The 72,089-nt window shown below is 43.1% G+C and overlaps 2 protein-coding genes across 2 annotated transcripts; one reads left to right on the top strand and one right to left on the bottom strand.

Annotated features, from left to right (window-relative positions):
* Nucleotides 1–31,658: 31,658 nt before the first annotated feature.
* Nucleotides 31,659–40,121, top strand: smpdl3a (sphingomyelin phosphodiesterase acid like 3A). Its single transcript, XM_083790011.1, has 8 exons — nt 31,659–31,898; nt 32,823–33,039; nt 33,534–33,678; nt 35,194–35,290; nt 35,507–35,670; nt 36,408–36,588; nt 37,764–37,888; nt 39,269–40,121. Exons 1-8 carry the CDS (start codon nt 31,757–31,759, stop codon nt 39,581–39,583), a joined length of 1,386 nt encoding a protein of 461 aa, XP_083646137.1. The 5' UTR covers nt 31,659–31,756; the 3' UTR covers nt 39,584–40,121.
* A 5,022-nt stretch (nt 40,122–45,143) lies between these two features.
* Nucleotides 45,144–60,218, bottom strand: LOC310876862 (guanylate-binding protein 1-like; the record flags this gene model as incomplete). Its single annotated transcript, XM_083790514.1, has 11 exons — nt 45,144–45,160; nt 45,721–45,830; nt 46,200–46,375; nt 53,583–53,747; nt 54,943–55,155; nt 55,830–56,107; nt 57,176–57,412; nt 57,533–57,720; nt 58,275–58,384; nt 59,204–59,331; nt 60,044–60,218. 11 exons carry the CDS (start codon nt 60,216–60,218, stop codon nt 45,144–45,146), a joined length of 1,797 nt encoding a protein of 598 aa, XP_083646640.1.
* Nucleotides 60,219–72,089: the final 11,871 nt, after the last annotated feature.

Genomic DNA, 72,089 nt, shown 5'->3' with positions numbered 1-72,089 from the left:
TACTTTAGACACAATACTGGCAAGAGCTATGGGTCTGTAGTTATCTATATACTTCCTACTTTCCCAGCTTTGTCTTTTATTATAGGAACCAGAACGACAGACAGCATGGAGTCTGGTAAAGTGCCATGATTTAACATCCCTGAGAAATGGTAAATGGTGCATTTATATAGCGCCTTTATCCAAGGCGCTTTACAGAGATTGTGCATTACATTCACCCATTCATACACCGATGGCAGCAGAAACCATGCAAGGCACCAACTAGCACATCGGGAGCAATTAGGGGTTCAGTGTCTTGCTCAAGGACACTTCGACAGTAACTCTGGGGGAGCCCGGGTTTGAACTGGCAACCTTACAGTTACCATCCAGGCACTCTACCCCTGAGCCACCACCGCCCCACAGAAGCAGATAGACAACAACACTGCCAATCTGGGACCAGCTAGCTTTAAGTGTTCTGCTGTAATGTCGAGACCACTGGATTTTCTGTCAGCAAGTTGCTGTATGGCATTAACAACCTCGTGGGTGTCCTCTTCTATTCAGTATTTTAGCTGTGACGTGAGCGCCCCCTCCTGAGATACTTCCGGGTCCTACTTTTGTGTCGCTTTTGTGTCCCCATGGAGTTATACTGTGACGCTCCATCGGACTAAATCTGAGACGAAAACAACCACGAAAGTCTAATTTTACCGCTTTCCTCGCAACAACAAAGCTGCGCTGCTCTCCAAAATCTGGCTGTGACAGGCCGTCTGCCCCACATGGAATAGGCCTACTATCGCCATTTGATTGTGTCAACTAAATCCTCATTAATGCAAACTAGATTCAACATACTCAAGCCTGCACACATTGTAAATATCCCCCGAAATATTTTACCGAGCAACTGGACTGTTGCCACCTTCAATAATAATGATAATAATAGTCTTTATTGTCTCCACATCATATATTTTTGTTGTCATGGACACTTGTACAAAACATTAATAATTCTACTCGAGTTGGAAGCATTAAGACCCATTTTAACCCTCTATGTCTATGGCTTCCTTTCTGAAAAATAATTTAAAAAGATTCACGCGTTTAGATATTCTATTTACAATGGGATGCGGACGGGAGCTGGTGCCACTTGGACCCGGACGTAACGTAGCACTACAAAATGACGTCGGACTTAAATACTGAATAGTACTCATCATTAACACAATTAAATAGTGTTGCATAATGCTGCCTCCAGAGGGCAGCGATGCCTACTGGAACTGTTACCCCCTCTACATTACATGGGAGAGCCCTGTTAAGGGACTCTTTTTATGTTCAAGGACAGGTCCCTGTCTGGGCCTGCCAGCTATTAACCAGGCCTTATGGGCCTCATTGGCCTCTGCATGGTGGCTAGCTACAAATTTATTCCAACCTGGCTTGATGTTCTTGGCCTTTCCTAGGGCGGGTGAATAAAAACCTGCTAGCATCATGAAGAGCTCTCACTATTTCATCATACATAAGGCATAGACTTTCACCATGAGAGGAGTCCTCACAGTTTACATTTGTGCAATTGAGAGCAATAAGCTCTCTTTTTGAAGGACACCCATATTAAAGACAATAAATTAAAATGAAATACAATACCAATCATTTCAACCACATTACAATGTCACAGCTGCACATAAATATAGCATTACAGTGGCACCCTAAATGTCTCTATGGGGACCAATGCAACCACTTTCAGAGAGTTTTGAAGTTTGTTCCATTTGTATGGCGCATAACAAATGAAAGCAGTCTTTTCTTGTTCACTGTTCTTGCGTGGACTGGCATACCTAATGAATGTCCATTATACAACACATACAGGTAGTCTCGAGGAAACAATCAGATTCTTTGGTTGAAATAGACATCTATTGCTTCAAACGAGCATTCTGGCACGCCTAATCAAAACATAAAAATCAGCTGTGCTGGCCTGGTCAGTCCATGGCTGAGTGGCTATACTAGGTAGTTTCCATTTTCTGTCATTAAAAAATACATGTTTATTTATTTATTGAATATCTTATAATTGAGTTTTATTTTTTTCCTTTTTGTTATCGGGTAACCGCAATGTTACACTCAAGGGTGTGTGTAATTACTGTCATTAATGGCACTTCTGCGCTGCCTATGGGACTTGCTCATCGGCTCGTTCCTGCACCTGCAGCAACGCAGGCGTGCCATGACGGTAAAGCACACCCTTTCGTGTAACCTTTGGATCTAAGCAAGGATAGGTACAATGGAACGTATGCACACACGGCCTTAAATAAATAAAATACAATGTTGCGATAGATGGCCAACCCACTTGATCATAAAATACTATCTGCCATGGGTTGTATTGTATGTGGATTGTATTGGAATTGAGCACAATCATGTTGAAAGGTGTTCTATACTCCATGAAAACATGTAATGTTTACCAATTGTCAATTGATCATTGACTGCAGACTGCAGGGTAATTTCAAGGAATATGAAAATATCGGAAGATACAGTTTAACAAACCTTTCATTCTTTATTACGTCTTTATCTGCTGTACTCACCGGTCTTTAAAGTTGACTGTATTTCTGTGAATGTGCTGTTGGAGGTTTTGTAGCGAGCATGTGACAATACTTTCAGTTTAGACCTACTGAGAAACTCCTCCTTGCACACTGCACAGCAGGTGTTAACCCTTGCTTCACATCTCTTCTCTGCGCTTTCTGGCCAGGTTAGTGACCACAGTCGTGTGTGTGTGTGTGTGTGTGTGCGCGCGCGTGTGTGTAGTGTGTGTGTGTGTGTGTGTGTGTGTGTGTGTGTGTGTGTGTGTGCGCGTGTGTGTGCGTGCGTGCAAGTCAGACCTCCCGTTAGTCTAACACTGTGCTGTGGGTTATAAATCATCCGTGCTGTGGGTTACAAATCACCCATGCTGTGGGTTACAAATCACCCGTGCTGTGAGTTACAAATCACCCGTGCTGTGGGTTACAAATCACCTGTGCTGTGGGTTACAAATCACCCGTGCTGCATTACAAACAGTGTTGGGCAGTAATGAGTTACTAGTATTATATTACTGTAATATTATTATTTTACCCAGTAACGAGTAGTATACCAATTTACTGCTGTGTTACTCATAACTAGCCTCGATACCCAGGCTTTCATTTCGTCTGCGTGAAAGATGAAAGCCTGGAAAAAGCCGTGGGCTGAACCAGTCTAAAAGTGGGAGTCAACCCTTCCGGGTGGGCGTCGCTCTAAATGATGTGACGTAGCGCTGCACTAGGGGGGAGAGGAGGGGCCGGGGGTGACGGACAGATCGATGAGATCCAATCAGGGTGCGCGCTTTTCTGAGGCGCGACCCTCCCATCTAGGCCAGAAATGTCTCTGCTTAGGTCAGGCTACTCGTAACAAATGAGCGTCATTTGTTTTTGTTCGTTCATTCATTTATGGACTCATGGAGCAGCAAGTTGTTGCATGCGAAAATAGAACAGATCTACAAGCTATCAACAGCTAACAATAGAGATGCATTGCAGCTTGTAGATCTGTTCTTTTAGAATGCATGCGCACAGTTATGACGTACCATATGTGAGCGATGCGCTGAGCAGTTCGACATAAAGATCAGACATTTATCGCCATTATTTTGAATTCCTGTCTTGTCAAAATGCCAAGAATATAATGTCCGTTGTAAACTTTGCGTGGGCAAAAAAAAAAAAAAAACCTTTCCTCAGCGAAAAATAAAACTTCTAACTTGTTGAAGCATGTGTTTAGAGACGCAGGAGAATGTTAAGCTGACTGAAATACACGGATCAACCCCCACGCCCCCATTCGCCATCATACTGATCTTAATCCATCAAAGTACCGGTGAGGTCGAATGCCAGGCTGCCTCAAAAAGGTCAGAGATTGTTGCTTTATTTTATTGTTTGTTGTTTATGTATACAATGCATATTAGTGTCCATTTTGAGATGCTGCATTGCCAGTGTGTGCAGTTCAGATTATTTATGTTGAATTCCAAATGTGGAATAGCCTATGCAGCAGAAAAAGACTGATGAGAGACTGTTTTGACTATTTTTTGTTTTATATCCTGCAATTATTCAGTTTGGCTGATTGGAGACTTTTATTATTCCAATGAATTTGATTCAGTTCTAAAAGGAGCTGGCTAAACAGATTGTGTTCATTTGCGGGTGGTATTACTCTTGATTCCCATTAATAAGTAATATAATATTATTAAGAAACATAATAAGTGACATATTATTCTCCTAAGTAATTTTGCCCAACACTGGTTACAAATAACCTGTGCCTTCCTGTGAGATTATGTTTATGTTTGGGATAGTGTAATGGTTTAACTAACGGAAGGTCGAACCAATTCCAGGCAACCTTCCCCGTGTTTCTTCACTAGTCCGATCCAGAAGAACACAGTTTGCCGGCCACTGCTACAGAGCTGACAATGAGGTTATATCTTCCCTTCTTCTCTGGAGTCTCGCTAGGGACACATGCATCAATGGAAATGAAGGACCGGGAAGTCTGGCGTAACATTGTGAAATCCATGATTTCGACCGCGGTCGAAAAATGATGATGATGATTATTGATGATGAACTGCTTGTGTTCATATTTGGAAGCCTCGGTATTATCCGGTAATGTCCATAAGTCAGTCGTGAGGGGCCTGCAGAATGCAGGAATACCCAAGCCGAGACCTGATAAGTCATTGGCAAAATTCTGTTCAGTGTCTGTGATAATTGGCAGTCGCCATATATGGAGAAGACGATGCTTCCTGTACCCGTGATTTGTATCCTGAAGCACTTGTTGAGTTTTCCAGGTTTGTGCATCTACTATTGTTTGTGTTCATGAAGTTCCTGTGTGTGTGTGTGTGTGTGTGTGTGTGTGTGTGTGTGTGTGTGTGTGGGTGTGTGTGTGTGAGTGCGTGCGTGCGTGCGTGCGAAGCTGTGGAAAAGGCTATACTAAATACTAATCCTTGTCTTCTACTACTAAACATGTGTATTTCTACTATTTTAAAGTTGTATAGTAAGTTAACCTTATTTATGCACCCTAGGAACATTCAGAATGTATTTAAGGACAGAGATTGTAGGAATAACGTGTTCCTTCCACGTGCTACGTCCAACCAGGGAAACTCCCCCCTGTCAGGTGTAAAGGAGCAACTTGGACACTCACGCATGAAGGAAGCATGAGTTCAAGTCCGTTGCTCTCCCCTTGTCCCCCATATATGGGGACTAGGTTGGTGGAGGGTGTGTAGAGCCCAGGATCACATTAGATGATTGACACAGGGGTGAAAATGGGTTACAAAATCGTGGGATAAAAAATATAGAAAAAAAAAAAAGGACAGAGATTGTGTGTATAATTTAAAAGGAAATAATAGTTTTGAGAAACGTTTTCGGCGTACAAATTTGAAGACCATGAGCATTTCATTTGGTGGAGTGACTCTGTGGAACGGTCTGGATGATGAAATAAAAAATAGTGGAACTATTGCACTGTTTAAGAAGAGGTTTAAATATACTTTGCTTATGAGCTACAGAGAAGAAGCATGAGGGGGATAGGGGGTTGAGGATACATTGTGGTTCCACTTAGTGCTAAAATAAATAGACAAATATAAATATAAAGGGAACCTTGACATATATATATGATATTTGTTTCTACTTATTTTTAAATTGTATACAATTTACAATGTAGGCAGTTATGTTAATGTTAGCAGAAGCTCTTAATCCAGAACGATTTACATTAGGCAAGAACAAAAAAGCATATATAAAATGCATTTATCATGAAACATGCCTAAGCTAAGAACATAACTAGAACATATCTATATAATGACACTATAAACTATACATATATACTGCTATACATATGTACTATGAAGTGCTATGACTACATACAATGCAATTGTTGTGCTGTCTACATGACATGCTATAAGTCTGTAAGGGGGTAGGGCAGGGGTCGGCAACCGGCGAGCACTCCCCTAGTGGCTCCCTGTAGCATTACAAAAAAAATCAATGAAAATGTATAATGTTTATTGTTTCACATTTTTATTTTTCATTTATGGTTTCTGTAGGAGGCCAAACGTGACAGAAACATTCTTAAGTTTCCCAATTTTGTAAAAATGTGTAGAATAAATATTAAGTTTCAACACATAATGTCAACTAAAACTTGCGTCATAGCATGCGACACTCGCATGCTGCACCAGCCAGGTGTCTATTATAAACAAACCGGTGGGTGTGTGAGGCTGCTGCTACGCTATGGCTTCTACAGGGAGAAAACAGAGGATTTAACAATTTGTGGACAGACGCTTATGCCTTCACAGCCAATGCAGATGGATTGCCTGTATGCTTAATCTGCAGTGACAAACTATCAAACAATAAAAAAAAGTAACGTTGAAATTAGACATTTCCAGGGAAAGCATGCTAAGTTTGCAGCTGACCACCCGGCTGGGAATGAGAGAAAGAGAGCTGTTGCAGAACTGCTGAAGAAAGCAGAAGAGAGCAAACTAACTGGCACTTTTTATTTTGATAGATAGGCTAATATCCACTTCCAGCCCTGTTGTCTTCATTATATAAGCATTTTAAGGCTTAAATTTCTTTGCGGCTCCAGATAGATTTTGAATTAATTTTTTTGGTCGAAAATGGCTCATTCAACATCTTGGGTTGCCGACCCCTGGGGTAGGGTAAGTTCTATGGGAGTCTGAAAAGGTGGGTTTTCAGACTACGGCGGAAGATTGAGAGTAGGGATGTCGGGGGTTAACCGGCTAACCGGTTAGCCGACCGTTAAGAAACATCCGAATATTCTTATCAGCTTCACGGTTAATTTCTGCATTTTCCTGGCGGTATTATTTTGGTCATGGGGAGATGTCATTACGTTAAACCGACCTAGGGAGGCGCAAGAGTGTAGTCTATGTCCAAGAGAGCACACAGAGCACACTAGAATGAGATAAACTACTTCCGCACCGGCCCGGGAGGGGAGCTTTAGAAAAAAGGTTATTAAGTGAGCGACAGACAGGTGTGCTAGGAGAGAAAATGGCGAAACGAGTGAAACGTAGTGTGGTCTGGGAGCATTTAAAAAAGAAAGGTGACAAAGTTATTTGTAATTTTTGTGAGGCAGAGCTTGCATACACCAGTGGCACGAGTAGCATGCAAAACCATATCGCAGCCAAACACCCATTCGTAAATGTCGACGACAGTTCGGGGCTGGGCAACAAAACACACTTGCGTCCTTTGTACAAGTCCCAAGAAGATGTGAAGGTCGTCGGGCGGAGGAGATCACACAAAGGGTCTGCAAAATGATTGAGCTGGACATGCAGCCTATCAGTATGATTGAGGACAGATCGAGGCTTCCGTCAATTAATGCATTTTACCGAACCAGAATACCTCATACCAGCGAGATCAACAATCACCAAACGAATTGAACAGCGTTATAAAGATATGTCACTTCAGCTGAGAAAGAGCTTGTCCACAGCCGAGCATGTTGCTCTCACAACAGACTGCTGGACAGCTTTGACTAACGAAAGTTACATTACCATAACGTGCCACCACATTGACCAAGAATGGAAACTTCACGCTAATGTGTTGTTGACACAAAGCCTATCAGAACGATACTGCAAGGACACTACGCTGGAAAAGTGAAGCCATGTGTTGAGTGTCTGTACTGCAAACTTTCTGCGCTCCACAAAGCAAGCAACGAGACTGTCACTGAATACATAATTCGAGCGGAGACGATTTTCACATCGCTGAGAAGTGCAGAAGAAAATATTAGTGACGGGTTGCAGATTGCTAACGTGCTTAAAGGAGTCATACAAAGCGTTTGTCGTGCACATCACCCAAACGGATGAACAACTAACTTTCGTGAGTTCAAGACGAAGCTACAGGTGCAGGAAGAAAGGACATCTCGCTCGGACCTGTCATTACGAGCCCCAGCAGAGACGGGAGGAGCGCAGGTGGGACACGCCACGGCGAGGACGTGGGAGAGGACGAGGACACGACGGAGTGAAGACAGCGCGCGGGGACGCCGAGGAATGGAGCACACGGCCTGGCGGAGACCAACACCGCGGGACGAGTGGAGAGGAGCAGCAGGAGGACACATCGTTCTTCTTCAAGATGAACGATTGTGCAATAGAAACAAATAAGAAGGGACTTATGGTTGACTGCGGTGCCACAGCGCACATGATTAACGACTTTACCAAGTTCAAGTCTTGTGATAAAAACTTTAAACCTATGAGCCATGTGATCAAGCTGGCCGACGGAACAGCAGCACTGGGTTGCAGCAAAGCAAGTGTTACGATATTTGAAAGGAACTATCGATCACGAGTTATGCTATAAGAAGAGAGAGGATAACCTAAAACTTTACAGTGTATGCTGACTGGGCAGCAGACCTACAAGATAGGCGGAGCACAACAGGCTATTGCTTTAGCTTAACTAAGAGTGGTCCAGTTATATCTTGGAAAAGTAAGAAGCAGCCCACAGTGGCTCTATCTACGTGTGAAGCCGAATATATGGCTCTGGCTGCTACCACACAAGAGAGCATGTACCTTGTACAGTTATTAAAGGAAATGGATAGAGGTAGCCAGCATACACCAGTTAAGATATATGAGGACAACCAGGGAGCCATTGCTCTATCAAAAGACCCAGTTGGCCGTCAAAGGAGCAGGTATGTAGACATTAAATACCATTTTATTAGGTCTGCACAAGCCGATGGTAAGATAGCAATAGAATACTGTCCTACCACAGAGATGGTTGCTGATGTCTTAACCAAGCCGCTGACAAAGGCTACATTTGAAGGATTTATTTGGAGAGTGATTTGTTTAAAAATTGCCATGTCTTCAGAGCAGAATGTCTCTGTCTCAAACACCTACCCAATTACGTTCAGTCTCCTCCAGAAACACCTCATGCCAGAGGAGGGTGGCGAAGAAAGTGTGAAAGTGTTGGAGTTTAAAGAAAAGGTCTGCACATCACTGGCAAAACGCATGAAGGTATATATTAACATTACATTAGTATTTATTTTTTTACAAAAAAAACATTTGTTTTCATTATAATTATTTTAACTAATATTTGTTTAAATTGTTTATTCATTGTATGCAGATTAACACGGCCGAGTTAATCACCAAAGTGGCCATGATTGGATCTGCGTTGGACCCCAGGCCCAGACACAAGATCCTGCTGTTTCTTTCGCCATGCAGAAAAAGCTAAAGTTACAGAAAAGTTGCATGAAATGGTAGAGGATTTGACAGCTGAAACTACACGCCGTGGGGCCGAGCCCGCTGCTATAGGCCTACTGATGAAGAGGGCAATGATGTCGCTGTGCGCGAGGAAAATGAGCCAGGCGGCGGCCCTGATGAGAACGCAAACAGCAGCGCACTGCGACTGCTCCTTGGGCATTACGTTACGCCCTCGGACACAGGTTCAAATAGTGAAGTGGAGAGCTACTTGAAAGATAATTCTGCTCCCTTGGAAATGGATCCATTGGACTGGTGGAAAGCAAACCGCCACTGTTACCCCAGACTGGCTACTTTAGCCAGGCGATACCTCTGCGTACCAGGCACTGTCAATCTTCCTGAATAAAAATGTTTAAGTGGCCATGTTGGTACTTGGTAGGTAAGACATTTTATTTTGTTTTAAAAGACGTCGTATTATAATTTTTTGAGTGGACCCACGAATGAGCTGTCAGCTGTAAACGAGACAGACAGGAACTTGTTGCAGCGCTGATTAAGACGACACATGTTTATTTTTTTGTTTGTTTGAAGCCTAACAATTTATTTCTTATTGCTAAATGCTGCACTGCTGTTGTTTGAGCATGAATAAATGTGTACCATTCGCCTACCACGTTAATTCTGTGTCGTCACTGAAAAATATCAATAAAAAATCAACCAATATCCGTTAATGACCCGGTTAATCCTGTCGGCTAACCGGCTGGGAAATTATCCGTTACCGACATCCCTAATTGGGAGTGATGCTGCAGTTCTGATTGCAACGGGAAGTGCATTCCACAGTTTTGGGGCCAGAAGGGAGAAGAGTTTGGGACGTGTGGAGCGTTGTCCTGGCGTTTTTAGTGAGGGTACTTCCAGCATTCCTGCGTTGGCTGATCTGAGTGTGCGGGAGGGTTTGTAGGGTTCAATCATGCTTGCAAGATTAGATAGATACGGTCTAATTCGTCGTATGTTATAGAATGTGAACCTTAGCTGACTGTCCAGGACAACACCAAGGTTCCTGGCTGTTGGGACAGACGTTACCAGGGCGTTGTCTACGGAAATAGTTAGCTCCCGCATAGGGCAGGACTTACCTGGGAAGAAGAGAGGCTCAGTCTTGTCTGGGTTCAGCTTGAGGTGGTTGGACGACATCCACTGTGAGATGTCAGCCAGGCATGCAGTGATGCGCTCTTCCACCTGAGTGGCAGAGGGGGGGAAGGATAGAAACAGTTGTGTGTCATCGGCATAGCAGTGATAGGATATATTGTGAGCGGGAGATGATAGTGCCAAGTGATTTGGTGTACAGTGAGAAAAGGAGGGGACCAAGTACAGATCCTTGTGGGACCCCAGTTTGGAGGGTTCGGGGGGATGATAGCATACCTTTCCAGGAAACCTGGTAGGTCTAGTCGTGATATAGGAAGAGAACCACTTTAGTGCCATCCCACCGATGCCTAGATCCGCTAGGGTGTCTAGGAGCAGCTGGTGGTTCACTAAATAAATGTGGGTTTTAATGAATGAATTCATTCATTCATTCATTCATTCATCCTTATTATTTTAAGCATTTAAAAATATTGTAGACCTACAAAATAAAACAGGAATACAGAAAACCAAAACCTAGAGTGTTTAATGTAGGTTGTTCAATTTGACATCCTTTCCGGTCAACAGCTGTATGTTTTGTGTACCATTTCTCGTTTATTTTTTATCACAAGAGGGAGCACTTCACCTTTACAACCATAGAGTGCAACTGACATAACACTGCAACCATATTATCCACTGCATATCCTGACAGAGCCTTTTTCTGGTCACAGAGGGATGGAACTATAGCGCTGGAAACGGACGCCGAATTCCTATTGGTTCACCAACCAATCCCCTACTTTGACTGGAAATGGGGAAGATGGGGGCAAGTAATTATAGTTAGCAAGTAATAGTTTCGCCTGTCCGTATGCACCGTCCCAGCCAACCCGCCACTTTTGATGTGTATGCAAATAAAGCAGCAAATTGTGCCTGATTTGCTGGGACCAGATTACATACATGACCATATTTCTTACGTCATCATTGAGAGCTAGTCATACATATACTATATATATGTAATTTGTAAAATAAAATAGCAAATTGTGCCTGATTTGCTGGGACCAGAGTACATGGTGTGTATATGTAACTATCTCTCAATGATGACGTAAGAAATATGTGGATTAAAGGAGCCAATGCCAGAGTGTAATTGGTCTTCGATTGTGACGTAATGATGATATGTTTTAGTGTTGGAAGGATTAAAGGTAATGTTCCTGTGTATACATTAGGGTTGGGTGACGATACGAATACATCGTCAATCGCGAATATATGAATCCAATCGCCGAATATTTTTATTAGGCGATTTCTCGGGACGATTTAGCCCAATTAACCTGTAAAGTGTGAGCAACATGTGCATCAATTTGGCCCAGCAAAGTAGTAACAGAGGCCGGGTGGAAATCACCTCCTCCCGTTATAATGTATGCTCCCACAGTCCCCGCACTCAGCAGCATCGGGCACCGGGGCACGGCACTTACGGCAGCCACCAGCCAGAGTAAAGGCTGGGAGCGGGGAGCCTGGGAGCTGAGGGAGGCTGTAGCCTAGATGTTGTTTAAGCTCCGGAGTCCAGACCCATGCAGTTTAATAATATACAGTCACAACAGAATGCACACTGCTGTGGGGGGGGGGGGGAAATAAAAAAACTGTCTACTAGTGTTAGTGTATATAGCTTAGCGCTTAGCTTAGCGTGTAGCCCCTACTCGTGCTGCAACCCACTGATTGAACTTCATATCCGCCTGTTATTGACAACGTGAACGAACGCCGACACCAGCGCTGCAAAAATAGACAGATCTACAAGCTCTCAACGCGTAGCGAACGGCACTGCAAAAACAGGCAGGACGCGATGCCTTGAGAGCTTGTAGATCAGCAGCAGCCCGGTCGCAGCAGCTTGTGGGCTCCGCTGCTCCGCTCCGAGCCTCCGACGGACCGCCGTTGCGGGGAGGCAAGGGAGCAAGTTACCCTGGCTGCGCTGCACTCTGCAGAAACAGACTGATCTACAAGCTCTCAACGCCTAGCGAACGGAGCTGCGAAAACAGGCAGGACGCGGCACCTTGAGAGCTTGTAGATCTGGCTTTTTTGCGACCTGCAGTGAGCTGTTCTCACTTTACTTTTATGACACGAATACATCGTTAATCGGCGAATATTTGTCAGACGATGGGCGGTTGAAAAAAATTGGCATATCGCCCAACCTTAGTATACATGTATGTAACCTGGTCCCAGCAAATCAGGCACAATTTGCTGTTTTATTTGCATACTCATCAAAAGTGGCGGGTTGGCTGGGACGGTTTTTGGCGCAAAGTAACCACAGTATACCGCTAATCAACTTACAAATTACATATATGTAGTATATGTATGACTAGCTCTCAATGATGACGTAATGGAGTGAAATAACTCATGGAATGGACTAGTTAGCCCATAATAAGGTAAGAAAACAACACAAACCTCTCAAAAAGTGGTCTTACCCTTTAATTATTATTATTTTGAAATATTTTCCAAAAACATTCCCAGAAAAGAAACGTTGTTCATGAATTCAAATCATTTATTTTCTGTAATGTCATTAAAGAGAAATCTAGAAATTCCTACTACTTCATATAATTGGTCCTCACTAATGTTCATGATAAAATAGCACATTTGTTTTCTACTTGGTCTGTGTCTTCCATTTTCGCATTGCACATTTTCAGGAATAGAAAGCCTGTAGTTTCTTTCTATTAGCTTGGATCACTGATGGACGGGTTTCTGAACTGACCACAGCCCTCCTATGAGACTAGCTCTGGTCCATAGCTCTAATGCGTTTCATTTAGAGCTATATGTTACTCTCGACTTCCGGGGCTCGCATGCATATCAGACCAGCACAGGAGGCCTTTGCTATGTTTCACCAGTTTCAATTGAAACGGGCCTCCACCCTCAGGGGGGCCTCCAAGCTCCGACTAACCGTCAGGTGTCAGTCAACCCCTGCCCCCTCTCTCTCTATCACTCACTGCCTTACTCTCTCCCACAATGTTAAGTTACACTTATTTCCTGTTAATAGCCTGTGTAAAATGTGCGCCATTGAGGTAAAGGGGGAGACACTTTATTGTGAAGGGACGGCAGGATGAGGAGAGGTGTTGTTGCTGTGTAATTGTCGAGAGTAATGGCTGCGCACGATATTGAACAGTCAAAACTATATTTGTATCAATACACCTGTATCAACAGAATAATTATGTCATAGGTAGCCTATGGAGGCCTCATATTTGGTCTTGAAACGGGCCTCCAGATTGCTAAGGCCGCCCCTGCAGACCAGCCTCTCGTCTTTAGCGTAAATAAAAAGAACGTTTTTGCTACTCACCAAAACAAAGGCGGGTTGTGTCATTAGAAAGCCTACTTTCCTTAGTGGAAGCACTCTGAGCCCCCCACCACACGTATAAATGTTACTTTTTGGCCAGAAAGGGATTTTTTTCATCGGAGGAAAAATATCCTCTAGGCCATTCTCTGGGCAATATCAGTAGAAGGCGCAGTAGAGTAACTAAAAGTATTTTTTTTCCCGGTGGAAACAAAATCCCCAAAGGTAAAATTGGGTACCTAACTGAATGAAGGTTTGCCCATGAAAGTGAAAGAGTTTAACTGCCTTTGCAAATAACATACTGCAGTATTGGCATCCCGACCCGAGAATATATTTCCTTTATATATTTCCTTTTTTTTTACAGTGAAGAGCTGGAGAAAGTTCTATTTACACTGTAGCTTAAACTAGACTGTCTGTCTGTCTGTCTGTCTGTCTGTCTGTCTGTCTGTCTGTCTGTCCTCTCTCTCTCTCTCTCTCTCTCTCACTCTCTCTCTCTCTCTCTCTCTCTGTCTCTCTCTATGTCTCTCTCTCCTGCAGACACCCAATGCCTGCTGGGTAATGGAGCCAGTGCAGATCGGAGGTAGCTTGGCACGCTACAGCATCACTTCCATGCATGAGAGTGACTTTCCACTGATGACATCACACTGCCCTCAGCCAATCAGAGGCGGAGTGGGGCTGAGTCATGACCTTTGTAACCTTGCCCTGGTTTCCACTGCGAACCACGAGTGGAAAGACTAGAAATCTGTGTGTGTGTGTGTGTGTGTGTGTGTGTGTGTGTGTGTGTGTGTGTTTGCGAGTGATTTGACACAAAATAGAACATTAGAACATGATGAACGCAAGTGAATGTTAAATGATATGCAAAATGTTGCGTTTGCTCATTTAATGTCGAGTCCAAAACATGTCCAAGGACAATTACAGCAATGTTATGCAATGCGGCCATCTGGAGTGAGTGTGGAAATATAGTGGCCCTCTGGAGTGAGTGTGGAAATATAGTGGCCATCTGGAGTGAGTGTGGAAATATAGTGGCCCTCTGGAGTGAGTGTGGAAATATAGTGGCCCTCTGGAGTGAGTGTGGAAATATAGTGGCCCTCTGGAGTGAGTGTGGAAATATAGTGGCCCTCTGGAGTGAGTGTGGAAATATAGTGGCCCTCTCCATCATCAAAGTTGCCCACCGTCACCCCTATAGAGCGTTGCAGTCCCGCCCCCTACCAGGGCCCAGGAAATGATTCTCCGTTAAATTTCCTCATAGACTTTCCAAAAAGTATTTATTTAAAGACCTTCGAAGCCAACTCACAAAGGTGCTAGGACAGACAACCAGAGTTGTGTTTACTCAATGCGTCAACACCGCCCCTCCTCGTCTAAATACCTCCTAAATATAATAATTTTATATGACCTCCTAAAGTGGTTAAAGTTGCACCTCCTTACTTAGTCCGTTCCACAGTTGAACTCCACAAACTGAGATGCACATACTCTTCAATTTTAATTTAACATAGTGTACTAAGTTAAGTTCTCGTCTTAAATTATAACCCCCCTCTCAATCACTGAACATTTTTTGTACATTACCTGGTAAAATATTTTTCCTTGCTCTAAACATAATTAGTGCAGTCTTGTATTCAACAAGGTCCATTAACTTCATGATGTGTGATTGTAAAAATAGTATATTGGTGTGATCCAGATATCCTGCCTTGTTGACTATTCTGATTGCTTTTTCTTGCAGGATGCATAGTGGTTTTAGATTACTTTTATAGGTGTTTCCCCAAATGTCTACACAGTAATTGAGATATGGTAGGACAAGCGAGCAATATAATAAATGTAGTGATTTATGATCCAAAATGTGTTTAGTTTTCCCTAGAACTGCAATGCTCCGTGCAAGTTTTGTTCTTACATAGCTTATATGGGGTTTCCAGCAGATTTTGTGGTTCAATAATACACTCAGAATTATTTTTTCATATACTCTTTCAATGTTAACATTTTCTATAGTCAACTGTATTTGTACATCTATTGTACGGTTTCCAAATAACATAAGCTTAGTTTTGTTCAAGTTTAGTGATAATTTATTTATATCAAACCAATGTTTTAATTTCCTCATTTCTGCTGTGGTGACCTGCAAAAGCTGCTGCAGATTTTCCCCCGAACAAAAAGCATTTGCATCATCAGCAAATAAAACAAATTTCAACACTTTTGACACACTACATATATCATTGATATATGTACAACAAACAAAAAATGTTGGGCCGAACAAAGAATTAGAAAGAAGAAAAAAAACGGCAGGTTACAACATTTTTTTTGTTGTTTTTCTTCTTTGTAATTATTTGTTTGGTCCAAAATATTGTGTTTATTGTCAGAAGACCATTCTGCAAGGCACCGTACGAGGTGGCAGGAGAAGAGGGAGACAAAAGAAAAGATGGGAAGATGGAGAAGATCGGAGAATGGACACACTTGAAACTCAGTGAGGCAATGAGAGCTGCCGAGGACAGAGAGGGATGGAGAGAGCTGGTCAACAGATCGTCTGTGGTGCCCCAACGACCCTCCGGGGTTACGGGATAGGTGAGGTGTGAGTCATGATTTGTCACAACTCGAGTTGGCTTTGTCCGTGGCATAACCGTCTTTAAATAAATACTTTTTGAAATGTCTATGGGAGAAATGCATTGGGAATCATTTCCTGGGCCTGGCGTCGTCATGACAGGTGGACAGCGGGACTGCTACGCTCTATATAGACATCATCAAGTAATGCAATGCTAGTGTGGTACCGTGATATGGTATCACACATAGCATTGCATAACTTGCATCACTCGCATTTTGGCATAAAACAGCAATATCGTGGGTTGTACCAGGACCCGGGGACGGCGGGGAGGCGAGGCTCATCCAACGATCCATGCCCAGGTTTGTCTGTCTCGGCCTCCCGGGCTGAGTCCAGCTGACTGTCCGTCTGTCTGCTCTCGCAATGATTTCTGTATACCTATCAAATGAGAAAAAAGAAAACTGGGAAGTCTCGGTCTCGACTTGGTCTAGCCTCCTGTGATGTGTGACGTGAATGTTCACACTATCTGCACTTGAGAGCCTAAGAGGGCACTCATCACAACCTGTTGTGCAACAAGGCCACACACACTGTCTGTCTGTGTGTGTGTGTCTGCATGTGTAATAGTACTTAAACTGTACTTAGAACCTGCATGCCCATCACTGTAACTGGATCAATAGGTGCCAATTAATTATTGACGGTCTGCCGATCAATTATAGAAGGAACAGGGCATGGATGGTATGACCAACTTACACAGTTGCACACACATTCGTGGACGCACGCACGCACGCACGCACGCACGCACGCACGCACACACGCACACACACACACACACACACACACACACACACACACACACACACACACACACACACACACACACACACACACACACACACACACACACACACACACACACACACACACACACACACAGTGGCATCAGTGAAACTAAATGCAGTGATGGAAACAGATCGACACCTCCTTCTCCGGCCGGCCTTATCGACATGGCACTTAGCACACCTTGTGAGCTTATAGATCGGGCTAATTTCACCAAAGATATTATGTCTTTATTTCGTTTAATTTATGGCTTTACATGATTATCATGTTATTACTACTTTATTGTTTTTTACAGAAAAGCAGGAGAGCAGCAAGAAGATATGTGGTGTAGAGCAGACTCACGTAAGTCCAACACCCAACCCTAAACCTAAGGGTTAGATTTAACCTGCCACGCATGTCAGGAGCCATGGGTTAGTTTTAACCTGCCACACATGTTGGGAGCCACAGGTTAGTTTTAACATGCCACATATGTCAGGAGCCATGGGTTAGTTTTAACCTGCCACACATGTTGGGAGCCACAGGTTAGTTTTAACATGCCACATATGTCAGGAGCCATGGGTTAGTTTTAACCTGCCACACATGTTGGGAGCCACAGGTTAGTTTTAACATGCCACAGGTTAGTTTTAACCTGCCACACATGTCAGGAGCCATGGGTTAGTTTTAACCTGCCACGCATGTCGGGAGCCATGGGTTAGTTTTAACATGATACACATGTCGGGAGGCCACGGGCTAGTTTTAACCTGCCACACATGTCAGGAGCCATGGGTTCGTTTTAACCTGCCACGCATGTCGGGATCCACGGGTTAGTTTTAACCTGCCACGGGTTAGTTTTAACCTGCCACAGGTTATTTTTTAACCTGCCACACATGTCAGGAGCCACAGGTTAGTTTTAACCTGCCACACATCCACTCAATGTTCAAAGTTCAGGTTGGGTGGGTTACAATTGAGGTCATAAAACCCTAAAAGAAAAAAGAAAAATAAATAAAAATCTATGTCATGAAACCTTTAATAAAAGAACAATGTCCCCCGTGATGATCCAGGGGGTGCCGAGGGGGTGATAAAGTTATTTACAGGGCTGACGTACCTGACCTGAGCCTCACGGTTATTGTGGCCGGATGGGAACAGTGCGATCCCTGTGGGCTAGCTCCCTCAGAGTTGGCGTCCAAGTGTCCTCGAGCAAGACTCTGAACACCTAATTGCTCCTGATGTGCAGGTCGGTGCCTTGCATGGTTAATTCCTCCGCCATCGGTGTGTGTGCGTGTGTGTGTGTGTGAATGTAATACACAATCTATGTAAAGCGCTTTGGCTCTGGGTAGTGCGTGTGTGTGATACACATCACTGTTATTATTATTCAAATAATGGTGGCAATTTTCATAACCGCCAAAGTGTAGACTATAGTGTGTGTGTGGGTGTGTGTGTGTGTGTGGGTGTGTGTGTGCGAGCGTGCGTACAGTATGTCTCTCTCTTTCTGTCTCACTTTCTCTATGTATCTCTCTCTGTCCCTCTCTCTCCCTCTCTCTCACGTGTGTGTGTGTGTGTGTCTCTCTCTGTCTCACTTTCTCTATCTTTCTCTATGTATCTCTCTCTGTGTCACTCTCTCTCCCTCTCTCTCTCTCACGCACCCCCCCCCCCCTCTCTCTCTCTCTCCAGGTGTGTCTCTAGTTCTCCAGTACATCATTGTTCTTCCTGTTGGTTCAGAACAAAGCTCTCTGTCTCTGTCCCGTAACGGGAAAAGGATTATCACCGACCGCGCGTCTCAACAGGTATGAACACAGTTCATCACTGTAACATCAGCTGTAATGATTTCCACCTCCCATCTCTCGTTGAGCCAGTGTTAAATAGCTCTATATTGTGACAGTAATCATTGCTATAGAGTGTGTGTTCAGTAACTGTGTTAAATAGCTCTATTTCGTGACAGTAATCATTGCTATAGAGTGTGTGCTCGGTAACAGTGTTAAATAGCTCTATACTGTGACAGTAATCATTGCTATAGAGTGTGTGTGCAGTAACAGTGTTAAATAGCTCTATATTGAGACAGTATCATTGCTATAGTGTGTGTTCAGTAACAGTGTTAAATAGCTCTATTTCGTGACAGTAATCATTGCTATAGAGCAGGGTTCCCCAATTAATTTTCCTCAAGGGCCATATTTTGACTAGCGTACCAGGCTGGGGGCCGAGTCTGCACGCGCGAGCTCGAGGTCTTGCCCTGAAAATTCATTTTCAGGGCAAGACCCCATTTGAAAAGGATGCCCAGTTTGACATGCATAGGCTACTGACCCCCATTTAATGCCATTTATATCTGGGACCCTTAAAAAAGAAAAAGAAAAAAGAAAACATTTTTTTTTTTTTTGGAAATTCTTTCATGGGCCACAAGGGGGCGCTCTGTGGGCCGCAAATGGCCCGCGGGCCGCCTATTGGGGAACCCTGCTATAGAGTGTGTGCTCAGTAACAGTGTTAAATAGCTCTATATTGTGACAGTAATCATTGCTATAGAGTGTGTGTTCAGTAACTGTGTTAAATAGCTCTATTTCGTGACAGTAATCATTGCTATAGAGTGTGTGCTCGGTAACAGTGTTAAATAGCTCTATACTGTGACAGTAATCATTGCTATAGAGTGTGTGTGCAGTAACAGTGTTAAATAGCTCTATATTGAGACAGTATCATTGCTATAGTGTGTGTTCAGTAACAGTGTTAAATAGCTCTATTTCGTGACAGTAATCATTGCTATAGACTAGAGTGTGTGCTCAGTAACAGTGTTAAATAGCTCTATATTGTGACAGTAATCATTGCTATAGAGTGTGTGCTCAGTAACAGTGTTAAATAGCTCTATATTGAGACAGTAATCATTGCTATAGAGTGTGTGTTCAGTAACAGTGTTAAATTAGCGCTATATTGTGATATCATTGCTATAGAGTGTTTATTGAGTAACAGTGTTAAATAGCTCTATATTGTGATAGTAATCATTGCTATATAGAGTGTGTGTTCAGTAACAGTGTTAAATTAGCTATTGTGGGTGGCGGTGGCTCAGGGGTAGAGTGGCTGGATAGTAACTGCAAGGTTGCCAGTTCGAACCCGGGTTCCCCCAGAGTTAGTGTCGAAGTGTCCTTGAGCAAGACTCTGAACCCCTAATTGCTCCTGATGAGCTGGTTGGTGCCTTGCATGGTTTCTGCCGCCATCGGTGTAGGTCGGGTCCAGTCGCGGACACACTTGTATGAGTCCCTTTATTATTTATTAGCTACATTTTGTTTTTAATTATTATTTATTTCACAACATAAAAAAAAATATTCCCAAAAAAGCAGTAATTTCATGCAGAATCGAACCAAAAAAAAAAGAATTTGAAAACATATGTCTAGGAAGTCGTGCAAATATCCAATCTACAAGCTCACAACGTGGCGCGAAACCGCAAGTTTTTAACATTTAAAAAAACAATATATGTATTGTTTCAAAATATACAATGAAGACACAATAGATACTATATTTAACCTGTTATATTGGCTTTGAATTAGCGGTAGGAGTTTGGTTTTCCACAAAGGAGACACTGTCTCAGATCAGTTTATTAACGTATGTATAGGCTTATTAGTATAATTATTATTATTATTATTATTACCATCATCATCATCATCATCATACAGTCCCTCAGTTGTCACGTGATCTGTGTGTGTATGAGTATGACTCGTCTGATGTCATACACTGAGGTGGTGTGTGTGTGTGTGTGTGTATGACTCGTCTGATGTCTGTTAATTTGAATAGTTTTACATACAGTAGGCATATAGCACGCACGCACGCACGCACACACACACACACACACACACACACACACACACACACACACATGCACAATCAATTGATCGCCTTACTGTGTGTTTGAAAAATAAATAAATCAACCCCGGCCGTTTCACTCATATGGATATGACGAATCAACTGACTGCGAGAAAACGCTAATGTTACTGCTGCCGATTTGGTTAAACAGGAGTGCCGTGATTTTTCTTCTACCCTAAAACGTGATCATCAGATAAGGAGGGAGATTTTATTTTTCAAAAAAAGTGTACAGTATTTGTTAAAATGTTGTTTTTATGTGGACACTCCCACCAGTTCGTTAAGTATGCCTGGTTTGCCTGGTGGGTGGTGATCCATCTGAACTGAAGCCGCACCCACAGCTGTTGTTGTATATGATAAAGGGGGAGGGGTTAGGGGAGGGGATGATATTGTGATGTCACTGTTTTTTTTCTTTCATTTGCACGTTTGACTGTCAAGGTTTCAGCTTCTCCGAAGAAACAAACAAAGTTAAGGGAAGACATCATTGCACATAACAACCACACCAAGGGGTCTAATGACCTCAAACACATGAAAAACTGGAAAAAACCGGCGCTCACAGCATTCCATCTTTACATTTTTGCTAGAAACAGACTGTATCAAATATGAGTGACTGGTTGTCGTAAACGGTACACACCTCCCCGACAATATCGCAGAGACTGCTTGTTTGTTTTTTGGACCACAACTCTTATATGAGACGATTTTTAAGATGACCCAATTTGATTCTCCATATAGAGAAGACCAGGGGATGAGCGAGTGACGTCAGGACTGTGGCACTCTATAGCAGCACACTTGCCTGACCCACCGTTCCTGACCACACGCCTTCAGCAAGGAGACACAGAAGAACCAACATCTTACAGTAGTAGTCAATAGTTTACCAAGACTTTCTTTATGTCAATCAGAAGTGATTGATTGATTGATTGAAAGTTTGAAACCTTTTATTATTCTCAAAAAAGCATTGGGGTTCACCCTCATTTGCATGCAGTGCTGCCGAGATCACATACACAAAAATAAAAAATTAAGACAGATATAAAACACAAACACAAATCTACAAGTATAAGGCATACAGATATAACACACAGGCAGTGAAATAAAGCATAATTTAAAAAGCAATCACGAGGTAGGGAGATTTAAAAGCAGGTTATTAAATTGTCCATAGGATATTGGGGTATTAATGTTTGAGTGAGAGCTTTGTGTGTGGGTGGCTGGCTGGGTAGCTGGCTGACTGGCTGGGTGCGTCTGAGCACGAAAACAGCATGGTTGTTTTTCACCACCTGTGCGCAACACACACACACACACGCACATATTAACTGTATATATGATGATTTTAGGTGTCATCATCCCCCCCCCCCCACCCCCACACACACACACACACAGAGTTGCACCTCTCACTTCACACAGTTGTGATTTTTTGTGTTCCATGAAGTAGGGGCATCGAAGCAGAAAGCACATTTTTCCAGTTCAGACTGTACAGATGGGACCTCTATAGTGCAAGCCATTCACTTGAACGGGTCTGACGAGAACTTCTTTTCCAGTTTAGCAGCAACGTGAGGAGTAAAGGAAAGGAGCAACTTGGACACTCAGGCATGAAGGAAGCATGAGTTCAAGTCCGTTGCTCTCCCCTTGTCCCCCATATATGACAGACAGACAGACAGACAGCAGTGCTGTGCAGTGAGCACAGCTGTCCTGTGCTCTCATTGGCTGTAGCCTACAGGCCTTCTTGGGACGCAGTCGCAACCCAGTTCATACTATATGATGTCCAGTCGGCGACAGAGTCAAATATCAAACCTGCTAGCTATTCCGAAACGCTCGGGAAGGCGTCGGCGAGCGCTTTTATCGCGCCTCCTTTCACACACAGCGAGCACAAACTCGGCGATCAAAGTCCAATCTTGCGTCAGATCGGGAATTTTGTCGGCATCCGTTCCTCACTACAGCACAGGGAGTCTGTCTCCGTAAGCAGGCACACATTAAAACTATGAAAAGTATGTTGTTTGCTCTGTCGCTACCATGCAGTGAGTCATTGTTAGTGGCTGATTGCCGGTATCAGCCGGTAACAGGCAGGAGTCTGTCCCCGTTACAATGTGCTAGACCCCCAAGAGATGGGATGCTGAGGTGGAGCGCCACGCCTACTGTACCGTCAGCTCCCAGTACTTACCCCAAGACATGCTCCTCCTCCCGGTGCCCGGGATTGGTCCCATTGCCTTGTGGTTCAAATGCCAGAGCTCTGGACACAAATGAACCTTTGATTTTCACTGAAAAAACTCAAGCACACTCATTCATTTGTTTGATGCAAGCAGCTGTGTTGATTACTAGTGAGTTTTAATCCGGCCACGGGTTAGTTTTAACCTGCCACAGGTTAGTTTTAACCGCCCACGCATGCCGGGAGCCACATGTTGTCGGACTAATGCCTGTCGAACTGTTAGTATGTGTCTAACAAACGTATGCACCCCGTGACGTTCCTCCTCCAATACTTAAATGGAGTGACTGCTTTGTACCATCTCTAGGCTCTGATTGGACGACATGACAGATGTGATGAAGAGCTGTGATTCGTCGGGAGGGGACTTCAGTATGGGCGGAGCCTCGGGGGAGAAGAGGATGCCCTTTCAGGTGGAATCACGCATGCGCACACACACACGGACACGCATGCACGGACACGCACACACACGGACACGCATGCACGGACACGCATGCACGGACACGCACACGCATGGACATGCACACGCAGGGACACACGCACGGACACGCATGCATGGACACGGACACACATGCACGGACACGCACACGCACGGACACGCATGCACGGACACGCACACACGGACATGCACGCACGGACACGCATGCACGGACACGCACACACGGACATGCACGCACGGACACGCACGCACGGACATGCAAACACACGGACACGCATACAGACACGGAAAACAAAATGTTCTGTCTCCCTGATGTTGTGGGATTGCAGATGTGCTACTGCCGGTGCTATTCATTCGTATCTTTATATATATTGTTTATTAAATTTATGAAGTTTGAAAAAGTATTTTCTTTCTCCAGAAAATCGTAGATTCATTTTACTTATAATTTGTTTCTGTTTTACTAAAGAGCTGGATAGCAATGATAATACTGTCACAATATACTGTAGAGGTATATTTAACACTGATATACTGAACAAACACTATACTATCGCAATGATTACTATCACAATATAGTCATTGAACACTTAAGTTAACAAAGTAATACCGTTAATCAGACCAGTGTGTGTCCAGTGGAAACCTCGTATGAATCTGATCTCAGGTCAGAATGGGTTAAGTTACGTTACGTGTATTCTTTCTATTCCAGCACATCTTCACCCCCTCCATCGTGGTGCACCTCAGCGAGGGGGGGGAGGTGGAGAGCGGGGAACTGCGTTGGCCCCCGGAACACATCTGTTGTCATGACAACAACAATGACGACCCCGGAGACCACCAGCCTCAGGGGGCAGGTATTTATTTATTACACTAGCCCTTACCCGTTGTGAGACGGGTGCAGTACCCCCATTGTGGCCGCGGGGGGTACTGCGCCCTGGGTGCGTTTTCGCTTTTTTAATTCACTAATAAATTCATTATTAATAATGTGTCAAATCGAAAAAAGGGCTTCGTTAAGACCTCCATATTATTATGGTCAATGCCTGTGTGAAAAGTGGGAGCGATTGGTGCAGGCGGTGAGGAGATATGGTGGTGTTTCTGACACACACACACACACACACAGCACAGACAGACATTGACTGAATTATAGTATGATGATGATGATGATGATCTGTCAGTCCACATACACAATACTCAAACACATACAGTATGCACGCGCGCATACACAATTCAATTTGAAATAGAAATTAATTTAATTCAAAGATACACAGTACAATCCTATGCGTTAATTTTATCCCTCCCATGGGGGCGTGGTTTCAGTGGGATTAAAGAAGCGTATACCACCTATGTAGACGTACTGTGGCGCGACATCTTATAGCTAACAACACTGCAGAGCTCAAGAACCTGATGTTGGATAGGAAAGTGTGGAGGGCAGCGATCCAGGAATCCTGAGTTGGTGATGGCTAGACCTCACTCTCGCAGTAACTTAACTGTTGATTTCGCCATTTTTATTAGGAAGAAAACCCAGACTGGATCCGTGGATCCGGATCCAGATCTTCAAATATAGTGAAAATCAACATTTTTATAAAAAATAAAACCACATGAGTTTGGGTGATGCTCTATATTGTCTGAATCGACTTTGTTTGTGTTTGTTTTACGTACTAAAAGAGTGACTTAAAGAGCTGTTTCAGCATACAATGTCAACGAGGAGCATATTTTGAATTATCAATTTCTAATCATTTTTATTTGGAGTTACATCATGGCGAGGTACCTGTACACAACCCAAACCTCTACAAAAGTGGTCTTACTCTTTAAGCTCTCCTCTATATACCGTAGTTGCATGCTGTGGCTGGGCTCAGTCTTTGACACACAACACCAGAGAGAACATCAGCAGATAGAGAGAGACTTATGCATGCTAAGGAAACATTGTCCACCGATTGTTTTCATACAAAATCAGCCTTCAAATTGCAGCAATCGATGCCAGACTTAAGACAAAATGGACACAGTGTTGTGACTGTTGTCTGTCAGCAAGATACAAATGAAATCGAATCGTCACCAAAACGAAAATGACATAGGCTAATGCTGATTCTGGATAGCAACAAATATTTCCATATTCCATTCCCTCAATGCAATGGTAATGATTCAGACCAAACCAGATTAGATGATGGTGAGAGGAAAGGATGGAGGTATAGAGGACACTCTATAAATGATGCACAGTATCATATGCTAGATGTAAGATTTTATTCAAATACAAAATCACGAGAGAGAGATATATCCTCCTCAGATTCAGAAGAGGGCTGCAGCACAAGCAGCTTCCCAGAAAATGTCACGATCAAAAGGCAATTTTGCTTTCTTTGTGAGAAACATGAGAAAAAAAAGAAAACCTGAGGCAGGTCATGACCATGCATCTGACTGAAGGATAAATGACTGTATCTAAATGCACTATACTAAGTGCTGGACATGCTGTAGCTCAGGAGCTAATAAAATATCACCCTTGCTGTTTCTTTGCAAATAATCAGGTTCAACACAAGAAGGAAGCAGATCCAAATGCTTTCTCTGAGTCAGTCAGCTACTACATACCAAAATTGCCAGTGAAGAGTCCAGTAAAGCCACCTATCTTTAGGCTTGCAGAACTTGTTCACATTTACAAGGAGCGTTTAAAACAGTTTGGTTCTGAAGCGACAGATGTGAATTGCTACAAAATTGAAAGAACAGGTGATATCACACATTCCACTTCTCTAACCTAACCACAGACACAAGGGGCTAGACATACTGATGGCCTTCAAGAAAGATGTATAGGCACAATCTTGAGCAGAGACAAGCAAGTATGATGAAGCTATTGATTTGAATAAGGCAGCTCAATGCTAAGACATGATATGTTGCAACATAAGTCAACATTTGACTCATTTGTTGTTGCAACGGGTGCAGTACGTTGTTCATACTAGTCATTGGTCCGACAAACGACAACCCACCTCAACGCCTAACCTAACCGGAGGGTGCTCATTGCTCATCACCAACATTCAAAAGATCCTGATACACCTTTTGCAGTGTATATGGGCTTGAGTGTCTTTGGCAAAACCTGAATATGATCGAGTTCTAGAAATCTCTGCCCATCTGGGAGAAGCTGTTGTAGCTAAGTATGTCGAAGATTTGCCCATCAATCATGAAGAAAGGGCTGTTCACAACTTCTGCAATTCACCCTTTGTCAGCCTTGATTGGTCCCGGACTGACTAACCAGCAGGCTCTTTCTGACTTGTTCTGCCCTGGTTCCACCTTGTTTATGTTAAATTTGCTAAAACATCTTTTTTGGGGGAAAAAAAAACAAAAACAAACATGATATGCCCCCCAGTCACCATGCTGCACCTGTGATGTTCCTTTTTACTGACACCAAGTTTAAAATAAGAATGGAATGCACAGGATATCAATACGAAGCAACTGAAAAACATGTTTGATTGTGCAAATCGAACCAAATGGATTTGGTTCCATTTGAACACTAAAGATTTACAGACCTGTTATTCGGGGCTATCTATTTATGTGTGATTTCTGGTAATATTATTGTCCACTCATTTTGTATGTCCGTGGCAAAAATGGAATGTTGACAAAAACATCTGCCACAAGCCAACATAACTGCTGGCCTGGCATAATTGTATTCTAATAGACTAGAGCGTCGCAGTCCCACCCCCTTTCAGAACGACGAGTGGCCCAGCAAATGAATCCCAATGCATTTTTCCCATAGGCATTTCAAAACTTATTTATTTAAAGACCTTTTAAGCGTCGTACGAAGCCAACTCTTGTCGTGACAAATCATGACAACACAAACAAATAATTACAAAGAAGAAAAAAAACAAAAAAAGTGTTGTAAGTTAACCTGCCGTTTTTTTTTAACTTTCTAATTCTTTGTTTGGCCCGAAGAATTGTGTTTGTTGTCATGATTTGACAAGAGTTGGCTTTGTCCGCGGCATAAACGTCTTTAAATAAATACTCTCTGAGAAGTCTATGAGGAAAATGAACGGGATTTCTTTTCCGGGTCTCTCGAGGGGGCGGGACTGCGACGCTCTATTGACCTGCAAACTGTAGGGTTTAGTTCCCCAAACGCAGCATTGATCAAGGCCTGTCCAATCACAAGTTAGTTTAAAATACTAAACCTGAAGGTTGTGCACAGTGGTGCATCAATTCTGTGTGAACAATGACATCACTCCCCTTGACCTTGACCTTCCCTGTTCTCTCCAGACTTGCCTGCTGAGGAGGAGGAGCCCGTGGAACCGTTGAGGGCGGGGTTTCAGACTGATTGACAGGGCTGATCCCTCCCACTATTCCAAGCCTGAGAATATCTGTGTGATGGAGGACAGCAGCATGAGGCGGGTCTAGGAGAAGCCCCCTCCCCCTTCCTGTCCGACAGGAAGTGTGACTTTTGGTAGACCTCCACACCACTGGGGGCAGCAGTCAATAATGTTATGATTGTTTTTTGTTGTTGTTTTTTAATGTGCCAAGCGTTAGTGACCAGGTACAATGCAGGTACAATGTAGCGACTTTTGGTGATTTGTTTTTGTATTTCAACGGTAATGTCTTAAAACAGGTGTTTCAGTCAAGGATCTTAGCTGAGATACAGCGCAGCTACACCTTAGCACACAGCCGTGGACAGAAGAAGCTAACGCCCGACGTCATTCCGGCTTGCGGATGGAAAAGAAGCTCCACCTCCGCGGCTGACTGACACGACGGACAGATTCCCAGAAACGCTCTCCTCCGCGTCAGTCCATCCACCAGCGGTCTAAAAAGCCGGAATGACGTCGAGCGTCAGCTTCTTCTGTCCGCGGCTGTGCGCTAAGGTGTAGCTGTGAGAGAGACTAAGCAGGGAGCCTGAGGTGGAAAGTAACTACATTAATTTTAGTCAAGTACTATACTATTTTGTTTGTTTACTTTTTTACTGGAGTAGTTCTAATTTTAAATTGTACTTCTACTGGCATATATTTTACTTTTAGTCCCCTACAATTATTTGAAAACTTTAGTTACTTTGATATTCATTATTATTACAAAACATACATTAGCCTCTTCAGTCCCATATATACGAACCTCGCGTAGCCAGCCTTCAGCAGCCTTTTACTGCCAGCATTGTTTTCAGTCTATGTCCCTTCTCTGCCAGGCTATTTGGCCATTTGTACCAATGACGACAATGTCACAAAATAGATCAAATGTACTTTACCCAGAAAAATACTTTCTATAATGTCACATTCTTTACTTATAGGCAGTTGAATAAAGCCTGATTTCACTCCTGTGAATGAGACTCAAAATGGAACTCCATTGATAATTTTATTGTCAGATACATGTACAGTATTTCTCTTCACTTAAATAATTATATGTACAGAATTTCTCTTCAAACAGATTACAAACTTGATATGACTACAGGTAGCCTTCAAATGAACGAGGAGGCCCTCGACCCTGCTGTCACGCTGTGAGTTGACCCAGGAGTGTTGTGTGGAACCAGAGATGGAAACCAGACTGGCACTACAGTCTTTACTGTGTCAAAATAAACAGTACACCTCACAGGGCGGAATACACTTAACAAATGTACAGCTTGTGATGGAACGTTCCGCCAATTAGAATCCAACCTGCAACCGCTATTGGCGGAACGTTACGTCAGATAAGCTTTATTATTGATTTTTTTATTTTTTTTTATTTTTGCTTGGCCTTTCCTTCTTTAGTGATCCTAGATGGGGTCGCGCATCCGCAGTGCCGTTCGTAAAACGAAGTAGTTCCAGGTCAAGAATCGACACAGAATCAAAAATGTCGTTGATTTTAAAACAGCACAATTATTATTTAAAGCAAGACATAATCTGCTTCCTGGAAATATCCAAAAAAGGTTTAGGGATAGGGATGGGAGGTATGAGCTGAGAGGGGAACTACTGTAAACTTCAAACAAATAAGTGTTGGAACAAACTTAAAGAGCATGTGTGTTTCTGTTCATGGAGTTAAGCTGTGGAACAGCTTGTCTGAGCCAATAAAGCAAAGCAACAACCTAAAACAATTTAAAAAGAGGCTCAAACAGGAATTATTGCATAGATATAACCTGGAATGAGTGGGGAGCTGAGCTATGTTTATGCCATGTAGTGTAACATTGTAGCTTTGTCTGTTTTTGTCTTTTTTTCCCTCCTTGTTTTGTTTTTCTCGTTGTCTGTTTTCTTTTTTTTGTTTGTTTAATTTTCAATTTCTTCTTCTATAAATGGTATTTGTTTGTTTTGTTTATATGTTGATTGTATCTTCAACAGTATTTTGGAATACGTTGAGATAAGGATAGGCACTAATAAGCTTTAAGCTTCTGCCTATGCCTTTTCGATCACCTAAAAAAAGAAAAAGTAAACTGTTTTTGTGTAATGTCTCCCTCTCTAAAAGATCGAAATAAACTATTCATTCAAAGCTGGCACTTAAATAATGAAGTCACAATTAGTCCAACAGCTTGCAGCTGTGCTCCCAGGTGGAAGTGTTGGGAACGTTATGTATTTTTATTTTATGAACTAGTTCAGTTCACAGTTGAAAAAATTAAAAATTATGAACTAAAGTTCATGGTTCCAAAAAATGAACTATTATATAGTTTATTTTCGTTCTTTTAAGAATATATATTATTATTGCCACAGCCCATAGGAATAAAGTCTGCTATTGGGAATGAACTTCAACCTTTAGGATTAATAAAAAAGGACTGGACTTGCTTTCTATTACAGATAAATTGCTCCCATCTGCTGTTGTAACCACGCCGTTGCACGGTTAGACAATTCTTTCACAGTATTGTTCAGGCCTGTTCTTACTTCTTCTTTACAATTTAGAGTGGTGGAAAAAAGTACTAATTTGTTCTTGTCCATAATAATAAACCATTATTCTGTTACATTAGTCTCGCGTGGCCAGACTAGAGATTGTGGAATAGTTGTCTGGCAGCTGGCTACGCGAGTAGATCACTCTGCAGGTCCCTGATCCGTCCGGCTCTACGGAGCGCATACGGAAACGTTTATGTTTGTGTTTGTCCGGGTAAATGACCGGATATAGTAGGGCGGGCTCTAGACCGGATGTGAACACTGAACAGTAAATAGAAACTAGCAGGTTTTTCGTGACGGTCGGGTTGCCATGTCCTCTTGTTATAAGCGTCTCTGGGCTTGTTTTTTTTCTGTAAAATTGCTTGTAAAGATTGATTGATAATTGATTGATTGAAATCTTTATTCGGTTTGTAGAATGGGTACATTACATAACATTTCAAGATTTATTTATTATTATTATTATGTATTTTTAATTATAGCCTACTGTAATGTTTAAGGTCTTTCACAGTATTCTACATACTGTGAAATATTATGTTCAATCAATCCAATTGATTGATTGATTGAAGTATGTATTAACAGAATTACAGTAGCCTACATTTCAAGTACAACTCAATACAAAAACTGTCAACTGTGAGTGGACACAATCACGGCACCATAAAATATTACACTTGTTTAGGGAATTAGGGTCCACCATTTTCAATTCATCATAACATTTAGAGACGTACAAATATACACTTCTATAAAGCCAAAAAACAGGAAATCATCATAGAGGAGGTAAAAATGGAAAAATATATATAGTTAAGGGGAAAAGGGGCTTGTGGGGGATTCAGAATTTACGGGGGTCAGTTTCGAATTGCAGCCGTCCGAGGTGCCCTTTGAGAGTGGTTTTGAAGGAGTCAAGGGATTGTCTTAATGGCTGTTGGTAGGGCGTTTCCGCAATTTGGTGTTGTGGGTGTTACTGTTAACTTAACATTAAGGAAGTATTTAGACAGGTAGCCTATATGGTAGCTTGGTGGAGTAGCGAATCTTGTGGACCAGACCCATTGCAATATGCGCTGGACTCTGTCGTCAACCCTAAGCCATTCCAGCCTGTCAAAATGGGCAGGGGTGAGGTGGGTTCGGGGAGTGAGGCCAAGTAGTAACCTGACCAGATTGTTTTGGGAAGTCTGGAGCCTTGTTTTAAGGGCCTTTGAGGTGCTGTGATACCAGGAGGTGCATGCACAGTCGAAGAATCCTGGCTTGTACGAGGGCTCCTGCTCCTCCTGTTAGGGTCTTCAATGAAAGGCGCCTCTTTTGGCTTGTTTTCATAGACCCGGTTGCTTGTTTCTCACGCAAGAACTGGCAACATTGCCACACTGGGAGGTTTTATTTACGTACGGACGGCAGAGGAAGTGCTGCGATCTACAAGCTCACAACGCGTCCCGTCGGCGACACGATGTGAGCTTGTAGATCGGCTAATTTCAGCAAGGCTGGATTAACCCTATGATGAACCCGCTTGCACGGTGAACTAAAGTAAACCAAACACGCAGCCTTCCTGTTGATCTTTGTATGATGATGATCGTTCTATGTAAAATGTCAAGTGTTGGTATCGCTTCTATAGTATAGTTCCTACGCTCTGCACCACATCTTCATCAACGGGTTTAATTAAGCTTTTAAATGGAGCTGCTACTACACCTGGCAGCAGGAATGTGTAGTGTTGTGTTTTGGGTTAGTACACTGCTGCTGGGTGTCTGTCCACTCGCCGTGGGTGCAGCGCCAACCACTCCAAAAAACCTGCACCCTTCTTCGTCAACCATTGGTGAGTTGAACTATAACTTATTACATCTGATCCATTGTCTCAGTTTAGTCAGTTATCATGTCTTGATTTGATTTGAAATGTTTCTTTTGAATAAGGCAACTTTAAAAACAAATATATGCTAATACGAATAAGAATACGAATAACAGTACAAAGATTGCATATTCAAAAAGGAGTGAGAAGAATCATATAATTGCTCCCACCCCTTCCCCATCAATGAATACAACAATCCACAATCGTACATTACATTACAATCATCATTACATGCAAATGTCCTTTTTTTAAATCAATAAGGGTATAAGGCATTGTTACACTGTTCCATTCTATTCATATGTTTTGATCAATAAAAAGGCAGTGACCTGCTTTGACCAGATAGCATGTCCTGCTTCTCTCTCTCATTTCATTCCATAGGTAAGCCCCTCTTAGCCCCTCTTAGCCCCTCTGTAAAGTTTTCTGAAATTTAAAGTTTCACCACTCCATGCTGCTCAATGTTTTGCCACTCAGTCTAGATGAGGTGGACGTGTCCTGATGGGAAAATCATGCATGTGCATACTCACTATAGGTATATTAAAGTTAATTAATAGGCCTATTAGCTATGCTTCATTGTTATCCATGATGATTGTTATCTATGATTTATGAGGATTTCCAGTTTTTGGTTATATAGTAGTAGTGTATATATTTTGTACGTCTCTACATGTTCTGATGAATTGAAAAGGGTGGACCCTATAGTGTGATGCTTTATGGTGTCGTCCACAGTTGTATTGAGTTGTGCCTGAAATGTACTGTAATTCTCCAAACTGTTAATACATATTTCAATCAATCAATCTGCAGTGTTGGGCAAGTTACGCTGATGCCCTTGTATGGACATATTGATATTCTCTCTCTCTCTATCTATCTCTCTCTCCCCCTCTCTCTCTCTCTCTCCAGGAAGGTTCTGGCACATCACAGACCTGCACCTGGACCCCTCCTTCCACCAGGGGGCTCCAGACCCCACCATGGTGTGTTTATCCTCCAAAGGGGCCGCTGCCGCTGGTGCCGGGCCCTACGGGGACTTCCTATGCGACTCGCCGTACCGCCTCATCCAGTCGGCCTTCCGTCACATGACCCAGGTCACGCCGCAGCCTGACTTCATCATCTGGACAGGGTTTGTGTTTGTTTGTCTGCTTTTGCCCATTTAGAAAAAAGTCTTCTGAAAGAATATATATTCAAATATTTGTGCCGCATTTTCACAGGTTTTTCAAAAATAGCAGACCTACAAGCTCGTAGTGCGCCACTCGGTGGTGCGCTATGAGCTTGTAGATCTGCTATTTTTCAATAGCTAAAGCATAACATAATGCTAACACCAAAAGGGGTTCCCGCCCAAAATGCGTTAAAGACCTGTGTTTCCCAACCTGCGGCCCCTGGCCCCCAAATATCCGCTTTCAATATGTTGTACAAAATCATACGCTTGTAGATCTGCTAGATCGCCGATTAATTGAAAATGGATGACCCTTATGTAAACTAGTCTTTGTGCTCGTTCTGGTTCTATCCTCAAGTAGCAGTTTTTGTATTGACCTGTACTTTTTTTTTTTTTTGATATTTTAACAAATATTTCAACAGAGCAATGCATTGATATTATAAATAAAACGTGCTTTGCAGGGACAGTCCTCCTCATGTTCCAGTAGATGAGCTGTCTACAGACATGGTGATCGAGGTGATGAGGAACATGACAGACACCATCACACACCACTACCCCAGCATGGCTGTGTACCCTGCACTGGGAAACCATGACTACTGGCCACAGGTAATCAATCAATCAATCAATCTTTATTTATTCATCCCATACGTGGTGCACTCTTAGTTTAGACTAGTCATTGGTTAGACATGGGTTAAGGTTAGGTATCACATACAGATTAAATATTTCTAAAATGCAATATAAATGTATGCAGGTCAGCCCCACCGATAACAGGAGATTGATTTGATGAGGCTGTGTGTGTATTGAATTCATTGACTAGTTAGACTAGTTTCCATATTCCTATTTCTGGGGTGCATACTTAGGCCCAGGCCACACGTATCTGGATCTTTTGCTAAACGCACATTTCTTTGTGCGTTTGGGCCTTTCAGCTAAACGCAAAGGCATTTTTGGCCACTCAAACGGAGGTTTTTGGAAAGATTTTCAGATATCCGGATCAGTGGAGCTGTGTAGTCATGCGAAACGGAGCTTTTGAGAAACGATGATGTCACCGCTTATTAGCGCATATCATTTTTACTATAATTAGGTGAGAAATGCAGCTTGTGCCTGCATGGAAACTACGGATATCTATCCGATTGCTCATGTTTATATATCACTGTTAACAACTTTAAAACTTAACATACAGTATGTTGCATCAACTGCAGCGAGCAAAGGCTCTGCTCTGCTGCATCCAATAATAAATATATCAGCTATAGTCCAGTGCGGACTGGTGATTTCATCGAGTGACAATATGTTAATTGTGGACTGCAGAGAGAGAGAGAGAGCTGCACATGGCTCTCTCCTGTTTAGGTAATAAAGGGCGCACCCTTGACTGCATTTGTCACTGTGTCTGCATGCCGACAATGCGCGCGTGTGAACTTCTATTAGCCTACATTATAACGTGACATTTATTATACACCTCGAAAATATAGCCACTCTACAAGCTCACAAGTGGTTGTGGACACTTCTATAGGTCTGACTCTGCTATTATTTACTGTGCAGGACTTGCCAAGTCGCCAGAGCAATGGTAAAGTGTCTATCATTTTTCAATTAGGCTATATGGAGAGAAAAGTCGAGAGTCAGGATTTGGAGATTTAAGCACATAGTGTGACATGCTGACAGACAATGAAAGAAACATGTTCCTCTTCCACTCACAATTTAGCTGGCTTTTAAAATGCGGTACTTATTCCTTCATTAAAAAATATGATTGGCACCTCATATAATATAGCCTGCAATTTCAATAATAATTTGAACCTGCTACTGCAGTGATTTTATCCTGTGTTCAATGCGTTTCTGCGTTTGTGTGTGGACATAGATATCTCTGTCGTATGGCCAGGGATGTTTTCTAAAACGGAGGACGAAAATATCAGTTTTTCAAGTAGTGTGGCCTGGGCCTTGGTTTAGACTAGTCATTGGTTAGACATGGGTTAAGGTTAGGTTTAGGTGTGCTGCCCCGTGGGAGGTGAGGGTTTGAGATAGGCTTTAGTTGTAGGACTAATGACTGGTCTAACCAATGACTAGTCTAAACTAAGTAGTGTCTAAACTAAGTACTGCCCTGTACCCCCTATTTCCACCTTTTGACGTCAGGATCAGATGCCAACCAGCACTAACAGCATCTACCAGGCAGCCGCCAAGCTGTGGGGACGCTGGCTGCAACCCGAGGCCTTGCTGACGCTGAGAGAAGGTATAAGCACAGTGGACTATTGTTAGCACTAGTAGTTGATTTTATTGAGACATTTGTAATAATTCTTCGGTGGCACATACTGTACGGTGATTGGCAATGTAGATATTAATTTCTTATTGCAGGGCACTGTGATCAGCATTTGGGGGGGCGGGGGGGTGTGCAGCACGTGTGGGCGTGTGTGCAGCTTCAGACGTGTGTGTGCGCGCGTGCGTGCAGGTGGCTTCTACTCTCAGCTGGTCCGGCCGGGTCTGCGCGTGGTCAGTGTGAACACCATCCTGTACTACAGTCCTGACCGGATCACCGTCAACATGAGTGACCCTGCAGGACAGTTCCAGTGGCTGCAGAGCACCCTGGAGACCGCAGAACGCAGCCATGAGAAGGTAAGACAACCCTGGAGACCGCAGAACGCAGCCATGAGAAGGTAAGACAACCCTGGAGACCGCAGAACGCAGCCATGAGAAGGTAAGACAACCCTGGAGACCGCAGAACGCAGCCATGAGAAGGTAAGACAACCCTGGAGACCGCAGAACGCAGCCATGAGAAGGTAAGACAACCCTGGAGACCGCAGAACGCAGCCATGAGAAGGTAAGACAACCCTGGAGACCGCAGAACGCAGCCATGAGAAGGTAAGACAACCCTGGAGACCGCAGAACGCAGCCATGAGAAGGTAAGACAACCCTGGAGACCGCAGAACGCAGCCATGAGAAGGTAAGACAACCCTGGAGACCGCAGAACGCAGCCATGAGAAGGTATAAGAACCCTGGACGGGGTGCGCACGCTTATCCGACACACCAAAGGTCCGACATGCGGAAAACACCTGTCGCTCCCGAAATGGATTGGTCCGACATGCGTTGCGGATTAAAGCCTGTACCCTCCTGGACACTCCAGCCATGATAATAAGAACCCTGGACACTGCACAACACAGCCATGAGAGGGGGTGGTTTAACGTCATTAATGCACGCCGAAGTTAAACCACCCCCTCTCGTGTAGTATTGCTTAATTCCACTCTACCTTTTTGTATTTCTTTAGCCTCTTGAGTGTAACACAACACTTGTAACAGAGTAGTTCTATATTTTAGCATTAATACTTGTAATGAAGTCAAAACATTGTGGTATAGGTGTATATCATAGGTCATGTTCCAGTGGGGTACCTGCCCTACGCCAGGAACACCACGGCCATCAGGGAGACTTACAACCAGAGACTCGTGGCCATCTACAGGAACTACAGCCACGTCATCGACGGACACTTTTATGGCCACACCCACCGAGACAGCGTCATGGTGCTGCTGGACCACAGAGGTAACGCACGCACGTTGATTCTGTCGGGCTAAAACCATAGAGTAATAATAAAAGGATAGAGAACGAACCGGAGCGAACGGTTTGCTGAGCGGTCTTGATATCGGAAGGTCGCTAGTTCGTATCCCATGGCATTGAACCCCTACCATGAAATATTCTATGAGCAGGGCCTGGCTGTAAACAAGTTATTGAGCTTAGTCCAGTTACCCTGGGTAAACATAGTACCTTTCCTCCCCCCCCCCCCCCCCCCCCCGCTATATTAATTTCAATAGAAGTTGCTCAGTGGCGTTTTGAAGAACCCGGAAGACTGCCGGAAGTGCAATTATAACTCAATGGCTCGAGTGAGCGGGAAGTTAAGCCCGGACCTCAAACGTGACCGTCATGAACGTCCGTCCACCTCCTCCGTGAAAGTGCTGCAGTGCCTCTGTTTGCCAGTAGGTAGTGCCAGCTTCAACGTTGGATAGCCTTACTGGGGGCTTGGCTAAAACTATGACGAAGGTATCCGTTAACCGAATACAAACACAATAAAAAATAAGCTATGATGAGACTACAACTATGACTAAATATATTGACAATTTTTTCAACAAATTAAAAACTAGACTAGGACTATAGTGGTGAAGAGATCCAGTAGAACTAAAAGACAGGTCATTTTATACACTCTGAAAATAGCAGATCTACAAGCTCACAATGTGTCGCAGTGTGACGGGTTGTGAGCTTGTCGATTTCTCTATTTTCAGCACGCAACCAAGTGTAATTATCACATTTTAGTCGATTAAATCAACTGTAACCTCATGATATTTAGTCGACTAACACTAAAACATTTCAGGTGACTAAAATATGACGGAAACTAAATACAGTTTCATTCAAAAGACTATGACTATGACTAAATCAAAATCGACACTGACAGACGTACGCAGACGTACGCACATACTCCACTTTGTTCTCATGCTTTGGTTAAATAAATGGTGGGTTCCATTTATATAGTGCGTTTATCCAGAGCGCCTTACATAGATCGTGCATTACATTCTCACACACACACACACACACACACACACAGTCACACACACACACACACACACTAACTCTGGGGGAGCCCGGGATCGAACTGGGAACCTCACAGTTTTCCCATCTGGCTGTTCTACCCCTGCTCCACTACACCCCCTTTGGTTGTGTTGCAGGTAAGGCGGTGGGCTCTCTGTTCGTGTCCCCGGCCGTCACGCCCATCAGGAGTGTGTGGGAGCCTTACTCCAACAACCCCTCCTTCCGCATGTACCACTATGACCCCCTGCACTACACTGTGAAGGTACGCACGCACGCGCACACGCACACACGCAGCCACGCACGCATACACACACACACACTATGACCCCCTGCACTACACTGTGAAGGTACGCACGCACGCAGCCACGCAGCCACGCAGGCATACACACACACACACTATGACCCCCTGCACTACACTGTGAAGGTACAGTATGCACGCACGCACACACGCACGCACACACATACACACACACACACTATGACCCCCTGCACTACACTGTGAAGGTACGCACGCACGCAGCCACGCAGCCACGCAGGCATACACACACACACACACACTATGACCCCCTGCACTACACTGTGAAGGTACAGTATGCACGCACGCACACACGCACGCACACACATACACACACACACACACACACACTATGACCCCCTGCACTACACTGTGAAGGCACACACACACACGACCCCCTCCACTACACTGACGGTAAGCACGCACTCACACATTTACATGTATTCTGGGGACATCAACCTTTTAAGGATGGTGATTTTATTAAAGGACCAACTTCGCCCATTTTCAACCTATCGTCACATACTTGGACCTCACTAATGCTAAGTCTCACTCACTGTGTCTCAGAGGAGGGCTGTGGACAGTTCAGAAACCCGCCTACCATGTGACACCATCGATGGGGAATCAAAGCTAATAGAGAAACCGCTGACTTTCTATAGAGCGCCGAAGGCCTGGCGTCACTCGCTCGTCCCCTCGATTCCCCTGGTTCGCAGAAGTAATTTCTCTATGGAGAATAACATGGGCTCATCTTAAAATCGTTTCATATAAGCATTGTGGTCCAAAAATAAAGCAGCTGTCTCTGCGTTATTGTCATGGAGGTGTCTCTGTATCATTTATGACAGTCAGTCACTCATAATATGAGTGACTGACTGTCATAAATGATACAGAGACATATATGTCCATTATATGATAGTCTGTTTCTACTGAAAATGTAACTAATTCAGCAGCAGTAACATTAGCGTTTTCTCTGTCAGTTGATTCTTCATATCCATATGAGTGAAGTGGCCTGGATGATTTGTTTATTTTTCAAACACTTGAGGCGATCTAAAATACCCCTATGGGGATTACAATGCAAATAAAAAGTACATGAACCCGTGTATTTGCGCCCTCTACCGATATTGACGTCAGACTTCGGTGCTCAATTCCTGGAAGGCAACACGAAAATTAAATGTTGCTTGAAATTACCAAACCCGTCTACTGGTAGGCGGAAATGGTGCCATGTTACTTATAATGAGCATAAGTGAATGCCAGTTATACGAAGAAAAAGTTCAAAATGGATGAAAGGAAAGCATGAACTAGTATGAATAGGACATTTCCCTGAGCGTGTCTCCATCTCCCCCCCCCCCGAAGGACATCTGGCAGTACTTCCTCAATCTGACGGAGGCCAACGAGAAGCAGACTCCCGACTGGAAGCTGGAGTACGTCATGACCGAAGCTTTCGGACTGGCGGACCTCGCGCCAGAGAGCCTACTGCAGCTGGCACTGAGCCTGCGACTGCCACAGACCAAGCACTTTGACACGTACTTCCACCACTTCATGGTGAGCTACGACAGCAGTGAGCCGTGCGAGGGAGACTGCAGGCTCACGCAGGTGTGTGCCGTGCTCTACCTGGACCAGGAGTCGTATGGCAAGTGTGTCACAAAGGGACTGGAATGGAGCTTGTAATGGACTCCAGTGTTGCATTTCGTCGACTAAAACTAAGGCGAGAAATGTCCGTCGACTACCTTTTTTCACTGACGAAAACTAAATGAAAACTAAGCTATGACGACTAAAACTATGACCAAATATACTGTCAACAAATAAAAACTAGACTAAAATGTTAGGAAGGGACTAGTGGACAAGAGATCCAGTAGAGATCAAGTAATTTTACACATGGTTGCATGCTGAAAATAGCAGATCTACAAGCTCACAACGCGTCGCAGTGTGACGCGTTGTAGATCGGCTATTTTCAGCAAGTGTAAAAACATGGCATTACGACGGCATCAAGGCCTGCCAAAATACATTTTAGTAGACTAAATGAACTGTATATTTAGTCGACTAAAATCTTATATTTAGTCGACTAAAACTAGACTAACAGTAAAACATTCCAAGTGACTAAAATGTGACTAAAACTAAATTTAAACTATTCAAGAGACTATGACTAAAACAAAAATCTGCTGCCAAAAACAACACTGATGGACTCTTGCACAACTCGTCCCATATAGCAGTGGTTCCCAAAGTGAGGAACCACTGCTATAAAAAAAAACGTTAACGAAAATGAGGCAGGCAAAATTGGCACATAGACAGCGTCTGGACTCTGGAGGATGAGTTTAATGCCAATGATCACAAAAAGTCATGGGATACTATGAAATCTATGACAGGAATGTCAACCCCAACAAAACCTATTGTGACTGAAAATTAACTTGTCTTTTCTAATGGCCTAAATACCTTTTTTGCCAGATTTGAATCATTGGACAATTCCTCAAAGTGTACTGAAATAAGGCTGTAACACCTGCCCCCTCAGACAGAATTACCATCACTGAAGAGGATGTAAGGAAAGTGTTTTAGTGTACTAACACAAGGAAAGCTAATGGGCCAGATGAATGCAGTGCTTTTCTCCTCAAAAACGTTTCATCTGAGCTGGCTCCAGTGTGGCAACCAATATTCCAAACCTCTCTTTGTCTTGGAAAACATCACACATAAAACCACTACCCAAAATCCAATGTCCAAAAGAACATAAGGATTATAGACCCATAGCTCTCACTTCAGTGATTATGAAATCACTTGAAAGAATACTGTTACATCTTGTTAGTATAACCAAAGACAAATTTGACCCCAGTCAGTTTGCCTATAAAAAGGGTTGCGGTACAGAGGATGCGGTTGTGACACTGGTCCACTTAATTACAAAACACCTAGATAAGTCAAATAAGAATCATGCGAGAGTGCTATTCTTAGACTTTTCTTCAATTTCAATACAATACATATATACTAGTGTCAAATATAGCACAGTTGGAACTGAATCCATACTTAATTCACTTGTATGCTTCTTTTCTTACTAACAGCGTACAGAGGGTGAAAGTGAACACAACCCTCTCATCAGCATTAACTACTAATGTTGGTGCTCCCCAGGGGTGTGTGAGCTCAGCTGTACTTTTCACCCTTTATACTGACAGCTGTCGTATTGAGGAATGCCTGTCTGAATGTCGCACTGACACACCAGACCAATACATTCTAAAATACTCAGATGATACAGTTTTGATTTCTCTCCTAGATAGTTCCAGTGATCCTGGACTGCACCAACACAGAGTAAATAAGGTGGTTGAATGGAGTGATAACAACACTCTCATCATTAAGACAGAAGAGATTGTTTTTGGTACACCACCAGAGATACACAGATCCCCCATTACTATTCATGGTGAACCGATCAACCAGGTATGTTCGTACAAATACCTAGGAGTAGTAATCTAAAAGGCAATAGTAATCTATTGTCATGGAAAGATCAGATTGATTCAGTGTGTAAGAAAACAAAGCAAAGAATCTACTTCCTTCGCCGTCTAAGATCCTTCGGTGCTAGTAGACGGATTCTTCTTTTGTTTTTCACTTCTGTTATGAGTGTTCTTCAGTAGGTACTGTACTACCACCTGGTATGGATGTTTGTCTGCAGCCCTAAAGTCACAACTGCTGCAACAACTGAACATTTGTTCAAAGATTGTTGGACAACAACTTCAGAAACTTTATACATCCACATATGATAACAGCATCCTAAGGTTAGCAAGGAATATCACCTATTAATACTAAGCATGTGTTGTATGGAGAATATAGGTTGCTACCTTCAGGAAGGAGATATATTGTACCAGCATACAATAAGGTCAGACTAAAGAGGTCCTTTGTCCACCAGTCGACCTTGAGGCTTGAGGAGATGTAGTAGACACAGCATAATCTAAGCGGTGGATATTGCTCTTGTCTTTATGTATGTAAATTGTCTTGTTCTTTGTGTTATGTCAAATCTGTGTATATGTGTTCTGCATACTTGGCTGCTGTGTCGCAAGACACACTTCAGTGTGAACTGACAATAAAGTACTATATCATACTATATCATATAGTGGCCCTCTGGAGTGAGTGTGGAAATATAGTGGCCCTCTGGAGTGAGTGTGGAAATATAGTGACCCTCTGGAGTGAGTGTGGACATATATATAGTGGCCCACACTCACAATAACAGATTTAACAGTTTAACAAACCACGTGCAACCCAACAGGGATTAAATGAATTACGCTCCTATGCCACAATTAATCCAGTCCAGATCTTTGTCATGATAATTATTCTTAAAGGATAAAATCCTTAAAGGTCAGGTGACCATTTGTTTCCCTTCTTTTTTCCCCTTACTTGCACCCTGAACTTTGAACATTCAGTGGATTTTCTGTGGTCTGGGTTTTTCTGAATAATTAGCCTCAACAAGTGCTCTGCTGGAAAGCTTTTCCCACTGCAGCTCAAAAGGTTTCAGAACACACAGAGAAAACCCCCAGACCACAGAAAATCCACTGAATGTTCGAAGTTCAGGTTGTTTGGGGGTAATTGAGGTCATATAGAACCTAAAAAAATAAAAAGCATTAAAAATGCATGTGTACATTTGTTCCTTAACTGATATTAAATGAGTAAAATAATTGTGGTAGTGCCTCCCATTTGGCATGTAATAAAACACAAACATCAAAACAGTAACATTCTATGAAAACATAAAAATAATAAAGTAAACCTAAATGGTTAATAATTAAGCAATATTACACGAGAGGGTGTGGTTTAACGTGATTATTGCCACGACAGTGATGCGGTAAGGAACGAGACGAAGTCAAGTTCCGCAAGCATCACTGAACCCAGTGTTGAGGTATTTGTACTTTAGTATTTCCAACTTCCAGTACTTTTACTTCAGAACATTTGTACTTTTACTCCACTACAATTATTTGAAAACTTTAGTTACTAGTTACTTTGGGGATTTTAATTTTGATCAGAAAACATACATTAACCACTTCAACCCTATACATTTCGGCCATTTGAAAATAGCTCACAATGCGTCGCGTTGCGACACATTGTGAGCTTGTAGATCGGCTATTTTCAATAGATTTTGTACACATTTTGAACTTGGGACATTCTGCAATATGAGTACTTTTAGTACTTTAAGTACATTTTGATGCCGATACTTTTGTACTAATTTCGTACTTTTACTTGTAATGAAGTAGTTCTAAATTGCAGTATTGGTACTTTTACCTAAGTAAAACAATTGAGTACTTTTTTCACCACTAGTGTAACGCCCCCAAAAATGTGCCATGTGAATTCATGACGTTGTGTCCCAAAGGCAAGAGCTCTACCTGCCGAGCTAACTGGACACAATCAGTTCTTGCAAATTGTTAACAGTAAAATCAGTCAGTGTTTTTGTAGCAAGTTGTGCAAGGATAACTAATGATAAAGGTGGGTATAAAGATAAATAAATTGACTGCGTATAAACCAGAAAATGTACCAGATTCGGATGAGGAGCTCAATGAGTGAGTGAAAACCAATGAAATGAAAGTCGGAAACATGAATTAAAAGGTTAACTGATTTTTTTTAAATTAAACTGCAGAAAATAAACAGCTTTGAACATTCATGAAGAATAACAAACTTGAAAAGTCCCAGTTCAGTTCCTATTCAGTTCTAAAGGGAAATCAGTCTCTCTCTCCTATTCCGAGAACCAGATTACCACAGTAGGGGGCGGAAGGGGGCGTTAAGAGGGTGTCGTGTCATTAGTCAGAAGGTTCATTGTTCCGAAATGACTATCCCTATCTCTAACCCTAACCTAAACCTAACCGCAAGCACGGGAGCAAACCTAAACCTAACCGCAAGCACGGGAGCAAACCTAAACCTAACCGCAAGCACGGGAGCAAACCTAAACCTAACCGCAAGCACGGGAGCAAACCTAAACCTAACCGCAAGCACGGGAGCAAACCTAAACCTAACCGCAAGCACGGGAGCAAACCTAAACCTAACCGCAAGCACGGGAGCAAACCTAAACCTAACCGCAAGCACGGGAGCAGTGCATGTTCGGACTAACGGGACTTCGGATCTATTGGCAGTTCCCGTTAAGAGTTCCGGGTCGGCTCACCAGAACAATCCATGGAATAAGGGAGGAAGCAAAAAAACCTGGCCAGGTGTCCAACCTGGCCAGGTGTCCAAATCAGTGTTTGTTTCAAAATCACTGTTGTACAACATCAATTAATGAGTAAAGAATGTATACATGTGTTCTTTATACTTGGTTAGTTTCCCACATAGACTGTAAAAAATATGGACAAAGCGTTCCCCGGGTCTAACATGAACGTAAAATGAAGCCTGAAATCCCTTGCATTCTAATGCACTGTAAATCGCCATCTTTCTAGATCCGTTTTGGACCAGCTGGCCATTGGCTGGCTCCGTTTGGGTCCAGCAGGCCATTGGCTGCCCAGACAACGAGGCGTGACTTCCCCCCTTCTTCTCCGTTGGTTTTTATTTTGACTCGAGTGGGAGGAGAAGACTCTTGAGTGGGAGGGGAATCCCGATCATAGACGGTAACGGTAGCCACGCCCCTCAGAACATACGCGACTTTATGGTCATTATTTTAATTAATGGGACCATAATTTTCCAAAAAGAATATTATGACATTAGAAATGAGACTTTAAACTAGTGACTGGAAGAAGAAAGTATTCATGACCATGTTTATTAAGGTAATACAGTCTAGGTGAAGTTGGGCCAAAATACATGGGCCTCTATGAAGCTATGGGGCTTTTTGGGTCCAGTCCAGCGCCACAACAGGCCATTATATGAACTACCGATTTCAAATGAGGCTTCACGAAATATCTGGCTGACTGCCCCCCTGGTTTCCCACTAACTCAAGCAGTTTCTAGCATGCATGCTTTAATTGTCTTAATTGATAAAAATACAAAAGTATTTCATAATAGCGGTCGTCTTATGCAAACAAAAGTGCCATAAACACAACCATGAATCAAATACTTTTAATTGAAAACAACAAAAATAACAAGTCAACCAAATGATCCAATGACGTAGGAACTGATGTCTATTGAAAAATAGAAGAACGACTGACATAGAAACATAGCTTTTTCAGAAAACTGTCAGGATGTAGAAGACATTTTTTAGAATCTGATCTCAGGTCACAATGGAAGCGATGGAGATGCCGTGGGATCTATGGGGCGAGGCCAGTAGCAGCCAGCGTCCAGCGTGTGTTCTGTCAGACTGACACCCATCCTGGACAGGAGACGATTCCCTGCGTCACACAACACACACACACACACACACACACACACACACACAGCATGCTTTATAGGGCTGCAACCATCCATTCACTGCACCACACAATAATACGCCTCAAATAGGGCTGCAACCTTCCTTTATTCTCCAGGGTTTAGTCCATGGTAATAATTAGTGATGCACCGAATATTCGGCCGCAGAAGATATTGGGCAGAAAATGGCTAAAAATGCATTTTCGGCCTATTCGGTTTCGGCCCCGAATAGGCAGAAAAGATATATCGCCGAATAGTGTATGCAATGAATGCATTCAAAATAACTGAATAAATGTTTTATGGACCCATAATAGTGATTATTATTTAAGTTTTGCCATAACCATTTCCTTTAAGGTACGGCCATGACAGCAATGGTAGGACAAAAATATATATAATATTAATCATATTCGGATAGTCGGTATTCAGTTTTCGGCCAACTGTTTCCTATATTCGGTATTCGGTTTCGACCAAGAATTTCCCTTTCGGTGCATCCCTAGTAATAATGATAATAATAATCATACATACCTGGATAGTCGGCCAGAGAGTGTGTGTAGCAAAAGTGCCAGGCATGTCCTCCGATCAACAGACCTCCTCCTTCTGCCACAAAGTTCAGGATCTCGTCTTTATGCTCATCACTATAGTGCATGGCACGGATGGGAAGATATGAAAATTACACGTCGCCACTATCGTGGCAAACATAATTGCGAACAACGATATTACCGCGATAATCAAAATCCCCAGCAATCCTATTCTGGGGAGAAGGAACACTTGCCAAAAATAGCCGATCTACAACGCGTTGTGAGCTTGTAGATCTGCTATTTTACTTAAGTAAAAGTATCGATAATGTAAATGGATTTGTGTATACAGTGAAATAAGAGTACCAAAATGCGCTCCTCGACAGGTCGGTTTTATAGTGCACCTATATAAGTGTCTCATACAAACATTATTTTTTGGGACGTGCACCTGCTCGTGTCTCATACAAATATATTAGGACCTTCTTGCACCTGTAGGAGTCGCACACAAACACGCTCAGGTCCTTCCGGAAGCCCGTCCTCGTACACAGCAGTCTTGATTGGCTGAGCAGAGGACGGGCAAAGTCAACGGCCGGGTGGACACCGACCACCCCCTGCCGTCCCTTGTCCAACCAGTGGAGGGCGTTGTGCAGGAATCCAGCCAGCTCCTGTTAATAACACACACACACACACACACGAAGGCTTGATTTCAACAGCACATTTTGGTTTAGTTTTAGTCAAAGTCTTTTGAATAAAATTCCATTTAGTTTTAGTCATATTTTAGTCATCTGAAATGTTTTAGTTTATAGTTTTAGTCGACTAAATATCACGAAGCGTTGTGAGCTTCTAGAATCTAGATCATATTATTTGACAATTCGGCCAATGTTATTTCTTATTATTTTAATAGTATAGTATAGTCTACAGTTCGGTGATTACTTTTGATGCAGTCTTTTGCATTTATTTTCTTCTTTTTAGGTATTAAAAAGGTCTTAAAAGTCCTTGTCTCTTTAATTGTCACCAGGGAATCCCCCGAAATCATGTAGGGGCCCCCCTGGGGTTCCGGACCCACATGTTGAACCACTGACTGCTGAGATGCAAGTACAGGTGTACCGCAGAATACTTTGATAATATTTGGAATTCATCAATATCACTTCAGTTAGGTCGGACAGACCACCAAGCAACCTCGCCAAAAAATGCGGATCTACAAGCTTACAACGTGTCACATCGTGACGCGTTGAGAGCTTGTAGATCTGATATTTTTGGTGAATGTCCCCCCTCCCACAATAGGGATGCTGGGATTCACTTGAATGTCAAGTGTGATTTCCCGCTCGCCAGAATGGAAGCTTCCTCGTGACATTGTATCTTAGTTGGAAATATTTACATTTTTGCGTACCGTTAATATGCCACAAATGTAACGTCCTATAAAGTAACAATGTAATCCAGGGGATGCCTTGGATGGAAAAGTTACATTCCAGGGGTGACCTGAGACAAAAAACGTCTGAGAACCACTGCAGTTATATCATATATATATTGATCAATATGAACATAGGCTCCTATGCAGTATATGATGAGTTTTTGTCTAATTCACACCTCACCTGTCGTATTTTGTCGACTATTACGAACAATGTTGACTACCTCTTTTCACTGACGAAAACTAAATAAAAACTAAGCTATGACGACTAAAACTATACTGTTTTTATTGGACATTTTGTATCATGATGGTTATAATCTTATTATAACTGTAAGACTAAATATAATGACAAGTCATAGCCGATCTACAAGCTTGTAGAACGGCAATTTTCAGCATGCAACTAACTGTAAAACCAGGCATTGTGACGCCATCAAGGCACTGCCAAAAAATGCTGAGTAAATCAACTGGATTGATTTAGTCAACTACATTCTTGATACTGTATGTACTGTAGTCAACTGAAACTAGACTAAAGCTAAAACATTTCCGATGACTATAAAATGAGAACAAAACTAAATGGAATTTTATTCAAAAGACTATAACTAAACTAAAAAACGAAATTGTTGCATGCTACTGTAGATCGAAAGGTGTGAGTCGAGTCCTTTTTGGTGTGATTCTTTGATCAATACTAACCTGTCGAAGTGGTGGGAAAAGTACTCAATTGTTTTACTTAAGTAAAAATACCAATACTGCAATTTATAAGTACTTTGTTACAAGTAAAAGTACGGAATTAAAAATGTACTAAAAGTAAAAGTACTCATATTGCAGAATGTCCAACTTCACAAATGTTAGTCGTTGACGAAAGTTCAACTTAGAGCTGTAACGCTCCATCATTCGTCTGCTCCAATCAGATCAACGTTACCTTGTCCGCGCCCCTTTATAAACGCTAAAGTTCTCAAACTCTGCCCGAACCCGACCAGGCCCGACCAAGCCCGACCCGACCCGACGTTTTAGGGCCGGGCCGGGCCCAAAAAATATGCTAATTAGTCGGGCCGGGCCGAGCCTCGGGCTCTGTGATTTTCCGCAATTTTATTCTTTTTTTTTTTTTTTTTTTTTAAGTGTTATTATAATGAAAATAGCAATTCTGTTATTTGTGTAATGTGATTGTGTATACGTGTATGTATTTATTATGAAGAGGGCTGCGCTATAGGGGATTCACTTGTGACAGGAGGAGGACTGGAGACGGGGGACGCATCGCACTGGCATTTCAGACTCGGAGGCCTCGTACACACATGTCAAACCATGTGACTTCCATTGGAAAAGCATTGAGAATGAGGCGGCCATGAAACAGACAGAACAGATCATGTCAGTCCAGCATGTGTGTACGAGGCCAGAGCAGCATTGCAGCCTGCCCCGCGCGCAGGCAGTAGAGAACAGTGGACGGTGAGAGACTTGCTTGCTACCGCTGGTTTCCCTCTGGTTTGCGCACCAAACGAGCTACTAACCACCAGTTAACTTGCCAAGTTGCCATATGCTTAAATATTTTATAAAATCAATCGGATTATCACAGCTGAAGAAGCGTCAGGTTTTCGTCATGTTGCACCGAGTCTCGTTAACCCAGCTGGCTGCGATGAATAAAACCTAATTATTAATCAACGTTACCAAACGATCCAGTGATATATAACTTGCTACACGTAAAGCAACTTCACTTCAGAGGAAACTAAGGGAGGGAGCTGCAGCTGCTATTCGTGTTTACTCACCAGTCACCACCACCACTGTATGGAATCCATTAGAATGATTGGAAATGGAAGTTATGGAACATTAATAGCCTATTCTAACGTGAGTTACATACATCCTTTATTTCGATAAATCCGTTGATCTCCGTTCTCACTTTCACACTGAAACACGGCACCGCTGCATGCGCTGCTATTTAGTGCTGCTTTTTTTTCTCTCTCTTTTTTACCTGTCGGGCTTTTGACGGGCTTCGGGCTTAACATTATGGCAATTTTTAGGGTAGGGCCGAGCCTCGGGCCCACCCAGTTAGGGTAGGGTCGGGCCGGGCCATAATTTTTGGGCCCGTTGAGAACTTTAATAAACGCTCCTCTTCCTGCCAGTCACTCATCTGTGCTCCCGTTCAGGTAACACACAGACACGATCGAGAGCTCACAGCTCACCTTCATCATCCGTCATTTCCATCCAAGTTCAAGAGTCAACAAACTTCTCCACGGCCGCAGCTCATCCCAGGACACACCGACGGGTGTTTCGCCAGCGTCCCAGGCCCTGCATGCCTCCAACAGATACAGTATCATTCTAATTGCTCGCCACTGCTATTTATCCACCTGAATGGTTCAACCTTCAAAACAAACGTAACTGCTAACAGCCTAATTTCGATTCCGTTCCGATGCTGCCTCCGCACGCAATAGCCACTTTTTACCCTGCTTGCTTGCTGCTGCTCAGTGCTTTGTATGTCGTGCGTTGCCGTATACAAGGCTGCTTATGCTGTATACTGCTGCTAATGCCTCATGCCACCAGTCTCGCTACTGCTTCAGGTGGCGTCTGGGCGATCATGCATTAAACGTTGCTTCCACGGCAGTAAGCTACTGGTCATCTTGTGAACGTAGCATAGATCAGGCTGCAGGTCTAAAATCATACACGGCGTTTTAGTTCGTCCACAGTGTAGAGTGGCGACACGCTTTGTCTAGTTCCAAACTTTTTGTTCCTTTGGCGGAACTTTCCCCCGAGATAGAACGAGCACTTCCGCATTCCATTGTTGCCACGGGAGTCAACACTAGCGTCACCACTATCGTATCATTAGACTCCTAGACTACTCTGAGCATGTCCGGTGCCGTCAGGCTGTTGCCACGTCCGCTCATTATAAGCGTCTCAGGCTGTTTTATTGAATCACTTGCCGGGTGAACGCCGTTGTTTAAACCCACGGTTCATTCGAAGCACCCTCAGTGTTACATGTTGGTAAATTATCTGACGCTGTCGGATCGTTTTCATAATGATTCAAGTTAGTTTTCGTGACTTGTTTTCGCGGACCTGGCGCTCGTCTCCTCCAACATTGCAACTCGGTGCCCCATTCATTCATGCCCTGGCAATCTACTAGTGCTTCAGATTCATGCTTCAATCATGTGGATTGTGATGAGATGTTGAGCGTAATCATAGGAAAAAGAAAAAGAAAGAAGAGAGAAAGAGAGAGAGAAAAAAGAGAAGGAAAGAAGGAAGAGGAAGAAAAGAAAAGGAGGAAAAGAAACAAAGTAAAAAGAGGAGAAGAAGAGAGGCGTGCGAGTGTCAGTGTGAACACGTTCAAATAGCTGATCTACAAGCCGTGAGCTTCACAGGTCGGAGCTCCCACTATCAGCTCAATAAGTCACATTTTGCTGTGGTTTATTCCCGGGTTTTCATTCTATGTCTAACCCCCTGATCGACGTTAGACCCTCACGCCGTGAGCTCGTAGCTCTGTAGTGGCAATCATTCACGGCATTTAATGTTTAATGCACCGCTCGTTCACTTGACCTTTCACCACCTAGTTAACTTGAGCTAGCCCCCTTTTCACCAGCACCCCTCATTTCTCACGGGTGTGATTATCACATTGCGTTTGCTCAGGAATCAGCTCAAGTGCGCGGAGCGGCTTCCCGCTGTCCCCCTAAATTGCTCATTTAGGACTCGTCACGTTTCACATAAAAAGAGGAAAAAGAAAGAAAGAGGAAAAGAGAAAAAGAAAGAAAAAGAGAAGGAAAAGGAAAAGAAAGTCAAACGCGAGATTTGATTTGCCGTTCACTCGTCCGTCGCATCCCAGCTTCAGTTAATGCCACGCAGGCAGTCATCTCTCATGGTCACGACATGACTAAACCGCAGCACGCATCACTCCACTCACCCTCTCCGACCGCTTTCCGCTTTCAACGTGACAGTCACGCTAACTCGACGCAGGTATAGTGCAAACATACAAATGGCTCGTCTTCAGGGCGGTCGTGTTCCATCTGGTATTCCTCTCCTTTCACAGCAAATCTCAAATCTGCTGCCGCGTTTGCACATTGTCGTACCTCGCCCAGCAGATATGGGAGCTTTCGCCACGGGTCACATTCTCAATCTCCAGTCGTAATCCGTGGGAAGTACGTGTCTCTGATGTCTCGGTTCAATGGACACATGGTTAGAAAGCGTAGCTCGCTTTCCACTTCTTTTGCGCATAGTCTGTCTTCTCTCAGGATTCAGGTCCGCCCATGTCGACCTTCTCGATGGCGAGACCGTGCTCACCGAGTCCGTACCCAATTAAGATTTTATCTCTGCTACTCACCCGTCAACTGCATTGTTTCTCCCGTCAATTAAGTCTTAAGATTCTACTCTCACTCCAACTGCCACGTCGGTCCGACCATACTAACTCTATGCTTGTGCTCCTCCTGTCCAGCTACCTGCTCGGCGATCTTCAGGGAAACGAGCACCGTTCACGCATGCGGGAAGGCCAGGTTCCCGGCTAGGCCTCAACACGGACCCCCACCGAGCTGAACTCGTCAGCCATCCACCGCAGTCTAATCCCATCAGCAGCCATGCACTGCAGCAGCTAAACTCAGCCGACAGCCACGCACTGCGACAGCTAAACTCAGCCGGCAGCCATGCACTGCAACAGCTAAACTCTCCGGCAGCCATGCACTGCACCAGCTAAGCTCGACAGCCACGCACCGCAACGTCTCAACTGCGCCGTAATGTCTAAACTCATAGGCAACCACCCACTCAACGTCTCAAACCACTCACCTTAACCCATTTCCGGGCGGGAACCCCTATCGGTATCTTACCCCCTCAGGCCGGGAACCCATACAGTACGTACAGTATTCAAAATGTAAAATTTCGATGCTGCTTTATAAATATTTGAAGTTTTTCAGAAACCTTAGGTCAGGATCCAGAGGCGTTTTTAGAATCCGCCTTAGGCCTAAATGGATTAAGCCATAACCTATTCACAGCCTCCGTTGCTCAAATTCTCACTCACTGCCCTCTGTCGAGAGGACGCCTGCTAAATAATCATTCCATTCACGTTTCATTCATGCCACGCTAATCAACCTTACTCTCATCCCAAACAGACTCCGCCGGCAAACGATTTCCGGCCAACCATCCAGAGGCTCGCTAACCATCGGGCTGTTCGCCTACCAACCATACCTACTAACCATTCTCCCACGAGCCCCTTCCGCGAAGGCTCCCACGTCGGCGGCACCAGCCGTCGTGAGGCTCCAATGGCGCGGGGCCTTCCTCACTCTCCCACGGATCCCTTCTCGCTAAAGGCCCCGGCTCGTCGAGGGAATCTCTCCAACATCGTTTGTATAGTCCCTTCCAGGTAAACCTTAATTTACTCCTTCCTCCAGAAGTTTGCACCATTCCTCCAGGCGTGCACTCTTTAATTCCTTTTGGGGGGCAGGCTCAAGAGCCCTCCTGCCTCCGCCAGGCAGGATCCGAGCCGAGGCTCTGGCCCGTCTCCAGGGGGCCTGCGCCAAAGCCCTTCCACTGTCACCTCCTCATCATACTGTCATCATTCCGTTATCATTCTGTTATCATACTGTCAGTCACTTCTCTGTCCATTCACTCAATCCCAGCTCCATACTGTAATCAATTCATCTGCAATAAATCTCACCTCCAACCTCCGCCCTCCGTCTTAAGTGTAAGCTCGTTAAGAGTTGAAATGTTAGTCGTTGACGAAAGTTCAACTTAGAGCTGTAACGCTCCATCATTCGTCTGCTCCAATCAGATCAACGTTACCTTGTCCGCGCCCCTTTATAAACGCTCCTCTTCCTGCCAGTCACTCATCTGTGCTCCCGTTCAGGTACCCGCCACCTCCCCGACGCCGCCCAGCAGCAGGCACCACCAGGTCGGCCCCAGGGGGGCAGGCTCAAGAGCCCTCCTGCCTCCGCCAGGCAGGATCCGAGCCGAGGCTCTGGCCCGTCTCCAGGGGGCCTGCGCCAAAGCCCTTCCACTGTCACCTCCTCATCATACTGTCATCATTCCGTTATCATTCTGTTATCATACTGTCAGTCACTTCTCTGTCCATTCACTCAATCCCAGCTCCATACTGTAATCAATTCATCTGCAATAAATCTCACCTCCAACCTCCGCCCTCCGTCTTAAGTGTAAGCTCGTTAAGAGTTGAAGTTCAAAATGTGTACTGAAAGTCTGTTGAAAATATATCTACAAGCTCACAATGCGTAGCGGTGCGACACATTGTGAGGTTGTAGATCTGCTATTTTAAAATGGTCAAAATGTATAGGGTTGAAGTGGTTAATGTCTGTTTTCTAATCAAAATTAAAATCTTCAAAGTAACTAGTAACTAAAGTTTTCAAATAATTGTAATGGAGTAAAAGTACAAATGTTGCCTCCGAGATGTAGTGGAGTAGAAGTAAAAGTACTGGAAATTGGAAATACTCAAGTAAAGTACAAATACCTCAAAATTGTATAGTTAAGTAAAAGTACTTTCCACCACTGACCTGTCGTCCTAAGTAGCTCTCGTGCGTGAACACAACAACCCTGCCCCGCCCGTAGTAGGCCCCGGCGAGGAAGACCCGTCCGTCATGGTTAGTCCCGATGGGGAAGGCCCGCGATCCGTAGACCAGCAGCTCACCTGGGACACTAGAGCCCCTGATGTCAAACTCCTGCACGCCCCGTAGGAGGAACCATTTGGCCCTCTCAGAGGCCTATAGAATAAAAGTACTTAGTTACCTTCCACCACTGGTTATTACAGATGTTCCACGTGGCTACGCTGCAACTGTGAGGTGAACTATAGTAGAACTAAGTGGCGTGCACAGATAGAGGGGGTGCTAGAGCACCCCCTGCCCTTTTGGCAATGTGCCCTTTTTTGTACAGTGTACACTGTACAGTATGTGGACCATGGTCAATTCTTGATAAAAAGCTACTAATATATTATTTAGGCCCCAAAATCTATAAATCTTACACTATTAAGGCAACCGGCCGGTTCCACGCGCTACACAAGGTGCCCTTTTTTCACTTGAGCACCTGCCCCTCTAAATGTCTGTGCACGCCACTTGTAGAACTGCTTGGCCCATGTTATCGCTGCAATTTAGTTGTGCTATTTTAGCACACTCTCTTATCAGCAGCAATAATAATCAAGGTAAATAATCCTATACATACAGTGCATAATAGATATGTGATTGCTCTGTACAAAAAGGTTTCTGAATGACTTTTTGACCATTATGTATCATCTTCAGGTTTAAAAAAAAAAGTTAAATTAAATGAAACCTGACGAGGATTCAACATCTCCTCCAGGCATCTCTTCACATCAGCAATCTTCTGTTGCTCCACCATGGCCCGTTTCTCTCTCTCTGCCTCCTCCAGTTTATTTTTCAACTCTGTAGGAAACACAGAACCATTCAAAATAAAAACACTGTTACCATCCTACAAAGTCGGGATTGTACCAATGTCCCATCAGCCCTATGATCCCTCAACCATAGCCATAACCACAGTCCTAACCCAAACCACGAAACTAACCCTGACTCCCAGAGCTGGGCGATTCATTTGATTTTTTTATTTACTTTACCTTCTTCTCTCTGCTGTGCCTCAGAGAGTATTTTATCTGATGCCAGTATGGTCTTGCCGACTATCGCCTTCTCATCCAGGTATGTCTTTAGCACCTCCTCAGCCTAGTACCACACACACACACACACACACACACACACACACAACAATGGAACTTAGTGGCGTTTAAGACCCACGGCCCGCATAGGGCCCTGTGCAAGACACAACAGTTTATTTTGAATAGTTATACAGCTATTATTGCATTATTTTAACGTTCTCTGGCTCAGATCTGAAGTTGGCAGGAATCTGACTCACCTTGACTCCTCTGCCTTCTACACGTCCGTAGTTATGACTCATCATCTGGAGATCGTCGCAGAACGTCTTGTATCCTCCAGGGACTGAGTAGTGACCAGCTCCCAGGTTGCTCTCCAGAGGTTCAAAGACTCGTTTGATGATTTGTTCACATGCCTTCCTGGACTCGTTGAAGTTCTTCTCGCAGATCTGATTGTATTCCCCCTGAAGTACACTCTAAAAAACAGTGGTCAAAATGAACACGTATATTCACAAATTGTTTGGTATTGTGCACTTGTGTGCTCCAAAGGGTATTGCACCTGTCTTCAGTTCTTGTGCTTTACTGGCCATGGCACCCCGAAGCGCATACTCCTTTTTCACCCCTTCTTCCGGGTTGAAAAAGTGGTGGGCCACTTCTATTAAATTAATTCTTAATTTTAACATAGTTTGCATTGAAGGAATGTCACTGGAAGATAAATATCAGTAGAAAAAACCCTTCAAGTTTTCTGGTAAACAACAAAAGGAAAGACAAACTCACAAGACAAACACAAACCCAAGCAGTTAAAGGTATATTCAGTGATTTCAAATATCACTTATTTTTTTGTTTTGTTGTGATAATCCTCTCTACTATAGAGTGTGCTGACCATATAAGGAGTTCCTCCCTGTCCCCAGTTAACCCCTGGGGGTCAAAAAGGATAGTTTCGTTTTTGGCTCTCTATCCTGATTGGATGAAAGGCTTAGGTCCCAGCCAAAAACGAAACCTACGGTTTTTTGAGTGAAATCACTGAATATACCTTTAAACAACAACTGTATTAAACGAGGGACTAAAAGCACAATCATTTGACTGAGCTCTAAAGGATTATAAATTGTGCTGCATATCAAGGTGACAGATAATGATTTCCAACACATACCACAAGCTTCGTCTGGTACTCTTGGTTGTCATCTCTGAAAGAACGTTTCGTGAAGAGTGACCGGGCCTCTCTCTCGCTGGACGCATGGATTGCAGACAGCTCCTCCGAGGTGTTGGTGGGGAAGCGTACTGACATCATTCTGTGTACATACAGGACCCGGGCCTTCCCAATAGCTCTGGCATTCTCGACCTCAGCCAGTGCCTTCAAAGCATTTTCCAGACAGGGAACGTCTCCACTATGGATGGCTTCCACGTATGTCTCTGCCAGTTGACCAAGCACTGTGGAAGGAAGACCCCCATTCAGTTAAGTGTTCAACTAGTCATGATATATTACAGAGAACGATGTTTATCCCATTTTAGACCTGAGGACGATTCTACAAATGACTTCTAAAATCCTGACAGTTTTCTGAAAAACCTCATGTTTCTATGTCAGCCGTTCTCAAACATTTCCATGTCAAGGTCCCCCAAAAATATATGTAATTTGCCACCGAGCCCCGTCTGAAAGTATGTTGTTCCAGGGACCCCTGGAATATGATATACTGTAAATAGCAGACCTACAAGTTCATAGCGCGGCACTCGGTGCCGCGCTATGAGCTTGTAGATCTGCTATTTTTCAATAGCTAAAGTATAGAGCGCCGCAGTCCCTCCCCCTTTCAGAAAAACGAGTGGCCCAGGAAATGAAAACCCAATGCATTCTCCCATCGGCACTTCTTATTTAATTTATTTTAAAACGGTTACGCCGCGGACAAAGCCAACTCGGATCGTGACAAATCATGACAATGAACACAATGTTTTGGGCCGATCAAATAATTTATAAGACAAAAAACAAAACAAATAGTGTTGTCTCCTGACTTTCTTTTCTTCTTTCTAATGATTTGATCGGCCCAAAACATTGTGTTCATTGTCATTTGTCACAATCCGAGTTGGCTTTGTCCGCGGCATAACCGTCTTTAAATAAATTAAATAAGAAGTGCCGATGGGAGAATGCATTGGGTTTTCATTTCCTGGGCCACTCGTTTTTCTGAAAGGGGGAGGGACTGCGGCGCTCTATAACATACCGGTCATGCTTAAAACACTAAAAGGGGTTCCCGCCCGAAATGGGTTATGCTGGAGCAGACACAAATCTGATGTTGCTAATTCCAATATCACAAATATCACAACGTCAGAAAAGGGGACGCTTCGAGGTATACAGAATATTACGGTATACGGTCATGAATCTTAGGTACTTTCAAAAAATATATATATTATATTTTGACCATATCACTTATATTCTTGACAATGAACACTTGATTTGTCGGAATGCAAAGTGAGCACAGGTATAGCAGTCATAGATCAAATCCCACTCACATCTGCCGGTGACCTTTATGCCATCCCCGACAGTCTTGGTGTCAGACTTGGTGTAGATGTGTTCAGTGAACGTTTTGGCCTGTTCAACAAAGTCTCGATCCAGGTCAGCGTCAGTCAGGTCCTCCATTTGTTTCATTACCTTAGGCTTGCCTGGTCTCTCAAACACAAAACATGAGCGAGGCAAGAAGAATTTACGAATGCAGGCACGGGGTTCGTTGTACCGCTGGTTCTCTTCGCCTTTTGACAAAATGAAACACACACCAAACACAACACCGTTAGTCACGTGGAAAGAGCTTCTAATGCCTCGTTTAGATTACTTAAATCCCAATTATATTCAAATAATTGTCAGCAGTTCACCTTGTTTCTCCTTTAGACCGTGTTCCAGGTACTCGTCTGCTGTTATGGGTTTACCATCAATCTCCAGCACCAGTGAAAAATCTCGCACAGCCCACACAAAGGAGGGAGTGAAACGTACATACGTACGGTCATCCTCCTCATCCGTATTGGACTTCATTTTCATATGCTTTGTCAGTTCTGTCACATAGCTGTAAGGGGTGGCGTTAAGGATGACAAAAAGAACCTCGCACAGCGCTGGGTTTGTAAACCTTTTTACAGGCGGGTTTGACTGAGTGGGGATATAGAGCCCTATATGGATTCATTAAAACAATATACTTGAGCTTGTCTAAATATACAAGGGAGTGGAAACGATTATTCTAGAGTTAACAGGCCTACGTTAAAAAAACTGTACTGTACTGTACTGTACTTGCACGGCAACATGTTGTGATCTCTTAGATCTGAGAATATCTGTACTGTACGTGTGTGTGTGTGTGTGTGTGTGTGTGTGTGTGTGTGTGTGTGTGTGTGGGTGTGCGTGTGTGTGTGGGTGTTCGGCTGCACAACAGTGACACTTGGTGGTGAAAAAAGGTACTTCCTTGCTTAGACATACATACAGACACAGACAGACATACAGACACACATTGCTGCGTGTAGGAGTGGTTAGCACCACTAAAAAAGTGAAAACATGGCAAATATACGACTCAATATTCACAGATATAATTGAGCAAAAGAGGGAATAATTTGTGTATAATTCATAGGATACTGAAGGTTCTCCATGGACTTATTATCAATGACACCCAAGCTGTTGTAGACCAGGGTGCTGCTGAGCAAAACTGCCATGGCAAAGATCCAGTTGTCGTGCTCTGCATCTCCCTGAAACCAGAATAAATTGTTTGGATGTGTGTGTGGATGTGTGTGTGTACTCTGATCTAGTGATGGGAGATTAATCAGCAAACACATCGGTATTGGACGATTCTAGTTGTTTTTAGATTAATCTGCATCGGTTTGATTAATCAATCAGACCGATTAATTAATCGGTCCGATTAATCGGTCTGTCTTTACTGATAAACAAGCCCAAAGTAACAGCTTGAACAGATCTACAAGCTCACAATATTAAATATAAAGGTATTAAAGTTAAATCTGACATGCCTAAGCCTGCAGCGCAGATAAGCTTGTTGCATGTATTTTTCAGAATGGACAAAATTATTATAATTTTTGAATACAGAATGAGATCATATCGACATCGGTAATATCGGCTATCGGCCATAACAGCAATTAATTATATCGGATATCGATATCGGCCAAAATGTCTCATCGGCACATCCCTACTCTGATCACATGTAGTTCATAGTTTGCCACCATTTAATTTCTCATTAGTTATGTTAAAGTGTTAAACAGACAGCCAAAACTGTGCTCCTCCTCTGTGTGCAGGAGTCTTGACTGCACTAGTTAGTGTTAGTTAAGTGTCCTTCAGCAAGACACTGAACCCCTAATTGCTCCCGGTGTGCAGGTTGGTGCCTTGACTGATTTTAGTTAATTTTATGAGATTAATGGACACATTTACAGAGTGTGGTGGGTGTGAACATCCAACTCCACTTACTCCAGGTTCTGACGCCACATCCCCAATCCCTTCCTGTAATAACGTATTTATCATTAATATAAATGTATTTAACACACAAAATGGTGTCTCACCTTCTCAACATCTCCCAGTCCCTCTGTATCCAGCAGCACCAGAGTGTGGTCAGTCTTTCTGGGGTGAGGTACACACCACATCCAGATGCCCTTTGTCTTGGATTGGATGGAGGATCCCAGAGGGAATCCTTGACGATGGAATATGGGACAATGACAAACCAAATGACATTGAAACCATATTGATGCTGACAGTGGTGGAAAATAAGTACATTTACTTAAGTAGTGTACTTAAGTACACTTTTGAGGTATTTGTACTTGAGTATTTTCAATTTCCAATACTTTTACTTCTACTCCACTGCATCTCAGAGTCATTTTACTTTTACTCCACTACAATTATTTTAACATTTTAGTTACTAGTTAGGCTACTTTGGAGATTCTTATTTTAATTAGAAAACATAAATTAACCACTTCAGCCCTATACATTTTTGAAAATTTTGAAAATAGCAGATTTACAAGCTCACAATGTGTCGCGATGCGAATACGGGACTTCTACTTGTAAGGCCTCACTCACACCTTACGATCTAGCATAGGCTACAACAAAAGTGTCATGGCTGTGTTTCGACTGCCCCCCCCCCCCATACAACACAACCCATGTGACTCCCATTGGAAATGCATTGGGGCAAGATGTATCACACCCGTTGTATACAATAAGCATCAGTCTGTTGTGAAGGTGTGAGTGAGGCCTAACAGAGTGCATCGACATTGCAGTATTGATACTTTTACTTAAGTAAAAGTCCACCACTGGATGGCGAGTCTTAAAGGGAAAGGGAAAAGTAGCATACGCAAAGTCACTCTGTTAGTGCCCACAAAGAGTGAGCTCAATTATAATGTCAATCTCACCTTTGCTTGCCCCAGCCAGCCTGTTCATGAGGTAGGACTTTCCGGTTCGGAACAAGCCCACTATTGACACCACGACCACTTTCTGCTCGATCTGCTGTAAAATCTCCAGGGCACTGGGAACCATACGCAGTCTCCCATCGCTGTCACTCTCTATCAGACATACTGGCTCCTTCATTGCCATGATGGTGATGGTCACTGGCACTGCTAGTGGAGAAAATACAAAAAAACAAAAGGACATGAGGACGATAATGTACACTGCTACCTAAATGATTATGATATGAATGCTTTCTTTCAAAGGGGAACATTGCAAGCGTGTGGAATCTGCAGAATCAGTAGTAGGCCTACGATGCTCAAATATAGATATACACAAATGAGGCAATAAGGCAAGAATTCAGACTTGAGTATAAAGAAGCCAAAACTTACATGACCTGTCGATGCAATGGAAACCCAGTGTGGCTCATTGAACAACAGGGATTCACAGTTTTTATACCTGCCCACAGCTACAACTCGGAAACAGACATGTTGAATGTCACATGAGGGTCTGTTGATTGATTAGGTCAGATAAAGAGCTGAAGAAACAGCCACTAATGTCTTAGGACAGTGCACTAGTGAGAAAACAAAGGAAGTAAAGTAGATTACATGATAATACACAATAATTACATGAGTGAGTCAATGCCGCATTCCCCCCTTTCATGATGACGTGAGACCCAGAAGTGAATTCCCCCCGTTCATTTTCCCCATAGGCTTTTCAAAAAGTATTTATTTAAAGACATTTATGCCGCGGACAAAAGAGTTGTGACAAATCATGACAACAAACACAACATTTTGGGCTGCACAAATAATTACGAAGAGGAAAAACAAATGTGTTGTAACCTGCCGTTCCTCCGTTTTCTTCTTCTTTCTAATTATTTGTTCGGCCCGAGAAATTAGGTTTGTTGTCATGATTTGTCACAACTCGCTATATTGGTTTACAGACTTGAGACTATCAAAGTGGTCAGACTCTGACCCTGGTCAGCGACGATTATCTAGTTTAGTAAACTTTAGTCTCAAGCGAAGCAAAGCCCGTCCTGAATTTGAGGGCGACTTGAGGTTGACCTTCAGTTCATGTCAGTAGCCATTTTGGTAGGAGCGTCATTCCTTCTGCTGTCCTTGCTTCTCGTATCCATTTTTTTGTACTAAATAAATGCATCTCATATCTGTGATTTCTGTCTATTCAGTGTTTCCCTAAAACTACATTTTGCAGCCTCTAAGTATATCCCTGCTCAGTCGAGCCTCCTATAAAAAGGTTTACAAACCCAGAGTTGTGTGAGGTTCTTTTGCCATCGGGGAGCACTATACGTACACTATATACACAATGGGCCTGATTCTTCAACGCGCTTCCGCTTATATATTGACGTGACGCTGGCGGAAAGGCATTTACGTGGATTTCCCACATTCATTTGGAATTCATGAAAATGGCCGTGAACTTGACGCTGGCTTTGGTTCGTCGGAAATTCCGCTAAATCCTCCGCCACCTCTTTAGGTGGCGGAGAAATTTGCGGAAGCATACACTTGCATATAGATTTATTCAGAAGGCTTTAGTCTTCATGCTGAATCAATAAATAGTCCCCAAATCTCAGATAAAATATGTAGGCATGTGCCCCCAACATATTGGTCGATCAGCACATAAAAAAACGATATATATATATATATATATATATAAAAGCCGAGTGCACTTTCTAGGCAAGTTAGCCTATAGAGTCCCATACAGAAACTGCCCCGCAAGCACGACACATTTCTATTTATTTATTAGGATATTTATATCATGCGCGATTGAGGCTGCTCACTCGGCAGCCTTCTACTCGGAAGTGCAACGGTTGTGAGCTTGTAGATCGGATCTCGCGGACTCGCAGTTATAATAAGAACATAGGCTTATCTGCATTCTGCACTGTACGAATCCAACATAGTTTAGTGTAGACAGTAATGCCTGCAGTAGGCGGCGGCAGGCCTAATGAAATTGTTTTGTTACGGAGATCCTTGAGTCAGAATTGACTGTCGGTGTGTGTGTGTGTGTGTGTGTGTGTGTGTGTGTGTGTGTGTGTGTGTGTGTGTGTGTGTGTGTGTGTGTGTGTGTGTGTGTGGCGGGGGGCAGACAGCAGCGTGCTGCCGATCCGATTCACATTGGAAAATGAATAGGGCTAATTAGCCCTATATAAAAAATAGAAGACCACATTTATAGCCTAATGAATGCAGCGTGTTTGAAAGTCGGCCAGTCATATCAGTTTTAAACCAGCTCACCTCCACTCGTGAACATGACGGACAGACAGACAGAATTTATAATAATGTATATTGATATTGATCACATGGATGCCTGCACACAGAATAGTTTAACTCACTGAGACAAGAGGATCCCAGGCCTATAATATATTTACTTATGAATGTATGGGCTACTGTTCTTTATCGCGCAACAGTGTCGAGGGCCCATGCAGCCCCCCTCCCTCTCTCGTCTCTCTCTCTCTCTCTCGCTCTCTCTGAAAAGGCGACTTTTGCATTGACATATCCGATATTTTAAATATCCGATATGTTTTACCTCTGCAAAGGTGTGAGTGAGCACCCGCCTTGGTCCCGAACTTAATTAAATAAATTATAATTATATTGCTTCAGCGGAGCACGCACCGTAAGCTTGGATAGCAGTGACCGCGGCTGTGATCTCAGACAAACTGCTGTCTGCTGAGTCATGCTTGAAGCCTTTTATGGTGCGATATAGGGCGTGGATCAATGCAGATGAGGTTGTCGGTTGCTTTTCCGATCACTTTGCACCCGCTGCATTCAGTATGACATACACCTGCGATACACCTGCGCACCTGTGGTACACACCACTCTCTGAATAACACGTCATCTCAACGTAGCTTGATCGGACGGATAAATACGATATCTGTTTCCGCCACCGTTACACTCTGACGCATTTCGTTTTTGAAGAATCAGGACCAATATGTGCAGCTGGTGGTGGACCACAACGGGCTTATCATGGACATCGTGGCCAGATGGCCAGGAGCCACCCATGATAATAATAATAATGAATTGCATTTTTATGGCGCTTTTCTATGCACCATGTGCCTACTCAAAGCGCTTACAATGGTTCATTCATTCATACATTGGGAGGTGAAGCGGCGAACAGTCGACGCCAGCGTCCTCACTTCCCACCCCAATCCAACCCTTGATGCTGACTGTCAAGCAGGGAGGCACTGGGTCCCATTATTTAGAGTCTTTGGTATGACCCGGCCGGGGATCGAACCCCCGACCTCCCAGTCTCAGGGCGGACACTAACCACAAGACAAGGTGTCACAGAGACGTAACATTATTTTTTGAGCGTTTTACTCATATCTGGCTGTCTGAATACCAAAGAAATCAATTAAAAAAAAATCCTTAAAATGTTGAGAAATATTGCTTCTAGCAGCTTTAATTCTCAGGGCTTCTTGATAATCCAGTCCCAATGCAATGCTCATATATGGAGTGTCACAACAGCCTCCGTGTCGCTCTGTTCTCGCTTGTGTCACGAGGCGTGACGGACTGATGCCCGTATATGGTGGAGTGACTGATGGGTCACGCCACAGGTTTTGCCGGTTTTCATAGTGATCTACGGTCGCAATTATTATGCAGAATGTCCCATTTCACACACGTTTTCAAATGTATAAACCACCAGTGGTCCTTGAGAGGGTTCCAGCTAGGTGGTCCCCAGCTAAATGATGGATAGTTGGTAACCAAATGAACCCTTATAGAGCGTTGCAGTTTTCATGACGACGAGAGACCTGGAAAAGAATAACGTAAATTTTCCTCATAGACTTTTCAAAAAGTATTTATTTAAAGATGTTTAAGCCGCGGACAGAGCCAACTCAAGTGGTCAGAAATCATGACGAGTTGGCTTTGTCCACGGCGTAAACGTCTTTAAATGAATACTTTTTGAAATGTCTGAGGGAAAAAAAAAAGAAGAAATTCCGGGTCTCTCGAGGGAGCGGGACTGCGACGCTCTATAGATCTTTAACTCTTGAGCGTAAAATTAAACCAAATATTTGGTTTAATTTTACACTCTAAAGAGTTAAATTATTGTTAAACATCTGCATTACTTAATTTACAAGAAGTCTACCCAATTACAGAATGTAGAAGAATTGTTATTTTGATCAACATCTGCCTGCTATATCTCCTACAGTATAATTATATATATATATATATATATATATATATATATATATATATATATATATATATATATATATAAATAAATAAATAAATAATGGTACCAACATCAATACAGCATGGAATGATGGACAACATCTTATCCAACGACACCAAAATATTCCTTAGTTTTGGGTCTGAGAGGCTAAATGTCATCACATGGTGGTGTCGTAGCTCAAATGGCCCCTCACTTCACACAGGTGTGATTTTTTTTACACATTGAGGGCGGGAATCACTTTTGGTGTTAAGCAATATGTTAGATCTACAAGCTCATGTGCCGCGCTATGAGCTTGTAGTTCTGCTATTTTTTTTAAAATCGTCAAAAATGTGGCACAAATCTTTGAATATATTATTTCAGAGCGAACGTTTTTAACTAAAATCTTTGCTTCTGGGGGGGGTCCCTGGAACAGCATATTTTCAGATGAGGGTCCTTGACATGAAAATGTTTGAGAACCACTGACATAGAAACATGAGTTTTTTCAGAAAACTGTCAGGATTTAGAAGGCATTTGTAGAATTGTCCTCGGGTCTAATCCTTTTTTCTTTGTTTATTTTTAAAGGAAAACGATGCCTGGTGCCCTTGCCTGGAACCTTTGTCTGGAGACCTTGTCTGGAACCCTTGTCTGGAACCCTTGTCTGGAACCCTTGTCTGGGATCGTCCTCAGAACGGCAGTGGGGGAGAGGTACAGATTTGGCTCCCTGCCTCTCCCCGGCCTGTGGCCCCGGCAGACCGTGAGTGTTATTACAATGATGTTACACTGTTACTGTGTGGGGGTCCCTAGTCTAATGTGTACTGTACTGTACTGTACTGTACTGTACTGTACTGTACTGTACTGTACTGTACTGTACTGTACTGTACTGTACTGTACTGTACTGTACTGTACTGTACTGTACTGTACTGGCACACCCGAAATCATCATATATAGTTACCTTGCCATGATGGGACTCCAAGGAATGATGGGAAATTAAATGAAATTCGCAGATTCTCTTGAAGAAATTAAATTCGTCAATCGTTTCATTGAATGAAACACATGCACACACGCACGCACGCACGCGTGCATTAACATCCACACCACCACAACGTCCTTATAGATATGTAGGGTTATACGGTACGGAGCTGCACTAATTAATATCTGTTCATTTATGTCTACACTAGAAGAGTGACACAAATTCTACGTTTGCCACCTGGAAAGTACTACGAAAAGAGGTTAATCAAACAGAAAATACAACATTTGGACAACCTGGCGGGAAGGAAACAACAAGTTAGGGAAAACTCACACAGCTTCAACACACACACGGCACACACATGCACGCTCTCTCACACAGACACACAGGGGGGGCACTGAAGTCCTTCAGCGCCCCCCCCCCTGTGTGCCCCCCCCCCCACACACACACACACCCCTTTAGGCCCATCACAATTACTACACAAGTATTTGTGATAATCGCAATACTTTTGGGATAATAGTCATAATCGTTCCCATGTTAGAAAGTAGTGGAAGTGGCAGATCTAGGAGCTCAAAACTGTTTTGATCTCGTAGATCTGCTACTTTCACTATTCATGTATTTTTTTTATTGTAATTTAAATAATTTATGAATACTTGTGACATCATATATAGTTACCTTGCCATGATGGGACTCCAAGGAATGATGGGAAATTAAATGAAATTCGCAGATTCTCTTGAAGAAATTAAATTCGTCAATCGTTTCATTGAATGAAACACATGCACACACGCACGCACGCACGCGTGCATTAACATCCACACCACCACAACGTCCTTATAGATATGTAGGGTTATACGGTACGGAGCTGCACTAATTAATATCTGTTCATTTATGTCTACACTAGAAGAGTGACACAAATTCTACGTTTGCCACCTGGAAAGTACTACGAAAAGAGGTTAATCAAACAGAAAATACAACATTTGGACAACCTGGCGGGAAGGAAACAACAAGTTAGGGAAAACTCACACAGCTTCAACACACACACGGCACACACATGCACGCTCTCTCACACAGACACACAGGGGGGGCACTGAAGTCCTTCAGCGCCCCCCCCCCTGTGTGCCCCCCCCCCCACACACACACACACCCCTTTAGGCCCATCACAATTACTACACAAGTATTTGTGATAATCGCAATACTTTTGGGATAATAGTCATAATCGTTCCCATGTTAGAAAGTAGTGGAAGTGGCAGATCTAGGAGCTCAAAACTGTTTTGATCTCGTAGATCTGCTACTTTCACTATTCATGTATTTTTTTTATTGTAATTTAAATAATTTATGAATACTTGTGACGGGCCTAATGTACCTCAATGTACCAGCTTGAGCGGTACATTTGCATGGGGATTCCAGACAACATAGCACGCCCACTATCGTTGACCGGGCGGGGAGACCCCCCCGGGAGTCTCGACCCTAATCCCCGGCGTTCTGAGGTCACTCCCCTGGCGTTCCCAAGGAGCATTCCAGACATCAAGGGCAGCCGGCATAATTTTCCTTAATAAATAATGCCTATAAATAAATAAACAAAAAAAAGGTGTTAAAAACAAGTGTTAGAAATGACTACACCTGTACGTGCCCATCGGCCACCGGCCTACTTGAGAACGATGCAACTAGGGAACCTACTAATACCCGTTGTCAACTTGTCATAGCACCCGTTTTAACGGGTCCCTTTTGTGCCCATACTGTATTATGGAGGTCTCTGTATCTGTCTGTCTGTGCCTGAAGAGTGCAAACTGACTGGGAAAATTGGACTGGTTAAGTAATCAATTGGCAGGTGTGGGGTTGCCATGGCAATCATTGACTGAGGCAGAGGCTGGAAATTGCACAGGTGAGGCCGGGGACTGATTAGGCCCACTGGCAGAGCCTGACCAGGTGTGCTATGACAAGTTGAAAATAGCCGATCTACAAGCTCACAACAGCTCGCAGTGCAAGGTATTACCACTGCAATGCTGTAGCTAAAGAAAATACAATCTTTCTAACAGCAATGATGAATACTATTTAAAGGTATTCATAAGCAGTGTTGGAATAAATACTCTCATTTCTGACTTGAAGGACAACTTTAGGTTCCAAGGTTCATGTTTTAGGTTGTGATTAGAGAAAGTGAAAGATTAGTGTTAATTTGTTCATTTTCATTTGCTGCTTTCTTTCATTTTAGCGGGGGCGGGGGCATTCGAACATGGGGCTAAATACTTTTTTCTTTTTTACAAAATGTTATGACGATTTCTTTAATGATATTTACTATAGTCCTACTAGACCCCAGGAAATGACATCTGGCCTCAGAATATCACGGGATCAACTGAATGTGAAGGAGGATACTGGGGGGGGGGATGCCATACTGTGTGTCAATATGTCAGTTTGTCACCTCACCCTTGACATTCAACAGATCCCGTGATCTTTTGTGGCAAGATGTAATTTTATGGGGTCTAGTAGGACTTCACTATAGTGTAGAAAAACAAATCGCTATAACATATTTACCCCCATGTTCGAATGGCCCCCGCCCATGTCAAAAATAGGTCAAATCGCTAAAACGAAAGAAAGCAGCAAATGAAAGAAAATGTATGCTCATCTTTTACTTTCTCTAATAACCTAAAAAACATGAACATTGGTTGAAAAAAATAGTCCAGAATTGTAAATGTACTTAAGCAAAAGTACAAAATATTTGGTTTTAAAAATGTACATAAAGTACCAGAAGTAGAAAGTATAGTAATTCTACAGAATGTCCCATTACAAGTTTTCAAATGTGAGCTAGTAGATCGGCTACTTTTGTATACATGTATACAGGACTAAAGTCGTTAATGCATGTTTTGTAATAAATATTTAAAAAAATTAAATAAAAAAAAGTAACTAGTAACAAATGTTTTCAAATAAATGTAGTGGAGGTAAAAGGATAATATTTGGATCCGAGATGTAGTAAAAAATATTCGGACACGGGGCGGCACGCGGGAACCGGGCCGGCACCCTGGGGGTGCGTTGCTGTAGGTCTGGAACTTTTTGCGCAGTGAACACTGTAATAACATAACTGTAACAGTGTAACATCATTGTAACACTCACCGGTCTGCCGGGGCCACAGGCCGGGGAGAGGCAGGGAGCCAAATCTGTACCTCTCCCCCACCGCCGTTCTGAGGAGGGTTCCAGACCCCCCACCGCCGTTCTGAGGAGGGTTCCAGATCCCCCACCGCCGTTCTGAGGAGGGTTCCAGACAAGGGTTCCAGACACGGGTTCCAGACAAGGGTTCCAGACAAGGGCTCCAGGCATCGTTTTCCTTTAAAAATAAACAAAGAAAAAAGGATTAGACCTGAGGACAATTCTACAAATGCCTTCTAAATGCTGACAGATTTCTGATTTCTATGCCAGTGGTTCTCAAACATTTTCATGTCAAGGACCCTCATCTGAAAATATGCTGTTCCAAAGACCCCCCCCCCCCCCCCCCCCACATTTTCCACGATATATATATATATATATATATATATATATATATATATATATAATTATACTGTAGGAGATATAGCAGGCAGATGTTGATCAAAATAACAATTCTTATACATTCTCTAATTGGGTAGACTTCTTGTAAATTAAGTAATGCAGATGTTTAACAATAATTTAACTCTTGAGTGTAAAATTAAACCAAATATTTGGTTTCAACTCTCAAGAGTTAAAGATCTATAGAGCGTTGCAGTCCCGCTCCCTCGAGAGACCCGGAATTTATTATTTCTTTTCCTCAGACTTTTCAAAAAGTATTCATTTAAAGACGTTTACGCCGTGGACAAAGCCAACTCGTCATGATTTCTGACCACTTGAGTTGGCTCTGTCCGCGGCTTAAACATCTTTAAATAAATACTTTTTGAAAAGTCTATGAGGAAAATTTACGTTATTCTTTTCCGGGTCTCTCGTCGTCATGAAAACTGCAACGCTCTATAAGGGTTCATTTGGTTACCAACTATCCATCATTTAGCTGGGGACCACCTAGCTGGAACCCTCTCAAGGACCACTGGTGTGGTTGAGAACCACTGATTTAGATCATTAGTACAAAACACACATCAACCACATTAAGCCCTATATACACTTCGAAAATTGCTGATCTACAAGCATGCGATGTCACACATTGTTTAGTTTGTATAGATCTGCCATTTTCAAAATATCTGTATACAATTTATACATTTGAAAACGTGTGTGAAATGGGACATTCTGCATAATAATTGCGACCGTAGATTACAATGAAAACCTGCAAAACCTGTGGCGTGACCCATCAGTCACGCCACCATATACGGGCATCAGTCCGTCACGCCTCGTGACACAAGCGAGAACAGAACGACACGGAGGCTGCCGTGACACTCCATATATGAGCATTGCATTGGGACTGGATTACCAAGAAGCCCTGAGAATTAAAGCTGCTAGCAATATTTCTCAAATTTTTAAGGACATTTTTTTTAATTGATTTCTTTGGTATTCAGACAGCCAGATATGAGTAAAACGCTCAAAAAATAATGTTACGTCTCTGTGACACATCTAGGGGCCACAATCGGCAGTCAAAGATGTTCCTAGAAGCTTTGTCATTGGTCGAAAAGGCAGTGGTAGAAAACACATTTATTTTACCCCAGTGCCCCCCACAAAATGACCGGAAAATGAAGGGAAACTTCACCCTTTTTTGTAAAACAATATTTGTTTAGAAGATTTAGAACACTTTCCTGGGGGGTCTTTACGAGTGTAATATGTGGTTTTAGATATTTTAGATTTTAGCAGTGAGCCCAGTGTCTCTGATGTCATGGACACTGGGCTCACTTACTTCCTGGACTACATGTTGTCTCAGTAAGACAGCCCTCCCTCTATCCACAAGGAGCGGTGCACAAAGCATTATGGGAATTGTAGTCCAGGAAGGAAGTGAGCCCAGTGTCGATGCCATCAAAGACAATGGGCCTACTGCTCAAATATTAAAACCACATATTACACACATAAAGACCCCACGGAAAGTGTTCTAAATCTTCTAATAGTCATTAACATATTATATTTTTGCAAAAAAGGGTGAAGTGTCCCTTTAATATTCACCAAAACCAGAGCAGAACTCCCACCACGAGACTCTGGCAATCAATCAATACAGTTGCAACAACTATACTAAAGGCAAGTATTTCATACAGCTCAAGTTAAAACATTGTGAACTATCCGTTTAAGCAAAAGCATCAATGCTTCGATGTCGAAATATGGTCCGGATTTCAAAATGTACTTGATTAAAACAGCGTAGACATGTTATTTATTATGAGCTACTTTCTGTCAAGAAATGCTGTGCAGGTAGCACTCGTTTCACCAGTTTGAATTTGCAAATAATGCGGGAGGCGCAACCAGTTAACAACAACAAGTGCTTCCAAACTCCCAACACTCCAAAATCTGACCCCTCTGAAGTGAGTGGTACTGTACTGTATCTGTCTGTTAGGCTGTGCAACAGTGACACCTGGTGGTGAACACACACTAAATATTGTCATGCTGTGACCTATTGATTGATTGATTGAAATATTTATTAACAGTTTGTAGAATTTACAGTACATTTTAAGCACAAACTCAATACAAAGACTGTCAACTGTGAGTGGACGACCCAATTAAGCATTACACTTGTTTACAACAGGGTCCACATTGTTCAATTCATCAAAAATGATGGCTGTGACACACTCTTACCAATACCATATACATTAATGGCAAGGTGCTAACAAGGTGCAACTTCCCATAGACAGCCCATTCATCCAAACAGAAAAGTCCTCTCTGATCGTATTAAACAAGGTCAAACTCACCAACATTTCAGCTGTACGGGAAAGCTTGAATTATTCTCCTTCTATCCTCAAAGTGTTTGTTTCATAAAAATCCACTGTAGACATGTTATGAGTTACTTTGTGTCCTTGCACAGGTGATTATTTTTCTAAGTGCTGGAGTTTGGGAGTGTTCATTATAGATATCACTCAACTGCCCCTGCGTACCACCTGTTTTGAATTAGCACATAATGCAGGAGGCAGCAGGACGTTGCTTTACTGAAAACGAGTGCTTCCAAACTCTGATGGAAACATGGCATCTGCAAAAGGTCAATTGACCAGACCGCGGCCATCTTGCCATCAGAGTTTGGAAGCACTCGTTTTCAGTAAAGCAGCGTCCTGCTGCCTCTTGCATGTCATGTGCAAATTCAAAACAGGTGGTACACACAGGGCAGTTGAGTGATATCTAACGAGCACTTTCAAACTCCAGCACTTAGGAAAAGAATCACCTGCAAGGACACAAAGTAACTCATAACATGTCTACAGTGGATCTTTATGAAACAAACACTTTTCGTACAGCTGCAATGTTGGTGAGTTTGACGTTGTGTAATACAATCAGAGAGGACTTTTCTGTTTGGATCAATGTGCTGCCTACGGGAAGTTGCACCTTGTTAGCACCATGACATTAACTTATATGGTAAAATGGCCGCGGTTGCACCACTCAAAAAGACTAAACACCAAACAAATATGAACACCCCTCTACATAGCCGCAATGTGCAACTCTAGATTTTTTTACAATGGGCTGAATCTAGAGTTTCAACACCCTCCATCCACTTCCTATTCATCTTTTTTGGTTTGTGATCTGCTTGTCTTAAATGACGTTAAACTCACCAACATTGCAGCTAAAGCTTGAATTATCCTCTTTCAATCTGCCGAGTTTGTTTTTCATAAAAATCCCCCGTAGACATGTTATGAGCTACTTTCTGTCCAAAATATTCCAAGAGTGACATTCCGAGCCGCCATTTTGTATTTTTTCCAACGTGCCGTAAAACAAGACGTGAGGGGGAGTGCTTGTTTAAACATGAACACCCCTCTATAGTGCTT

This window comes from Protomyctophum parallelum (assembly GCF_964188405.1).
Source record: "Protomyctophum parallelum genome assembly, chromosome: 19".
Classification (NCBI taxonomy): domain Eukaryota; kingdom Metazoa; phylum Chordata; class Actinopteri; order Myctophiformes; family Myctophidae; genus Protomyctophum; species Protomyctophum parallelum.
This window is presented reverse-complemented; position numbering and strand designations above follow the sequence as displayed.

What these genes read in the sequence shown, in the direction of transcription:
- smpdl3a (XM_083790011.1), top strand. Translation starts at nt 31,757, where the DNA reads ATGGAGCTGCTACTACACCTGGCAGCAGGAATGTGTAGTGTTGTGTTT. An exon ending in GACTTCATCATCTGGACAGG is followed by an intron (nt 33,040 to 33,533) that starts GTTTGTGTTTGT and finishes CGTGCTTTGCAG; the next exon opens with GGACAGTCCTCCTCATGTTC. An exon ending in CCCTGCACTACACTGTGAAG is followed by an intron (nt 37,889 to 39,268) that starts GTACGCACGCAC and finishes CCCCCCCCGAAG; the next exon opens with GACATCTGGCAGTACTTCCT.